The 72,089-nt window shown below is 44.9% G+C and overlaps 2 protein-coding genes across 3 annotated transcripts in view; both read left to right on the top strand.

Annotated features, from left to right (window-relative positions):
• The first annotated feature begins 4,563 nt into the window (after nt 1-4,563).
• On the top strand, nt 4,564-31,792 carry C4H15orf61 (chromosome 4 C15orf61 homolog). Of its 2 annotated transcripts, none has more exons than XM_075346069.1 (3): nt 4,564-4,620; nt 26,017-26,355; nt 26,828-31,792. In XM_075346069.1, the coding sequence occupies exons 2-3, from the start codon at nt 26,019-26,021 to the stop codon at nt 26,953-26,955; spliced, it is 465 nt and encodes a 154-aa protein (XP_075202184.1). In that variant the 5' UTR covers nt 4,564-4,620; nt 26,017-26,018; the 3' UTR covers nt 26,956-31,792. The 2 variants fall into 2 exon arrangements, with proteins under 2 accessions (XP_075202184.1, XP_075202183.1); XM_075346068.1 differs by lacking the exon at nt 4,564-4,620 and adding an exon at nt 9,500-9,737.
• A 21,637-nt stretch (nt 31,793-53,429) lies between these two features.
• The window catches only part of MAP2K5 (mitogen-activated protein kinase kinase 5), a 217,208-nt gene continuing 198,548 nt past the window's right edge, over nt 53,430-72,089 (top strand). The window contains exons 1-3 of the mRNA XM_075346067.1: nt 53,430-53,632; nt 55,736-55,784; nt 63,351-63,418. Coding sequence (XP_075202182.1) covers nt 53,498-53,632; nt 55,736-55,784; nt 63,351-63,418 — 252 coding nt within the window. The 5' untranslated portion in view covers nt 53,430-53,497. The remainder of the gene's footprint in view (nt 53,633-55,735; nt 55,785-63,350; nt 63,419-72,089) is intronic.

The raw sequence follows: 72,089 nt of genomic DNA on the forward strand, positions 1-72,089 counted from the left end.
GATACCCTGGCACTACCGCCCCCATCATCACCGCACACACTGGTACTACCGCCCCCATCATCACCGCACACACCCCGGCGCGACCACCCCCATCATCACCGCAGACACCCCGGCACTACCGCCCCCATCATCACCGCACACACCGGCACTACTGCCCCCATCATCACCGCACACACTCAGGCACTACCACACCATCATCACTGCACACACGCAGGCACTACCACACCCATCATCACCGCACACACGCAGGCACTATCGCACCCATCATCACCGCACACACTGGCACTACCGCCCCCATCATCACCGCACAAACTCAGGCACTACTGTACCCATCATCACCGCACACACACCGGCACTACCTGAGTGACGTCACCGCTGACAGTGCGACTCACTTCAGTTGCTCTGTGGCGCTCACAGAGAGTGGCAGTGTTCTACGGTCGCTCCTGTTAGCTTCCGAAGTAGCAGAGCTGAAAGCGTCGTGGGACCTCGTGTGGATTACGCCGGACCTGGAGGGGTATTTGGGGATTAATAAAGTGGTGAAAGAGGGTGTTTTTTTGTCTTTTATTTCAAATAAAGGATTTTTTGGTGTTTGTGTTTATTTACTTTCACTACAGATTAATCATGGAATGTGTCTCATAGATATGGGGAGATAAGGTATGCACACCAGTGACTATGGAAGGGGAATACATGTAATAGCAGAAACTGCTGTGTGAATACTGACATGAAAAATTCAATAGCTATTTGTAAGAATGAAATGTGAAAAATGGAACCTGCATTACTGCCATGAATATATGAATAAAGAGAAATTTAGCTACTGAATTGATCAATGCAATAGAGCCCCAACACTACGCCAAAGTATTTCTCTACGTTGGGGTCCCTAGCTTGTGTGTCCTCTCATGCAGTTAAAAAACTTACCGTGTATGGGAAGCTGAGACCCAGGCTATATATACGATGTGGATTGGCAATAGGTGTGTGTGGGGAGGGTTCACAAACGAAAAACTACTAACATTAAGGAATAACGTTTGGAACTCCATTCTATGTCTGAACTGGGTGCAAAAACCTAAAAAACATCACTATGGGGAGATAAGGTATGCACACCAGTGACTATGGAAGGGGAATACATGTAATAGCAGAAACTGCTGTGTGAATACTGACATGAAAAATTCAATAGCTATTTGTAAGAATGAAATGTGAAAAATGGAACCTGCATTACTGCCATGAATATATGAATAAAGAGAAATTTAGCTACTGAATTGATCAATGCAATAGAGCCCCAACACTACGCCAAAGTATTTCTCTACGTTGGGGTCCCTAGCTTGTGTGTCCTCTCATGCAGTTAAAAAACTTACCGTGTATGGGTATTCATTCTTACAAATAGCTATTGAATTTTTCATGTCAGTATTCACACAGCAGTTTCTGCTATTACATGTATTCCCCTTCCATAGTCACTGGTGTGCATACCTTATCTCCCCATAGTGATGTTTTTTAGGTTTTTGCACCCAGTTCAGACATAGAATGGAGTTCCAAACATTATTCCTTAATGTTAGTAGTTTTTCGTTTGTGAACCCTCCCCACACACACCTATTGCCAATCCACATCGTATATATAGCCTGGGTCTCAGCTTCCCATACACGGTAAGTTTTTTAACTGCATGAGAGGACACACACAAGCTAGGGACCCCAACGTAGAGAAATACTTTGGCGTAGTGTTGGGGCTCTATTGCATTGATCAATTCAGTAGCTAAATTTCTCTTTATTCATATATTCATGGCAGTAATGCAGGTTCCATTTTTCACATTTCATTCTTACAAATAGCTATTGAATTTTTCATGTCAGTATTCACACAGCAGTTTCTGCTATTACATGTATTCCCCTTCCATAGTCACTGGTGTGCATACCTTATCTCCCCATAGTGATGTTTTTTAGGTTTTTGCACCCAGTTCAGACATAGAATGGAGTTCCAAACGTTATTCCTTAATGTGTCTCATAGATGCCTGCCATGATTAACCTAGGACTTAGTGGCAGATATGGGCTGCCATTATCTCCTTATAACCCCGATTGCCACCGCACCAGGGCAATTCGGGATGAGCCGGGTAGAGTCCCGGGACTTTTGCATCTAATGGATGTGGCAATTCCAGGCGGCTGCTGGCTGCTATTTTTAGGCTCGGGGGCTCCCCATAACGCGGAGCTCCCCATCCTGAGAATACCAGCCTTCAGCCGTGTGGCTTTATCTTGGCTGGTATCAAAATTGGGGGGGACCGCACGGCGTTTTTTTTTTAATTATTTATTTATTTTACTGCAAAATATAGACCCGCCCTCCGGCGGCTGTGATTGGTTGCAGTGAGACAGCTGTCACTCAGCGTGGGGACGTTTTTGCACTTCTCAAAAACGCGTATTTGGCTGCAAAAACACGCACCGGCAGCAAAAACGCAGCGGTAAAAACACATGCATTTTTACCACGTTTTGGTGCGTTTTTGGCTGTTTTGCTGCGTTTTTGATCACTGTGTTTTGCTGCGTTTTTCCAATGCATTGCATGGTGAAAAACGCGTCGGGTCCGCAATATAGAGAATGGAAGGAACCGCCAGGCCTCGCCCACCAAGGCGGGCGTCCCTCCCACCAACTAAGCCGATCACTCTCAGTAATTTCTGGTTCCCGATACTGCAAGTGTGAATTTGCTTCCAAATCAAAAATGCGCTTTTTTGTCTATAACCATTTTTTACTTTTTTATTTGTTGCATTTACTCCACAAGTGGGGCACAACCTGTGGGCGGGATTATGTCACCGATAACCCGTGTGCAGATTACGGCACCGATAACTCGTGTGCGGGATTACGGCGCAGACAACTAGTGTGCAGTTTTACTGTGCCGATAACCTGTGTGCGGGATTATGATGCAGATAACCAGTGTGTGGGATTATGGTGCAGAAAAGCCGTGTGGGATTACGGTGCAGATAACCCGTGTATGGGATTACGGTGCAGATAACCTGTGTATGGGATTACGGTGCAGATAATCCGTGTGCAAGATTACGGTGCAGATAATTCATGTGCGGGATTACGGTGCAGATAACTCGTGTATGGAATTATGGTGCAGATAACTCGCGTGCAGGATTACAGTGCGGATAACTCATGTGCAGGATTACAGTGCAGATAACTCGTGTGCAGGATTACAGTGCATTTAACCCGTGCGTGGGATTACGGTGCAGATAACTCGTGTGCGGGATTACGGTGCAGATAACCCATGTATGGGATTACGGTGCAGATAACTCATGCATGGGATTACGGTGCAGATAACTCATGTGTGGGATTACGGTGCAGAGAACCCGTGTATGGGATTACAGTGCAGATAACCCTTGTGCAGGATTACGGTGCATATAATCGGTGTCTAACCAGTCCTGGGCAGCAATTTTGCTTCAACTGTGAATTTCTGACGATGCTGAAGTTGGTTTCTTATTCGGGGCTGAAGTTGGTTTCTTATTCGGCAATTTAGTATTTTCAGTTTTTACAGGTTTAACAACAAAAATAACACATCACAATAATAAAATACAATGCACTGATGTGCCCTAATATAAATACACTCAAAATCAGCTGCGAAAATTATAAAACTGGCAAAAAATGGGCATCAAAGTGGGCACCGAAGTATGTTAGTGAAAGGGTTAAATGGCTTTGGGCCACTGATCTCACACCACATTTACATACCTAGTGATGCCACACATCAAATTCAGATCACTCCAGCCCGGCCCAAACAGGTTCTGGGCATCAGAACTGGCATCACAGTCAAGTAACTCCAGTCTGTCTTAAATGAGTGGGTTATTGTGAAGATTTTGACTTGTGCAGATTTGTACAAAATTATGAAGGGGATTTTGATGCACCAAAGTGAATAAGAATCCTAAAGGTTTGTATTTATGGAGAGATATCAGCGGCCCAAAGCCATTTAACCCTTCAACAACACCAATTACTTATTCAAATCTGTGAAAACTGGCCATTTGCCCACTTTGATGCCAGTTCTGATGCCCAGAACCCCTTTGGGCCGGGCTGGAGTGATCTGAATTTGATGTGTGGTATCACTAGGTATGTAAATGTGGTGTGAGATCAGTGGCCCAAAGCCATTTAACCCTTTCACTAACATACTTCGGTGCCCACTTTGATGCCCAATTTTTTGCCAGTTTTGTCATTTTCGCAGCTGATTTTGAGTGTATTTATATTAGGGCTCATCAGTGCATTGTATTTTATTATTGAGATGTGTTATTTTTGTTGTTAAATGTGTAAAAAACTAAATTGCCGAATAAGAAACTGACGAATAAGAAACCAACTTCAGCCCCGTGAATTTCTGCTGCTTTATCACACAAATCCAACCAATAATGACACAAACATGGAGCGTAGGAGAACAGTGTGACCCTCTATACAGAAATCTCGTTGTTCTGCTCAGTAATGTGGAACCAGGAGAGCGCACAGAACCGGCAATCACCGGCAGCACCTGCTGTCTGACCTGACCACACTGCGCAGACTCAGAACACACCGGAGCTCCGGCTTCACCAATCAGGACTAGTTATGACTTTTGTCATGTGACCGTTCACATGGCCATGACGTCATCAGAGGGCATTCCGCGTCTGCTGTGATGAGGCAGGTGAGCGGAGGGACACCGGGAGGTCGCATAGTTCTGTGTGCTGCGATACATAGGCCGAGCAGCACGGCCGGTAACACCGGTGTGAGCGGCGCTGTAATGTAGTGACAGATCTGCAGCACAGTGATGAGAGCGGCCGGTGTGCAGCATTTACACTTTCAGAGCAGAGACCCTGTCACAAATTGTAATACATGACCGCCCCCCCAAAAATAAAAAATGATATGAGAGGACATAGAAGAGGGCAGGCAGAACGGCATATGGGCTACTAGCAGGGCAATAGCTCACGTAATGCACAGTGCCTGCTGCTTTGGAGGTGGATGTGGCCCCTTCCCTCTGTGGTTGCGCCAATCAGTCGTGTAACTACAGTTTAATGGCCCCAGCGCAAAATTTGGATTTGGCTCCTTCCACCACATGTTCGACAGATGTATGGGCCCTTGTAGCGTTCTAAATTATATAAAGACATACAAGTTGCCCCCCTTTTATTATGTAGTAATGTCCCCTATCCTTGTATATCTGTTCCCCCATCCTGGGCCTCTTCCTGGTAAATATGTCCCCCATTCTGGGCCTCTTCCTGGTAAATACATCCCCCATCCTGCACCTCTTCCTGGTAAATATGTCCCCCATTCTGGGCCTCTCCCTGGTAAATATGTCCCCCATCCTGGGCCTCTTCCTAGTAAATATGTCCCCCATCCTGGGCCTCTTCCTAGTAAATATGTCCCCCATCCTGGGCCTCTTCCTAGTAAATATGTCCCCCATCCTGCGCCTCTTCCTGGTAAATATGTCCCCCATTCTGGGCCTCTCCCTGGTAAATATGTCCCCCATCCTGGGCCTTTTCCTAGTAAATATGTCCCCCATCCTGGGCCTCTTCCTAGTAAATATGTCCCCCATCCTGCGCCTCTTCCTGGTAAATATGTCCCCCATTCTGGGCCTCTCCCTGGTAAATATGTCCCCCATCCTGGGCCTTTTCCTAGTAAATATGTCCCCCATCCTGGGCCTCTTCCTAGTAAATATGTCCCCCATCCTGGGCCTCTCCCTGGTAAATATGTCTCCCATCCTGCGCCTCTTCCTGGTATATATGTCCCCCATCCTGGGCCTCTTCCTGGTATATATGTCCCCCATCCTGGGCCTCCTTCTGGTAAATATCTCCCCCCCCATCCTGCACCTCTTCCTGGTAAATATGTTCCCCATCCTGGTAAATACATCCCCCATCCTGCACCTCTTCCTGGTAAATATGTCCCCCATTCTGGGCCTCTCCCTGGTAAATATGTTCCCCATCCTGGTAAATACATCCCCCATCCTGCACCTCTTCCTGGTAAATATGTCCCCCATTCTGGGCCTCTCCCTGGTAAATATGTCCCCCATCCTGGGCCTCTTCCTAGTAAATATGTCCCCCATCCTGGGCCTCTTCCTAGTAAATATGTCCCCCATCCTGCGCCTCTTCCTGGTAAATATGTCCCCCATTCTGGGCCTCTCCCTGGTAAATATGTCCCCCATCCTGGGCCTTTTCCTAGTAAATATGTCCCCCATCCTGGGCCTCTTCCTAGTAAATATGTCCCCCATCCTGCGCCTCTTCCTGGTAAATATGTCCCCCATTCTGGGCCTCTCCCTGGTAAATATGTCCCCCATCCTGGGCCTTTTCCTAGTAAATATGTCCCCCATCCTGGGCCTCTTCCTAGTAAATATGTCCCCCATCCTGGGCCTCTCCCTGGTAAATATGTCTCCCATCCTGCGCCTCTTCCTGGTATATATGTCCCCCATCCTGGGCCTCTTCCTGGTATATATGTCCCCCATCCTGGGCCTCCTTCTGGTAAATATCTCCCCCCCCATCCTGCACCTCTTCCTGGTAAATATGTTCCCCATCCTGGTAAATACATCCCCCATCCTGCACCTCTTCCTGGTAAATATGTCCCCCATTCTGGGCCTCTCCCTGGTAAATATGTTCCCCATCCTGGTAAATACATCCCCCATCCTGCACCTCTTCCTGGTAAATATGTCCCCCATTCTGGGCCTCTCCCTGGTAAATATGTCCCCCATCCTGGGCCTCTTCCTAGTAAATATGTCCCCCATCCTGGGCCTCTTCCTGGTAAATACATCCCCCATCCTGCGCCTCTTCCTGGTAAATATGTCCCCCATTCTGGGCCTCTCCCTGGTAAATATGTCCCCCATCCTGGGCCTTTTCCTAGTAAATACGTCCCCCATCCTGGGCCTCTTCCTGGTAAATACATCCCCCATCCTGCGCCTCTTCCTGGTAAATATGTCCGCCATCCTGGGCCTCTTCCTGGTAAATATGTCCCCCATCCTGGTAAATACATCCCCCATCCTGCGCCTCTTCCTGGTAAATATGTCTCCCATCCTGGGCCTCTTCCTGGTATATATGTCCCCCATCCTGGGCCTCCTTCTGGTAAATGTCCCCCCCCTCAATCCTGCCCCTCTTCCTGGTAAATATGTTCCCCCATCCTGCACCTCTTCCTGGTATATATGTCCCCTATCCTGGGCCGCCTTCTGGTAAATATGTCCCCCATCCTGGGCCTCTTCCTAGTAAATATGTCCCCCATCCTGGGCCTCTCCCTGGTAAATATGTCTCCCATCCTGCGCCTCTTCCTGGTATATATGTCCCCCATCCTGGGCCTCTTGCTGGTATATATGTCCCCCATCCTGGGCCTCCTTCTGGTAAATATGTCCCCCCCATCCTGCACCTCTTCCTGGTATATATGTCCCCCATCCTGGGCCTCCTTCTGGTAAATGTCCCCCCCCAATCCTGCCCCTCTTCCTGGTAAATATGTTCCCCCATCCTGCACCTCTTCCTGGTATATATGTCCCTCATCCTGGGCCTCCTTCTGGTAAATATGTCCCCCATCCTGGGCCTCTTCCTAGTAAATATGTCCCCCATCCTGGGCCTCTCCCTGGTAAATATGTCCCCCATTCTGGGCCTCTCCCTGGTAAATATGTCTCCCATCCTGCGCCTCTTCCTGGTAAATATGTTCCCCCATCCTGCACCTCTTCCTGGTATATATGTCCCCTATCCTGGGCCGCCTTCTGGTAAATATGTCCCCCATCCTGGGCCTCTTCCTAGTAAATATGTCCCCCATCCTGGGCCTCTCCCTGGTAAATATGTCTCCCATCCTGCGCCTCTTCCTGGTATATATGTCCCCCATCCTGGGCCTCTTCCTGGTATATATGTCCCCCATCCTGGGCCTCCTTCTGGTAAATATGTCCCCCCCATCCTGCACCTCTTCCTGGTATATATGTCCCCCATCCTGGGCCTCCTTCTGGTAAATGTCCCCCCCCAATCCTGCCCCTCTTCCTGGTAAATATGTTCCCCCATCCTGCACCTCTTCCTGGTATATATGTCCCTCATCCTGGGCCTCCTTCTGGTAAATATGTCCCCCATCCTGGGCCTCTTCCTAGTAAATATGTCCCCCATCCTGGGCCTCTCCCTGGTAAATATGTCCCCCATTCTGGGCCTCTCCCTGGTAAATATGTCTCCCATCCTGCGCCTCTTCCTGGTATATATGTCCCCCATCCTGGGCCTCTTCCTGGTATATATGTCCCCCATCCTGGGCCTCCTTCTGGTAAATATGTCCCCCATCCTGGGCCTCCTTCTGGTAAATATGTCCCCCCATCCTGGGCCTCCTTCTGGTAAATATGTCCCCCCATCCTGCGCCTCTTCCTGGTAAATATGTTCCCCCATCCTGCTCCTCTTCCTGGTAAATATGTTCCCCCATCCTGCTCCTCTTCCTGGTAAATATGTCCCCCATCCTGGGCCTTTTCCTAGTAAATATGTCCCCCATCCTGGGCCTTTTCCTAGTAAATATGTCCCCCATCCTGGGCCTCTTCCTAGTAAATATGTCCCCCATCCTGGGCCTCTTCCTAGTAAATATGTCCCCCATCCTGGGCCTCTTCCTGGTAAATATGTCCCCCATCCTGGGTCTCTTCCTGGTAAATATGTCCCCCATCCTGGGTCTCTTCCTGGTAAATATGTCCCCCATCCTGGGTCTCTTCCTGGTAAATATGTCCCCCATCCTGGGTCTCTTCCTGGTAAATATGTCCCCCATCCTGGGCCTCTTCCTGGTAAATATGTCCCCCATCCTGGACCTCTTCCTGGTAAATATGTCCCCCATCCTGGACCTCTTCCTGGTAAATATGTCCCCCATCCTGGACCTCCTTCTGGTATATATGTCCCCCATCCTGGGCCTCCTCCTGGTAAATATGTCCCCCATAATAGGCCTCCTCCTGGTATAAATGTCCCCCATCCTGGGCCTCTTCCTGGTAAATATGACCCCCATCCTGGACCTCCTCCTGGTATAAATGTCCCCCATCCTGGGCCTCTTCTTGGTAAATATGCCCCCCACCCTGGGCCTCTTCCTGGTAGATATGGTCCTCAGACACACATTTAGCTGAAGTAGGCACTGGGGTCGACTGGCCCACTCCACGCCAGGTCACATTTTGAAGTTGTGTCTGGAAGTGTATTGGGGCGTGATGATGCACTTACAGCTTCTCAGCCTCACACTGTATTTCCTGCCAGCAGCGGCCTCTTCTGGCTGATTTATAGGTGGTTTGCTCTGATACACCATCGCTACCCTATCAATCAGCCATAGGAGGGTACCGCTAGGTAGGAAATACAGTGTGAGGCTGAGAAGCTGTATGTGGATCATCACACCCCAATACACTTCCAGACACATCTTCAGCAGTGCGTGGCGGTCATAAAGGGATGGATTGGCTTATTACTTGGCTGCACAATCATATTACTTGTTCCGGGGAGGGTAAAGGTTTCTGACAGGTTCCCTTTTTGCCTCTAGGCTCCACCAATGCTGTTTTTTGGGGGGGGTTTATAATTACGTCTTATCCACAGATCTTTCATGTTTGTTACAGAACAGGATGAGGAAAGAAGTTGCTTCTAACTAGTAGAAAAGATCGCAGCACTGCATGTCACATCAAAATAAGTGACCAGAAGCGCGTGCAGTGTTTCATCCTGTAAGAAGCTCCATGCTCCAATGGCTCAATGAGGACAAATACAGAACAGCCCACAGCGCTCACTGCTCACATCCGCCTGCCAGAGCTTAAAAATAGCTGATCACTGCGGCATCAGACAATCACCGGTCTGATAATAATGTCCTATGGTAATTGGTCATCAATATCATAAGTCCAGACGACCTAAAAAAACAAACAGTTTAAACCCTTTCACAACCTTGGACATACTGGTACGTCTAAGGTCGTGTCCCTCCCTTTGTTACATCGAGCCTGCATGTTTCTGATCAGCTGATGTGCCCCTGACAGGCAGGGATCCACTTATCGGAGATCCATCTGTGGCTATTAACTAGTTAATTCCCACAGTCAATCTCTGACATCGGGATTTAATGTGCATTGGTGGGGAAATGCCCGATGCATCAAAATGTAAAATAAACTAATCTGATCGGAAAAGAGCGTAATGAGAAAAAAAAAAGAAAACTCCAGAATTATGTATTTTTGGTCTCCACAACATTGCAATACAAGGCAGTAATAGGCGATAAAAGCATAACATCTACACCGAGATGGGATCGGTAAAAACGTCAGCTTAGGGCGCCAAAAATAAGCCGTCACTCATCCCCCAATCCCAATAAATGAGAATGTTACGGGTCTCGGAAAATGGCACCAAAAGCCCAATTCTTTTTTTGACAAATTTCTGTTTGTTTTCTTTCACCATCTAAATAAAAAAATATACATGTTTGATATCTAGAAACTCGGACTGACCTGGGGAATCATATTTCCAGGTTATTTTTACCATATAGTGAACATGATAAATAACACCCCCCCCCCCAAAAAAAAAAAACATTGTGGAATTGTACTTTTCTGAAATTTCACCGCACTTGTATTTTTTTCCTATTTTTCAGTACAATACAGTGGGAAAACAAGTATTTACTCAGCCACCAATTGTGCAAGTTCTCCCACTTATAGAGATGAGAGCCCTGTAATTGACATCATAGGTAGACCACAATTATGAGAGACAAAATGAGAAAACAAATCCAGAAAATCACCTTGTCTGATTCGGCAAGATCTTTTTGCAAATTATGGTGGAAAATAAGTATTTGGTCAATAACAAAAGTTCATCTCAATTTTTTGTCATACAGTGGAACCTCGGTTTACGAGCATTTCGCTACACGAGCAAAGCTTGCTGTAAATTTGCAACTCAGTTTATGAGCAAGCTTTGCTGTACGAGCAAATACTCACCGCACACACTTCCGGTTCCGTACTTTCACCGCGCTCTGACCCGCTCTTGCAGTCCACACAAACACGCACATACACACACAAACACGCACGCACATATTATGCTCACCTTACCTTCCGTTCCATCGCCAGCCTCATGGTTCTTGTAGTTCGCCGCTACAGGATGTGTATTGGGTAACCATCGCGATGATGGAGGAACTTCCGCTGTCATCCACTACTCAAAGGCAGCGCGCTGACCAATCAGAGACAAGCAGCTCCTGCTTTTGATGCCAGCGCTCTGGGAGCGGAGGCTCTGGCATCGGTCATGATGGTTACCTGATACACATCATGTACTGGCGAACTGCAAGAACCAGGAGTCCGGCTATGGAACGGAAAGTAAGGTGAGCATAATAGGTGTGTGTGTATGTGTGTTTGTGCATGTTTGGAATGGCACAATAGGGGACCAGAATGGGACATTGAACAAGTTGTGGAACGAATTGTCTGAGCCTGCCTTATTTCCTATGGGAAATTTTTGCTTTGCTAGACGAGTAACTTTATTTATAAGCACACTCCCAGAACGGATTGTTCTCGTAAACCAAGGTTCCACTGTATATCTTTTCTTGGCAATGACAGAGGTTATACGTTTTCTGTAAGTCTTCACAAGGTTGGCACACACTGTTGGTGGTATATTGGCCCATTCCTCCATGCAGATCTCCTCTAGAGCAATGATGTTTTGTTCCTGTCACTGGGCAACACGGACTTTCAACTCCCTTCAAAAGTTGTCTATGGGGTTGAGATCTGGAGCCTGGCTAAGCCACTCCAGGATCTGCATACAGTACAGACTAAAAGTTTGGACACACCTTGTCATTCAAGAGTTTTCTTTATTTTCATGACTCTGAAAATTGTAGATTCACATTGAAGGCATCAAAACTATGAATTAACACATGTGGAATGAAATACTTAAGAAAAAAGTGTGAAGCAACTGAAAATATGTCTTATATTCTAGGTTCTTCAAAGTAGCCACCTTTTGCTTTCATTACTGCTTTGCACACTCTTGGCATTCTCTTGATGAGCTTCAAGAGGTAGTCACCGGAAATGGTTTTCCAACAGTCTTGAAGGAGTTCCCAGAGATGCTTAGCACTTGTTGGCCCTTTCGCCTTTACTCTGCGGTCCAGCTCACCCCAAACCATCTCGATTGGGTTCAGGTTCAGGCTACTTTGAAGAACCTAAAATATAAGATTGCAGCACTTGCTCCAATCCCCCTACCACCATTTTTAAGTATTGGATTCTGGTCCCCATTGACTTATATGGGGACCGGCATCCGGCCAGATAACTGGGATCAATTCCTGGCCAAAGCCGATCCCGGATATCTGCGCGTTCGCCCTTCACTAATCATGATATACATTGCCAAAAAGTAAAAAAAAAAATACACAGTACACAAGCATGATTTAAGCATTAGATTGTCTTTTGACTATACAGATCCTTTAGGGATATTTCAGGATTGTAAAAAAATGTTAACAACTAAATAGCTTCCCTTTCCAGCATCATTCTTAGTTACTCTTTTTCAGTCTTCGATTACTTGGCTGCTGCGAAAATGTCCTTTCTACCTACCTGATTGTTGGTTGTCTCATTAGTCTTAGGCGGGCTTTGCACGTTGCGACATCGCTAGCTGATGCTGCGATGTCGCATGCGATAGTCCCCGCCCCCGTCGCAGGTACGATATCTTGTGATAGCTAGCGTAGTGAAAATAATCGCTACGCCAGCTTCACATTCACTCACCTGCCCTGCGACCGTCGCTCTGGCCAGCGACCCGCCTCCTTCCTAAGGGGGCGGGTCGTGCGGCGTCATAGCGACGTCACACGGCAGGCGGCCAATAGCGGCGGAGGGGTGGAGATGAGCAGGATGTAAACATCCCGCCCACCTCCTTCCTTCTCATTGCAGCTGGGAGGCAGGTAGGTGATGTTCCTCGCTCCTGCGGCTTCATACACAGCGATCTGTGCTGCCGCAGGAACGAGGAACTACATCGTATCTGTCGCTGCAGCGAAATTATGGAAATGTCGGAGACTACACCGATGATACGATAATGACGCTTTTGCGCTCGTTAATTGTATCATCTAGGATTTACACACTTCGATGTCGTAAGTGACGCTGGATGTGCGTCACTTTCGATTTGACCCCACCGACATCGCACGTGCGATGTTGCAACGTGCAAAGCCGCCCTTAGGGTAAGTTCACACAGTGCGTTTTTCACGGCGTTTTTGCGCATTTTTCGGGTGCGTTTTTGGCCTCAATACTGCATGACTTTGCTTCCCTAGCAAAGTCTATGAGTTCATTTTTGCTGTTCGCACACAACTTTTTTTTTAAGCTGCCTTTTTGAGCTTAAAAAGAAAATGGACATGTCAATTCTTTCCTGCGTTTTTCTGCGTTTTCCCCCCATGCAATGCATTGGAAAAACGCAAAAAAACGCAGAGATCAAAAACGCAGCAAAACGCACCAAATCGCGGTAAAAACACATGCGTTTTTTTGCCGCGGGTGCGTTTTTGTACGTTTTAGCGGCCAAAAACGCAACGTCAAAAAAACTCAGTGTGTGCACATAGCCTTATGCTGTACGTCACTGAGACCTCTGATTGACTGCAGCGGTCATGTGGGTAGGCGGACGTATCATCGCTACATCCAAATAAATACAGGCTACGTGCACACGCTGAGTATTTGGTGGCAGAAATATCTGCACCAAATCTGCATCTCCTTGCAAAAGAAATGCTCAGTTTTGCCTCACATTTTTGCCGCTTTTTCAGTGCATATGTTACAAAATGCTACAAAAACACTGAAATAATTGACATGCTGCAGATTATTTTCTGCACCAAATCTGCAAGGAAAAAAAAGCAACATGTGCACAATTCAGGATTCTCATTGACTTTGCTAGCATCAGGATTTCAATGCAGTTTTAACAAATTGCACTAAAAAAAACTGATAAAAATGCAGTGTGCACACAGCCTTATAGGGCGCCTGAGACTGTAAAGGTGGGGCTGTGTGTAACAGGTGACTATAAGCACTTTTGTTAACATGCACCATTACTTTTTGGCCAAATTTTGAAGACTGTAGAAAACCCCTTTGCCTAAGCTTTAATTCACAGGGTGCCCACCAGCAGTTGCATTCGCTTGTTTCTCAGCTATTATGCCTCATGTTGCCTTTAGGGGTACTTTGCACGCTGCGACATCGCTAGCCGATGATAGCGATGCCGAGCGCGATAGTCCCCGCCCTTGTCGCACATGCGATATCTTGTGATAGCTGCCGTAGCGAACATCCTAAGGGAGCGGGTCGTGCGGCGTCACAGCGACTTCACACGGCAGGCGGCCAATAGAAGCGGAGGGGCGGAGATGAGCGGGACGTAAACATCCCGTCCACCTCCTTCCTTCCTCATTGCAGGCGGGACGCAGGTAAGGAGATGTTCCTCGCTCCTGCGGCTTCATACACAGCGATGTGTGCTGCTGCAGGAACGAGGAACAACATCGTACTTATCGCTACAGCGAAATTATGAAAATGACCGACACTACACAGATCACCGATTTACGACGCTTTTGCGATCATTTATCATTGCTTCTAGGCTTTATACGTTGCGACGTCGTTACTGGCGCCGGATGTGTGTCACTTTCGATTTGACCCAGACGACATCGCAGTAGCAATGTCGCAACGTGCAAAGTACCCCTTATTCTATAGAAAAGACATCCTCGCTTTCTAAGCAATTTGCTGCCGTATAGTATCATCGGGCCAATACATCCCTCTAAAGTGGAGAATGCGCACCGACTCATGAAGGCGACCAATCTGAAGGCCACAATTTCTACTTTTTTCCAAAGCCTGAATGCCAAAATTCTGCTATAGTTGGAAGGGATAAACTAGTTATTTCAATATTATAGATAATACTAGTATTATATTGTTCTCCACCGTTACACATCTGCATCTAGTATTGGTGTGGAGTCTCGGTAGAGTTAGTGTTGGTTGCAACTCTGCTGTTCTAGTCTAGGTTTGTGCTGTTTCCATTAGGCCTTATTCAGACGTCCGTATGGCACATACATATGGCATAGGGTTTTTTCTCACAATTCCACACATACCCATTATAATCTATGGTGCTATTCACATGTCTGTGTTTTAACAAGGACCCTGTGTCCGTGAAAAACACAGAGACATTTCCATTTTTTCGTCAGCACAGATGACAAGGGCCAACACAAGTCTATGGGTCTGTGAAAAACACGTACAGCACACGGCTGGCATCAGTGTATGTGTGCTGTATGTAACTAACACTGCAATGTATAGGATAAGCTTTGTAATTTATTGCTTTCTATAACCATCCGTGAAACCCCTAATGACACTGATGGTAAGAATGGCCACACGGACTGTTCACTGATGACATCCGTCCCATTTTTTTCACAAACATGATTAAGCCCTTCACAACCTTTGATGTATATTTATGTGAAAGGTTGTGCCCCTGCCTTTGATGTGGGTTCGAATGCTGACATGGCCTCTTTCCCTGCACATGACAGCTAATCTTATCAGCTGACATGTGCCTCTAACATCCATTGGTGGATTGTAGAACCGCCTGTGGCTGTTAACCAGTTAAATCCTGCTGTCAGTCTCGGACAGTGGGATTTAACATATGCCGGCTGGGAGTACACAATTCCCCGCTTCCACCAGCACTTCTATGATGTGATTGCTGGGCACCGATGGGTTCTCTTGACAGCCGGGGATCAGCTGATGACCCTTATCTCTGTCATGACAAACATCCTGTGAACACTGGCTGTGAGCCGGCATTCATAGGAAGTCATCATTTCTGCTGTACAGAGTGATGCTGCTGCACTGCTCTGTATAGCACAAGTAATCGGACAATCGCAGCTTCAAGTCCCCTAAGGAGACTAGGAAATTCAATAAAAAGTGTGGATTTTTTTTTTTTTTTTAAAATAAACTATGAAGTAGATGGAAGAAAAGGGTTAAACCATGCTGCCAGAAAATCACTGGAGATAGAGACTAAAACATCTGATTTTATTGTTCTACGCGTTTCGGAGGTCTAACTTTTTCTTCAGGAACAAAATCAATAATTTGTTCCTGAAGAAGGAGTTATAGAGCTCTGAAACGCGTAGAACAATAAAATCAGATGTTTTACTCTCCATCTCCAGTGATCTTCTTCTGGCAGCGCAGTTTAACCCTCTTCTACCATCTAATTCATCGCTATCATCCTGGGATCTGCAGCAGCCATCCTTATTATGTGGTTTTAGTGGTTTGTGTCTTTAACACACCCACACCAGGTTAGTGCACCTTTTTTAAATCCTTTTTGGTACCACCGGATAAGACACCATTTGCGTCCCCCCTTCTTTGTCTTTTCAGTTTTTTTAAGTTTGAAAAAAATACAAAAGTTCTAATCCCCGCCGTTTTGAAAAGAAAGCAATTATAAAAAGTACACATTTGTATCGCTGTGTTCAGAAATATCCAATCTATCAAAATATAAAATAAATTAATCTGGTTGGTAAATAGCATAATGGTAAAAAAAATAATAAAAATGACAGAATTACAATAATAAGCGAACAAAACATCACATCTACTCAAAAATGGTATCCGTACAAACGTCAGTTTAGGGCACAAACAATTAGCCGTCACTGGGCCTCAGGTTCCAAAAAATAAAAATGTTATAGTTCTCGGAAAATGGCGCCAAAAGCAACATTTTTTTTATTTATTTTTTTTAAACAAATCATGTTTTTTCACCACTTAAATGAAAATAAAACTTTACATGTTTGGTATCTACATACACAAGCATGGTAAATAAAAAAAAAAATTTTTTTTTGCAATTTCAACCCACTTGGAATTTTGTTCCCTTTTTCAATGCACTATATGGTAAAATTAATGGTTTCATTCAAATTACAACTCGTCATGCAAAAAAAAAAAGTCTTCATTCGGCTGTATTGACGGAAATATAAAAAAAGTTATGGCTCTTCAAAAAAAAGGAGAAAAAAATGGAAACAAAATGATGGAAAATGGCAAGGTAAGGAATGGGTTAAACACTGATGCGTGAACGAGGCCTAGTATAGAGTATTAAAGGGAACCTGTCACCAGGTTTTTCCCTTATGAGCTGCGGCTACCACCACTGAGCCCTTATATACAGCATTCTAGAAAGCTGTATATAAGAGCCCAGGCCGCTCTGTATAATGTAAAAAACACCTTTATAATACTCACCTAGAGGGCGGTCCGGTCTAATGGGTGTTGCTGGACTTGGTCTGGCGCCTCCTCCATCTTGTGCGATCGTTGTCCTTCTTCTGAAGCCTGGGTGCATGACGCACCCTTCGTAATCCACACAGGCCCACATTGCTGTCCTGCTCAGACACACTGTGATATGCCCTGCTCAGGGCAGATTTACCCACGTCAGGAGGTAGGCAGGATTATTGGCATGGGGAGCAGTGAATGTTCATTTTGGATTAGCCGGCAGCTGACGTCGGCATGGAACTAGGGGCATGTGGCAGTGACGTCATGCTCTGCCTGTCGCTTACACACCGAAGTCCGTTGCCGGCATCAGAAGAGGACTTCACACATTGGGGGCGCGGGGGGAAGGTAAGTAGAATCTTTGGTTTGTGTGTGTGTTCGTTAAAAAAACGGCCTAACTGGAGCCATGTACACCAGGATGGTCCCATAATGAGGGACATACAGTATATATCAGGATGAGCGACATATAAACCAGGATGGACCACATATACATATATTACAGTAGAGACCAAAAGTTTGGACACACCTTCTCACTCAAAGAGTTTTCTTTATTTTTATGACTCTAAAAATTGTGGATTCACATTGAAGACATCAAAACTATGAATGAAAACATGTGGAATGAAATACTTATAAAAGTGTGTGAAACAGCTGAAAATATGTCTTATATTCTAGATTCTTCAAAGTAGCCACCTTTTGCTTTGATTAATGCTTTGCACGCTCTTGGCATTCTCTTGATGAGCTTTAAGAGGTAGTCACCGGAAATGGTTTTCCAACAGTCTTGAAGGAGTTCCCAGAGATACTTAGTACTTGTTGCCCCTTTTGCCTTCACTCTGCGGTTCAACTCACCCCCAAATCATCTCGATTGAGTTCAGGTCTGGTGACTGTGGAGGCCAGGTCATCTGGCGTAGCACCCCATCACTCTCCTTCTTAGTCAAATAGCCCTTACACAGCCTGGAGGTGTGTTTGGGGTCATTGTCCTGTTGACAAATAAATTATGGTCCAACTAAACACAAACCGGATGGAATAGCATGCCGCTGCAAGATGCTGTGGTAGCCATGCTGGTTCTGTATGCCTTCAATTTTGAATAAATCCCCAACAGTGTCAGCAGCAAAGCACCCCACACCGTCACATCTCCTCCTCCATGCTTCACGGGGGGAATGAGGCATGTAGAGTCCATCCGTTCACCTTGTCTACAAAGACACGGTGGTTGGATCCAAAGATCTCAAATTTAGACTCATCAGACCAAAGCACAGATTTCCACTGGTCTAATGTCCATTCCTTGTGTTCTTTAGCCCAAACAAGTCTCTTCTGCTTTTTGACGGTCCTTAGCAGTGGTTTCCTAGCAGCTATTTTACCATGAAGGCTGCTGCACAAAGTCTCCTCTTAATAGTTGTTCTAGAGATGAGAAGGTGTGTCCAAACTTTTGGTCTGTACTGTGTGTGTGTATATATATATATATATATATATATATATATATATATATATATATATATATATATATATATATATATATATATATAAAAAATCTCTCGACGGAGAACATACAGTGGGAAAAATAAGTATTTTGCAAGTTTCCCCTCCTACATAGAATGGAGAGGTCTGTATTTTGTATGGTACACTTCAGCTGTGACAGACGGAATAAAAAAAAAACCCAGAAAATCACAGTGTGGGTCTTGCGGGGGTGTAATCAGGATGTCATCAGAGTTCATTGAGAACTACAATGACCTCCTGGATGTCACTGCACATACACTGGTTGCTGGATACTCACCTGTCCCCGGCGGTGCTGTCCCTGATGCTGTCACCGCCGTGCTCCAACGTCCAGGTCCGAGGTGCAGTGACTAATCAATGATATAATGAGCGGTGGTAAGAAGCAGGAGGCAGCAGAGTCGAAGACAACAGTGCTGGATACAGGTAAATATAGAAAATCTTTTTATTTCAAAGACCCGTGTTTTCTCCGGTATGTTATTGAATGTTCTCAGTGAGAGGAACAAAATTATAATCTTGTGATCTTGCTTTGTAACATCACTTTATTTTAGTTAGCCGTTATAAGGTATCACAAGATTATAATTTTGTTCCTCTCACTGAGAACATTCAATAATTTTTCAACTGGCTAACACGGTACCAAAATCTTTTTCACTTCTCCGGTATATGTCACACTGATGTCACACGTATGCAAACACAGATGTCACATGTGTGAAACATGTGTGACACACGTATGACCATACCGATGCGTGTAGCTTGTACTTGATTAAACACGGATGTCTGAAAGGGGCCTTAAGATGCCCTAATACTCTGCACTCATTACCTGTATTAATTGCAACTGTTTGAACTTATTACCTGTATAAAAGACACCTGTCCACACAATCAATCACACTCCAAGCTCTCCACCATGACCAAGACTAAAGAGCTGTTTAAGGACACCAGAGACAAAATTGTAGACCTTCACAAAGCTGGGATGGACTCCAGGACAATAGGCAAGCAGCTTGGTAAGAAGGCAACAACTGATGGCGCAATTATTAGAAAATGGAAGAAAAACAAGATGACTGTCAATCTTACTCAATCTGGGGTTCCATGCAAGATCTCGCTTCGTGGGGTAAGATGATTCCGAGAAAAGTCAGGAATCAGCTCAGAACTACCCAGGAGGATCTGGTCACTGACCTGAAGAGAGGTGGACCACAGTCTCAAAGATTACCGTTAGTAATACAGTAGGCTGTCATGGATTAAAATCCTGTAGGGCGCGCAAGGTCCCGATGCTCACGCCAGCACATATCCAGGCCCGTTTGAAGTTCGCCAGTGACCATCTGAATGATCCAGAGGAGCCATGGGAGAAGGTGATGTGGTCAGATCAAAGAAAAATAGAACTTTATGGTATCAGTTCCACTCTCCATGTCTGGAGGAAGAACACGTATGAGTACAATCTCAAGAATTCTGTTCCAAACATAAAGCATGGGGTTGGAAACAATACTTTGGCGTTTCTTTTCTGTAAAGGGGATAGAGCGACTGCACTGTATTGAAGGGAGGATGGCTGTGGGTCATGTATCATGAGATATTGGCCAACAACCTCCTTCCCTCAGTTAGAGCATTGAAGATGGGTTGTGGCTGGGTCTTCCCGCAAGAAAATCACCCGAAATACACAGCCAAGGAAACTAAGGAGTTGCTCCATAAAAAGCATTTCAAGGTCCTGGAGTGGCCTAGCCAGTCTCCAGACCTGAATACAATAGAAAATCTTTGGAGAGAGCTGAAACTCAATGTTGCCCAGTGACAGCCTCGGAACCTGAATGATCTGGAAAAGGAGTGTGCCCAAATCCCTGCTGCAGTGTGTGCAAACATGGTCAAGAATTACAGGAAACGTCTGAGCTCTGTAATTACAAATAAAGGTTACTGTACCAAATATTAAGTTATGTTTTTCTATTGTATCAAATATTTATTTATGCAATAAAATGCAATTATTTATTTAAAAATCATGCAATGTAATTTTTGGGGTGATTCTGTCTGTCACAATCCTCTCCATTCTTTGTAGGTGGGAAAATGTGTATAATAGGCATGGTAACATATACTATTTTCCCCACTGTATATGGCAAGATGGGAGACATATATACCAGGAGGGAAAACATATATACCATGGATGGAGGACATAAACACCAGGATGGGGACATATATACCGGGATGTAGGACAATTACATCAAGATGGAGACATATCCCTGGAAGAGGCCCAGGACAGGGAACATAAGTAGAGAATTGTCGAACATTACCCCAATAACAGTGTCATCAGGGGGTCCCCCCAGTAACAGTGTCAGCAGCAGATTCCCCCCCATAACAGTGCGTCATGACCTTTTTTGCTCCTGTAAAACCTAGGTGCGTCTTATAGTCCATAAAATATGGTGTACTGGGATATTTAATTGACCTTGCTCCTTGTTTAGGATATCAATATTGTTTTTTAACTATTTAAGTGCCTAACTTCTCATATATGTATATTGGTCTATATCTCATGCTTTTGGGGAAACTATGGTTTTAATAATTTTTAATTTGAGAGCTTTGTGTCAATAAAATATAATTTTGCATTTATAGGTGTGCACCTGTTTCTGTATAGCTTTCTTTATTTTTGTTATCCAGTGTACAGTGGTAGCACCCTATCCTTTATTCAGATATTTGTCTGTGCATCTTTAAAGTACCACTCCAGCATTTATTTTTTTTTTCAGCGCTGGAGTGGTGGTTTAAATCTAAGCCCCTGCCCCTTGTTATAAACTCACCTTTCTCTGTCTTGCCCACAGGTAAAGCAAACAGATATGGGCTGGGAAGGGCCAATAACCATGGGTCTTCCCAGCCTGATAATACCAGCCTCCAGCTGTCTGCTTTACCTTGACTGGTTATCAAAATAGAAGGGAGCCCACACCATTTGTATTTATTTTTTTTTAAATTATTTAAATAAATAATTCCCTAATAATTGATTCCCTATCGACATTTGTTTACAGGGCAATTGTCCTGGTGTTACCCCCATTTTGCTACCTTTTGCAGATCCCTAGCCCTTACCACATCCATTTTATAGCACCAAAGTTCGGGTTCCAATTGACTTATATGGGGTCCGGGGTCAAGTTCTTGTCCTGAACCGAACTTTTAACTAAAGTCTGGGCAAACCTGACGAAATATAACATTGACAGGTCTGCTCATCCCTAATCCTTGCTATTCCTGTTGAAGAGATGTAATCTGTAAGATTCACTGAGCTGAGCCTTCGCCTCCTGATAATTAATCAGCTCCGTGTTTATTTACTGCAGTAAAATGGCAGGTGTTGGGATTTATTAATCATAGCCAGGCACAAACAAGGCCGCCCTCACCTCCATAATTAACAGAGCAGGAGCCTTCTCTTTGTGTGCTAATAAAGAGAAGTGGAGACAGTTAGCAACTTTCATGTCTTAACAAAGCCAGCTAATGAGCAGCAAAGGCTTCTTTCTATTATTTCCTGCGCTGTCGGAGCTGCTTATAGCCTGCTCTTCTGCAGACGCCGAACCCGACCTCCCCAGGAATAGCATTCAGAGGATTGTTCCTTTATATAAACTGGTACATGAACCTAATCTGGGCAGGTGGTGGTGTCCAGAGGAAAAGCTGAACCGGTCAGCATCGTGGTACCTACCGGTAAATATATGTACATCAGTGATTTTGATTCCTGAAGAAGGAGTTGTATAGACTCTGAAACGTGTTGAATAATAACATCACTAAGATTAATACCCCAGAGTGATTTCTTCATCCATACGGCAGCGCGCTTTAACCCTTTCTTCTGCTCTACGTTTACCAATTTTTGGGAGGATGTAATGCTTTGATTGCCTGATATTGCATTTTAATGCAATGTTTGCAATGTTGTGGTAACCAAAAAAAATGTAATTCTGGCCTTTTGATTTTTTTTTTTGCGACCCCCCCCCCCCCCTTTTCTGATTAGATTAATTGATTTTATATTTTGATAGATTGAGCAATGCCCAATGTGGTGATAGCAAATACAGTATGTGTATTTTTTAGTGTTATATTTTCAATGAGGGGAAAAGGGGGTGATTGGAACTTTTTAGGTTTTTTAAGTTTTTTTTTCATATTTTTATAAACATATTTTTTATTTATTTTACTACTCCCCTTAGTGTCCCATGATCATGTCATGACCGTCAGCGGCGGTGGGGAATTACGTGATCCCCACCGGCATGTGTTAGATTGCTCTGTAAAACTCTTGACAGCGTGGTCTAACTAGTTAACAGGCATGGGTGGACTGCCGATCCACCCACGCCTCTTAGCTGCATATGTCGGCTGATCAGACGTGTGCGAGGAATAATGCAAGCTCGTTGAGCGAGCCTACATTAAATTGGCAGACGTGATCAATGACACGTTATATTATAGCTCCATGGAATTGATGGCGCTATAATAATAACATATAGGTACAGGTGCATCTCAGTAAATTAAAATATCATTAAAAAGTTAATTTATTTCACTAATTCAATACAAAAAGGGAAACGCATATATTATATAGAGTCATTACACACAGAGTGATCTATTTCACGTGTTTATATGTCATTATCTATTATATAAGACCAACTGAAAAATTATTTTAAACTCAGAAATGTTGGCGCCTACTGAAAAGTCTGTACAGTAAATGCCTCAGTACTTGGTCGAGGCTTCTTTTACATCAATGCGGCGTGGCATGGAGGCGATCAGCCTGGGGCACTGCTGAGGTGTTATGGAAGCCCAGGTTGCTTTGATAGCAGCTTTCAGCTCGTCTGCATTGTTGGGTCTGGTGTCTCTCCCCAAACCATCACTGATTGTGGAAACTTCACACTAGACCTCTAGCAGCTTGGATTGTGACCTCTCCACTCTTCCTCCAGACTCTGGGACTTTGATTTCCAAATGAAATGCAAAATTTACTTTCATCTGAACACAACACCTTGGACCACTCAGTAACAGTCCAGTTCTTTTCTCCTTGGCCCAGGTAAGACGCTTCTGGCGTCTGTTGGTCATGAGTGGCTTAACAAAAGGAATGCGACAGTTGTAGCCCATGTCCTGGATACGTCTGTGTGTGGTGGTGGCTCTTGAAGCACTGACTCCAGCAGCAGTCCACTCCTTGTGAATCTCCCCCAAATATTTGAATGGTCTTTTCTTACCAATCATATCAAGACTGTGGTTATCCCAGTTGCTTGAGCACCTTTTTCTACCACACTTTTTCCTTTCACCCAACTTTCCATTAATATGTTTGGATACAGCACTCTGTGAACAGCCATCTTCTTTAGCAATGACTTTTTGTGGCTTACCCTCCTTGTGGAGTGTGTCAGTGACTACTTTTTCGACATCTGTCAACTCCGCAGTCTTCCCCATGATTGTATAGTCTACTGAACCAGACTAAGGGACCATTTTAAATGCTTTGGAAGCCTTTGCAGGTGTTTTGTGTTAATTATTCTAATTTTCTGAGATAATGACTTTTGCGTTTTCATTGGCTGTAAGCCATAATCATCCACATTAACAGAAATAAACACTTGAAATAGATCGCACCGTGTGTTATGACTCTATATAATATGTGTTTCACTTTTTGTATTGAATCACTGAAATAAATTAACTTTTTGAAGATATTCTAATTTATTGAGAAGCACTTGTATGTCATTGGTTGTTAAGGGGTTAAAGTTGATATCAGCCCTATAAGCTCACCTCTTGAGTCTGATTTATACACCTGCCCCCCTCTCCATGATGCATTTTTATGTCCTGTGGAGGAGAGGTCATATGGATTTTATATTATGCTACTACTGTATGATATGCTATATATTAATAAGTGATGGGATCTGAGCCAGACATTACAGCTGATGTGTGGTGCTGCACTTCTTTGCACATTTGGGTGGCCAGGGAAGGCTGTGTCAAAAAAAACAGATCAAATAAGACACAGCTACCGTACATTGGTGACGCATTCTTTTCATTCTCCGGATCTATGGGACCGTAGAGGTCGGACGCCCACTTATTGCTTTGTAGTGTTGGGGTGCTTGAATCAAATCTGACCAAGGACCATATTTGCATAGTTTGTATGTTGTCGCCATGTTTGTGTGGGTTTCCTCCAAGTTCTTCCTATGAATTTGACTATAACGTGTTCATAGTAAAGAATGTAAATTGTGAGCCCCATTGGGGACAATGATTAATGTATATGGTACAAATATTGGCAGAATATGTTGGTGCTATAGATCAAAAGAGGAAATAAATAAGCAAAGGGAACTATCTGACCGTTATCGTGGTAGTTATAAACTAATCCATCACCAGGTTTTTGCTACCTCATCTGAGAGCAGCATAATGTAGGAAAAGAGATCCTGATTCCAGCGATGTCACTTAAAGGGAACCTGTCAGCAGATTTGGTGACTATAAGCTGCGGCCACCACCAGTGGGCTCTTTTATATACTGCATTCTAGAATACTGTATGTAAAACACTTTTTTAATATTCACATAGGGGGCGGTCCGGTCCGATGGGTGTTGCTGTTCTCCAATCCGGTGCCTCCTCTCCGCGGCAATCGCCGTCTTCCTTCTGAGGCCCATGTGCTTGACACGTCCTACGTCATCCACACAAACCGGCATTGTGGTTCTGTGCAGGCGCATTTTCATCTGCCCTACTCAGGGCAGATCAAAGTATTGTAGTGCGCATGCGGTCTTTAATCTTTCCTTGCGCATGCGCACTACAATACTTTGATCTGACCTCAGCAGGGCAGAGAGAAGTGCGCCTGTGCAGGACCGCAATGTCGGCCTGTGTGGATGATGTAGATGTGTCATCCACACTGGGCTATGTAGAAGGAGGACAGAGATCGCAGCAGAGAGGAGGCACCGGATTGGAGAACAGCAACACCCATCGGACCAGACCGACCCCCTAGGTGAGTATAATAAAAGTGTTTTTTACATTATATAGAGCCGTCTGGGCTCTTATATACAGTGTTCTGGAATGCTGTAAATAAGAGTTCTGTGGTGGTGGCCGCAGCTTATAGTCGCCAAATCTGATGACCGGTTCCCTTTCATTTATTGGGTGAAGCAGTTGAAACACAATGAGTTTTTAGATGTAGCATGTAGAAGAGCTCAGAAAGCTATCCCCACTGGCACCACAGCGTTCTGTGTACACTGTACACTGACAGTAAGCTGCTAATCAGTGCTGGGGATGTGGTTGGAATAGGATTCACGTGGGGACTAGCCCAGCAGTGATCATCTCCTGCTGATAAAACACTCATTGCATTAAGACAACAACCCACAGTCTAATAAGTGACATATCCCTGAATTAAGTGTCTCGGCTCCTACCTCATGCTGCCCTCAGATTACATAGCAAATACTTGCTGACACATTCCCTTTAATAATGTAATCATCATCTGCTGTTTTTGGCTTGCTAACAAATGATAAAAGTGAATAAAGTGAAAAGTAATGTTCCCATGTTTTCCATTTTTGGCCAGAGGTCTATGCACTGAATATTCACTTACACTTTGTGTCTTGCAGACATGCTTTTGGGGAAAAAAGCCCACGACACATTGCTACGCATCCTTCTCCTCCCTGCTGTGTCCTTCAGACATCCTCGTCCTAATGCCTCTGAGGTTCTGACCCAGCACCTTCTGCAGCGGGATCTGCCACATTGGACTTCTTTTTGTGTCAAGTACAGCACGGTTAATAATGACCAGTTTGGCTTATCAAACTTCAACTGGGAAGTGAATGGCACAAATTACCATATCCTCCGAACGGGCTGCTTCCCATTCATTAAGTATCACTGTTCCCGTGCTGCCCCCCAGGACCTGCATCTTCACAACCACTTCTTTACCACGTTAAAAGCCATAAATCTAGGTAAGTGATGGAGAGATGCTGTAATTACACCCCACACACTCCATCCTGCCTCCCACCCAAGGCTTATTAAATATTTAGCTTTATAAAGGCCATCAATTGTCTTTTCAAACAGAATATGTGGAGCGTGGCTTCCTGTGGCTGCTTATCCATATGGCTGGGATTAATTACTTTGCTTTATTATCGCAGCTTATTAAAATCTCCCTTGCTGCCGTTGGTTAGAACAGCCCATTATGTTAGCGGGTTATTATGGGTTTCATATTAATCGCATTATTATCTCTCTGGCTGCCTTTCATTAGTAAAGCTGCAGAATGCTTCTAACATAAATAAATAAAATAAAGTTGTCCGTTCATTGTGAGCACAATAATGGGGAAGCGTGAGATGATGGGATGAGGATGCGGAGCGGTGCATGGTAAGGTAATGACCGTGCCTCTATCCTCCACTCTCTTTGATTGGATCTGTGTCTGCTCGGCAGGGATCCCCACTCTGATGTACGGCCTGGGATCCTGGCTGTTTGCCCGCGTTACCGAGACTGTTCCTACCAGCCGTGGACCGGTGACCATCTACTTTCTGATCGAGGAGGACAAAGATGCCATGTTCTGACACCAAGACAATCTTCTGACTTGACTTTTTTCTTCCACCAGTTCATTCATTGTTATTACTGGCGTCCCTATGCGTACCATTTCTCAGATTCTGGTTGTATAGCGTGGATGTTTTATATAATGTATTACTTACAAATGTACCATATATATTTTTGGGTTAGATTTGCACTGGCAGAAGGGATTACATAAAGCCAAGTATACGCCTCGGTGTTCATGATTTTATGCATATACACGGTTCTTGTAAATGTTCCCTTCATCTGCACATGGTGGACATAGCCACGCTATTAGATTTGCAAATTCCGTATTTTTTCAGTTTATAAGACGCACCCCAAATTATAAGACGCACCCCAAATTTAGAGGTGGAAAATAGGAAAAAATAATTTTTAATGTTAAAATGAGGGTCCGTCTTATAATCCTAGTGTGTATTTATCCTAATGCCCACCAGGAGAAGCGGTGGTGGAGCAGCTCAGGAAGGTCACAGGAGGCAGGGTCAGTAATGCTGTGGGCTCAGAGGAGGGGGTGTTGTATCTCAGGAGAAGCAGTGGATGGAGGGTCGGCGATACTGCGTCCTTGGGGGTGTCGCGGCGGCAGGCGCCATTGATCTACCGGCATGCTGTGGGGGTGTCACTGCAGAGGAGGGTCACAGGACTGGGTGTCGCTGCGGTGGCGGGCGCCTAATCTGATTGCAGGCTCCATTGAATCTCCCACAGTTGACGCAATGGACTTCAAGAAAGTGGCCGTGGAGGGGTGCATGCACAGAAAGGCCTCCACGGCCATTTGATTGAAGTCCATCGCATCAATCTGCGCACACGTCGCCTCCGCAGCCATTTTTTTAAGTTCATCCCATCAACCACTGGCGATTCAATTAGAGCGTGCAGTCAGACACCTTCAGAATCGCCAGCCCTGATTCCTATGACTCCGCTCCACCACCGCCCCAGTAAGCCATATCCGCATTGTAAGAAACCCCCCCATTTTACTCCCAGTTTTGGGGGGGAAAAGTGCGTCTTACAATCCGGAAAATAAGGTATAAACTATTGAGTCACGGCTAGTGAGATTACTGAAGTATTAGACACTGTGGGACTCGTGTATAAACAGTAAGGCACACATAACTCTTCTAAGGTGAGATGGAAATAAAATAAATGATTACTATATTTAGTGGCTGTAAAAAGAGTGCACTGATTTTCTTTTTCTAAAACGTGTCTGGTAGGGGAAACTCAAACCGATATCATTGAAGGCTATGGCCATACGGCAACTTTGGCAAAATGCCAATCACAAGTTTTCATTTCATCATAGTTACGAATGTGGTTGTTTTGGCTCTCGTGGCACCACCATGGCAAAAATTCCAACCAGTTGGCTTTTTGGCTGCAGAACACAAGCAGCTATTCCAGCTCTGATATCATTGATTGCAGCACAGAAAATGTCCTAAATTGCATGTGGCTCCTAGCCAAATTACACCCCAATGATATTTGCACACATTTTCACATCCGGGAGAACCCACCGTGTTTTCCAAGAGGACGGAAAAATGTGTCATGTGGCATCTTTTTTCCATTTTTTTACTTTGTTTACTGAGCACTAGCTCTGTCGTTTTTGACCAGGAGTGGGTTTTATTGTAGTGTTTTTTCCATAGGTTTTTGGGTTTCTGGTTGCCTTCTTTACTAAAGTTTTACTGAAGACTCAACATGTTGTGGATTTCAAAAATACACCGCAGGTGAGCCTATGCGGGGTAAAAAAAAATGCACAGTGAGGGTATGTGCCCACGATCAGTATTTGCAGCATTTTGGATGCAGCATGCTTCAGGTGCTTCCAAAGCGCAGCGTTGTACAGTACAAGCACAGTGGATGGATTTCTAGAAATCCCATGCCCACTATGCTTCTTTTTTGTGCAGCAAACACTGACCTGCGGTGCGGCTTCCCAGACAGCAGCATGTGAATTGTTTGCTGCGGATTTGCATGCACCCTCCGTAGAGAGAAGACAAGCAGGAGACTGCATCGCACCGAACCCTGATCATTCAGCTGCGGTCTCCTGCGGAGGAGACTTGTGGCCCCGCCGGTCAGGACTCGCTGCGTTCTGAATGCAGCGAGTCCTGATCATGGGCACATAGCCTTAGCATGAGGTTTCTATTAATCCCATCTTGTTTGCTGTAAGTGTAAGATGCTGCGTTTTTTTTGTAGGAAAAATACGTAGTGTCAAAAACTCATTGTTGGCACTTAAGGCTATGTTCACATTTCCGTTTTTTTGCATCAGTCACCTGCGTTGCTTGACGCTTGTGACTGATGTGTTGTACAACGGGTGACAAGAAATGGAATTGATTATCATGAGAAAGTGGATTCCGTTGGTGAAATGATTTCAGTATAAACACGAGGGAGAGTGTTACGGGGGGCTGTCTGATAATAAAACCCAAAGGAATATCAGACAGTCAGGGTCCACCGTGCAAAGACTCTGCTGCAGACTATGGCAGAGGATAAGGGGTATATAAGTGTGCTACTGTAATTAGTAATAGCACAAGTGCAGAGTGCAATACCTCTTAAACTCACAGAGGAATATAATTAGGAAATAAAGCAATCCCTCCCTTACTTGGAGGGTGTGTGGTATGGTCTCTGTTAATGGTCACAGAGACAAAAGCAGTGAGTGTGAAATGGCACCTACCTAGGTTCGTTCCTCTAGCTGTGACAGGAGACGGACAGCAGCGTAAGCCGCACAAAGCTCCTACCTGCGTTCGCTCCACTAGTGTGCGAGGACACGAACCACTAGATATGGCACCTGCCTGGGTCCGCTCCACTAGTGGTGCAAAAGAGACGGACAGCAGCATAAGCCGCATAAAGCTCCTACCTATGTTCGCTCCCCTAGTGTGCGAGGATACGAACAACTGCCAGACGCAGTATAAGGAACGTTACCCTACCGGCAACGTCCACCTACGAGTAGAATCACAAGGCCCAGCCGGACCATGTGCCTCAGGCACCTGCCTATGTCCGCTCCACTAAGATGTAAAGATACGGACCGCAGCCGAAGCTGTAAGGTATAAGAACGCTACCCTGCCGGTAGCGCTCACCTAGCATAGACAGAGAGATGCCTAGAGGGATGTGCACAGAGCGTCTACTCTCATGCATGAACCAAGAGGACTGAGCGCCGGGCGGCGTGCGTCAGGGTCTTATATAGACTTTGTGCCTCATCCAAGGTGGAGGACACCAGAGCCAATCCGCTGCCAGAACAACAGGAATGACGTCACGCTGGCCTATCACCGAGCAAAGCGTCACAAGCACATGACCAGCGACCAATCGGCATAGAAGGTGTCAGAGACATGTGACCACGTGTCACAAGCACATGACCAGCGGCCAATCAGCTTAGAAGCTGTCAGAGACAGGTGACCTCGTGTCAGCGATGATGTCACCCGCACATGTGCAATGGCTCCAAGATAGGACTTAGTCTCCAGTGCTCGCACATGTGCAGTAGCAAGAAATCCGAACATAGTCTCCAGTGCTCGCACATGTGCAGTAGCAAGAAATCCGAACATAGTCTCCAGTGCCACAGCAACCGTAACAGAGAGAGAGAATGATCAGCTGATCGCGCTCAAAAGCAGGCCAATCAGCTGATCGCTCTCAAAAGCAGGCCGATCAGCTGATCGCTCTCAAAAGCAGGCCGATCAGCTGATCGCTCTCAAAAGCAGGCCGATCAGCTGATCGCTCTCAAAAGCAGGCCGATCAGCTGATCGCTCTCAAAAGCAGGCCGATCAGCTGATCGCTCTCAAAAGCAGGCCGATCAGCTGATCGCTCTCAAAAGCAGGCCGATCAGCTGATCGCTCTCAAAAGCAGGCCGATCAGCTGATCGCTCTCAAAAGCAGGCCGATCAGCTGATCGCTCTCAAAAGCAGGCCGATCAGCTGATCGCTCTCAAAAGCAGGCCGATCAGCTGATCGCTCTCAAAAGCAGGCCGATCAGCTGATCGCTCTCAAAAGCAGGTCGATCAGCTGATCGCTCTCAAAAGCAGGTCGATCAGCTGATAACTCTCACAAGCAGGCCGATCAGCTGATCACTCTCAAAAGCAGGCCGATCAGCTGATCACTCTCACAAGCAGGCCGATCAGCTGATCACTCTCACAAGCAGGCCGATCAGCTGATCACTCTCAAAAGCAGGCCGATCAGCTGATCACTCTCAAAAGCCGGCCGCCTGGCGATCAGCTGATCGTTCCTGCCGCTGGAACTGAATTTACAATCCATCATGGTTTTTTACTGTGCGCATGCTCACAGTAAAAAAACGATCCGCCGCACACAAAAAACGTTAGATTGTGTGTTCCTACCACCTGATGGTCAGTCCATAAACGACTGATCTGTCACGCGGTGGATGCAACGCAGGGCCATCAGTCACAATCTATCGTTAATAGAAGTCTATGGGGAAAAAACGGATTCCTGCAAAATATTTTGCAGGATACCGTAATTCCTCAAGGCGACGGATTGTGACTGATGCAAAAAGACGGAAGTGTGAACATAGCCTAACCTAAATGGGCTGTGTTGTTTAGACATGTTGTATTCCTTACAGCTATAGTGAAGAACCTCCGGTAGATTTTGTTTAAAATGACCGATTTTACCGACAGTGAATGACTGATGTCAAATACAGTTAGGTCCAGAAATATTTGGACAGTGACACTATTTTCGCGAGTTGGGCTCTGCATGCCACCACATTGGATTTGAAATGAAATCTCTACAACAGAATTCAAGTGCAGATTGTAATGTTTAATTTGAAGGTTTGAACAAAAATATCTGATAGAAACTGTAGGAATTGTACACATTTCTTTACAAACACTCCACATTTTAGGAGGTCAAAAGTAATTGGACAAATAAACCAAACCCAAACAAAATATTTTTATTTTCAATATTTTGTTGCGAATCCTTTGGAGGCAATCACTGCCTTAAGTCTGGAACCCATGGACATCACCAAACGCTGGGTTTCCTCCTTCTTAATGCTTTGCCAGGACTTTACAGCCGCAGCCTTCAGGTCTTGCTTGTTTGTGGGTCTTTCCGTCTTAAGTCTGGATTTGAGCAAGTGAAATGCATGCTCAATTGGGTTAAGATCTGGTGATTGACTTGGCCATTGCAGAATGTTCCACTTTTTTGCACTCATGAACTCCTGGGTAGCTTTAGCTGTATGCTTGGGGTCATTGTCCATCTGTACTATGAAGCGCCGTCTGATCAACTTTGCGGCATTTGGCTGAATCTGGGCTGAAAGTATATCCCGGTACACTTCAGAATTCATCCGGCTACTCTTGTCTGCTGTTATGTCATCAATAAACCCAAGTGACCCAGTGCCATTGAAAGCCATGCATGCCCATGCCATCACGTTGCCTCCACCATGTTTTACAGAGGATGTGGTGTGCCTTGGATCATGTGCCGTTCCCTTTCTTCTCCAAACTTTTTTCTTCCCATCATTCTGGTACAGGTTGATCTTTGTCTCATCTGTCCATAGAATACTTTTCCAGAACAGAGCTGGCTTCATGAGGTGTTTTTCAGCAAATTTAACTCTGGCCTGTCTATTTTTGGAATTGATGAATGGTTTGCATCTAGATGTGAACCCTTTGTATTTACTTTCATGGAGTCTTCTCTTTACTGTTGACTTAGAGACAGATACACCTACTTCACTGAGAGTGTTCTGGACTTCAGTTGATGTTGTGAACGGGTTCTTCTTCACCAAAGAAAGTATGCGGCGATCATCCTCCACTGTTGTCATCCGTGGACGCCCAGGCCTTTTTGAGTTCCCAAGCTCACCAGTCAATTCCTTTTTTCTCAGAATGTACCCGACTGTTGATTTTGCTACTCCAAGCATGTCTGCTATCTCTCTGATGGATTTTTTCTTTTTTTTTCAGCCTCAGGATGTTCTGTTTCCCCTCAATTGAGAGTTCCTTAGACCGCATGTTGTCTGGTCACAGCAACAGCTTCCAAATGCAAAACCACACACCTGTAATCAACCCCAGACCTTTTAACTACTTCATTGATTACAGGTTAACGAGGGAGACGCCTTCAGAGTTAATTGCAGCCCTTAGAGTCCCTTGTCCAATTACTTTTGGTCCCTTGAAAAAGAGGAGGCTATGCATTACAGAGCTATGATTCCTAAACCCTTTCTCCGATTTGGATGTGAAAACTCTCATATTGCAGCTGGGAGTGTGCACTTTCAGCCCATATTATATTTATAATTGTATTTCTGAACATGTTTTTGTAAACAGCTAAAATAACAAAACTTGTGTCACTGTCCAAATATTTCTGGACCTAACTGTATAACCTTAAAATGCTATTTCTTCCTCCATCATGATGGGGCTCCCAGCAAAAAGATTCCCCAGATCAGCTTCTAATTGGGGGGAAAGATCCAACAATCTGTAAGCCTCCTTCACCCTTCCGCATTTCCAATACGTGTAGTATCCGTTTTTTCACAGATACCAAACTTACCCACTATAACCTTTGGGATTCTTCACATGTTTTTCTGGCAACACAGCTAACAAGGGCCAATAAAAGTTTATAGGTTTCATGAAAAACACGTACAACTTACGGATGACAACTGTGTATATCCACGTGTTGTACGTGTTTAACATTGCAAACAATAAGAAATGCCAACCATGAAAAACACTGATGACACTGACTGTAAAAACAGGCACACGGACGTCACACTGATGGAAAACACTGATGACACCGCTACCATTTTTTTCACGTACATGTGAAGGAGACCTTACGGGGCTTATCCAAGGGGGATAATTTGATTTGGGTTTTCACCCAGACTTGGCCAGCTAAAGGCCATGAGGTTTTGTTTTACACTTGACTCTAATAAAATGGTTTTTAATTACCTGAGTGAAAGCAGCCTCTTCTGTTGTCCTCTCCCCAAGCCTCGAGCAGGGCTGCTTTGATTTCGGATAACGTGTACTGCTGACTATGCACACCTGATTTCCAATAAATACAAATAACGAGGCCTCGTGTCCGATCAGCGGCGGAGCGAGCTCCTCCGAGAACGCCTCTGACAAACTGTTTCATCGATCTGGCTGCTGTGAGCTGCTAGCTGCATTAAACAGGCGTTTGATTTCTTGCCTAACGCTGTCACTGTGTAACAATTAGGCAAATGTAATATTTTCTTGTATTACATGGAAATCAATGCACCTTTTGCTCCCATGGAGTTGATCATGGTGAGAGATGAGCTGTCAAGGGTCAGAGGTCAATGTGACAATATCATTTCTCAGCATGGATAAAGCTGCTCTTCCATCTGTCACCGAGACCTCAGTCACACTTCTGAACTGAGCTCCGCGTACTTACAGATCATGAAATATTTCAGACTTAAGCATTATTTCTGAGTGCGGGTCAAATACAAAATGGTAAATCTTGTAGAAGATCGCAAAGGGGAATCATTCCGGGAAATAGAACACATGATTTGGTTTATCTCCAGTTGCTCTTCGAAGTTATACAATTACAGATCGAAACTTAATGGCCACCCAGCAGATAAATGGTTAATGCTTCCCGACACTGGCTGTAATTGAAGCTTGGCACCCAGATCAGATCCCTGCCACCTTTCAACACTCCGTGTCTCTGTATTTTGTATCGTCCTGCAGCGGGGGTCAGACAGATAGTGTGTCTTTGAAATAAGTCTCTCGTCGCTGAAAGATCAGACCCTCACAGGGCAGATAGGGTGAAATGATTGCAAGAAATGCCAATGTTTGGTTACATAGCTGGTACAAAGGTTGGGGTCAAATCACCAGATCCTAATAATAGAAGATGGAGGCAGACCTAGGGTTATTGTTACCGTTAGATAAATTGAGAAAACTTTTACCCTTACCAAGCACAAAGATATTTAATTTAATCTCAAGGATATATTCACAAATAGCGGGTTTGTTGCGGATATTCCAGCAATTGTCCTATTCATCTGAACGGGGATTACAGGAATCGATGCACCTTTGTTAGAAACCATCCTATTCAAGGGATTAGAGCTGAAAATGCCCAAAGGTTGTGATGACATGCTGCAGACTTTTTCCACGGTAGAGCATTTACTTCCATATAGTGAAAGCTTGCATGTCTGAAAAAAAACTGAAAAACTATTCGTCTTGACCCCCTGGTTCTACTGAATTACCATAGAACCCTGGCATCTAAGTATGAATCAATAAAACAGCAGGGCATGGAAAGAGGGGGAATCACCAGATCTTCCATCCATAATACAAACAAGGAGTTGTGAGCAGTGGCATAACTTGAAGCTCATGAGCCCCAATTCAAAATCTCCAACAGGGTCCCTAGTTATTGTAGATCTTTTAGTAGTATTGGCCATTTCATTTGGCCAAAATGACCTTTTGGGCTCCTTTGGCTTTAGGGTCGGAGTGCAATTGCAACCCCTGCAACTATTATAGTTACGCCCCTGGTTGAAGGAAGGCAGGCTTCACATCAGCAGTATTCTGCAGCAATGCCGGAACCAGCACAAATGCGTTTCACTGCAATGGATTTCCTATGGACTCACGGCAAGTTCTGTCACATGCGGTTGTGTATGATGCATACAACCGCATGTGACCGAAACTTGCCGCGAGTCCATAGGAAATGCATTGAAGTGAAACGCATTTGTGCCGAATCCGGCATTGCAGCATAATACCGCTGATGTGAAGTCCACCTAATCATAGCTCTCTGGAATCTGGCCTTTATAATGCAATACACATTAAATAGATTGCAAAGTAAGTTTTCAATGGAGAGATCGGAGTAATGCCGGCGTCACACGGTACGATATATTGGGCGATATGTCGGCGGGGGCACGTCGTTAGTGACGCACATCCGGCATCGTTTGACATATCGTACCGTGTGACACCTCCAAACGACTGTTAATGAGCAAAAATACTCACCTTATCGTTGCTCTTTCAAAATGTCGGTCCTCCTTCTGCGCGCCGGTTGTTCATCGTTCCCGTTGCAGCACACATCGTGTGACACCCCAGGAACGATGAACTGCAGCTTACCTGCGCCCGCCGCCAATGTGGAAGGAAGGAGAGGGGCGGGATGTTTACGTCCCGCTCATCTCCGCCCCTCCGCTTCTATTGGGCGGCCGCTGTGTGACGTCGCTGTGACGCCGAACGTCCCTCCCCCTTCAGGAAGCGGATGTTCGCCGCCCACAGCGACGTCGTCCGGGAGGTAAGTGCGTGTAACGGGGGGTTAACGACTTTGTGCGCCACGGGCAACTAATTGCCCGTGATGCACAAACGACGGGGGCAGGTGCAATTGATCAAGCGATCGCACGATATATCGTCCCGTGTGACACCGGCATAAGTCTCAGCCAGACACCTGTGATTGCGAATTATCTTCTGTGAGAACAAAGGATTGGACATAATTAAATCCAATAAGCCCAATTCGTCATCTGCTTCTGCGGCAGAGTTAGAATGCGCTCGGTCAACAGTCGTCCGGTTTATATGGCCAGCTTTAGACTTGTGTGCAGCAGGAAGCACTTTAAGGCTCCGGTTGTCACATTAGCACTTTTTGGTGCTTCCAAAGGTACAATGCCCACTGGAAAAATGTAATATGTAATTGTAAGAATCTTGGTTTTATGACAGTTTGAGCTGTGTTTCTCAACCTTCTCCTATCAGTGCGCAAAAAACTGATGATTGTTGTTTGATTTTTTCAAGTTTCATCTTGGTCCTCAAAAAATCACAAACATATGAACAGCCTCATAGACTGTTATAAGTACAATTACTATCCATTAAAAACACGGATAACTCTTATATGCAAATAAAGTGCTTTGTGAATGAGCATTGTTAAATATGATTATAGTTTACTGGTAGGTTAAAGGGAACCTGTCCCACTTTTTTGGCGTATTTTCAGAACTGATGCCTTTGAAATGTGGTGCTGGAGATGTTTTCAATACCATGGATGGCAAGAAGAACAAACAAATCAATTTTGGAACAAATCAAGCCAGACATGTCACCCAACACCAGGATCGTCAAGCTATAACTTGCCCACTTTGGACACATCACACAAAGACCGTAATCACTGGAAAAGGACATACAGGTCTGAAAAATAAATGGAACAAGGCGAAGAGGAAGACCAGCAACCCAATGTCTTGATATAATCAATTCACGTGCACAAGATCATTCATCCATCAAGTTGCCATAGCTCAAAATCATGCCAAAAGGCATTAAAAAAATCAAATACTATAGAGATGATCTGTATGATATCCATTTTTAGTTTTTAAACATTTATAGACTTAATGGAGTCTTATCTAAAATACGTCAATTTTTTTCGTGTGGAAATTCCATCTGTGAAAAAAAAATGGTCATCTACACTGTGTGCAGAATTATTAGGCAAATGAGTATTTTGATCACATGATACTTTTTATACATGTTGTCCTATTCCAAGCTGTATAGGCTTGAGAGCCAACTACCAATTATGTAAATCAGGTGATGTTCATCTCTGTAATGAGGAGGGGTGCGGTGTAATGACATCAACACCCTATATAAGGCGTGCTTAATTATTAGGCAACTTCCTTTCCTTTGGTAAAATGGGTCAGAAGAGAGATTTGATGGGCTCTGAAAAGTCAAAAATTGTGAGATGTCTTGCAGAGGGATGCAGCAGTCTTGAAATTGCCAAACTTTTGAAGTGTGATCACCGAACAATCAAGCGTTTCATGGCAAATAGCCAACAGGGTCGCAAGAAGCATGTTGGGCAAAAAAGGCGCAAAATAACTGCCCATGAATTGAGGAAAAATCAAGCGTGAAGCTGCCAAGATGCCATTTGCCACCAGTTTGGCCATATTTCAGAGCTACAACGTTACTGGAGTATCAAAAAGCACAAGGTGTGCCATACTCAGGGACATGGCCAAGGTAAGGAAGGCTGAAAAACAACCACCTTTGAACAAGAAACATAAGATAAAACGTCAAGACTGGGCCAAGAAATATCTTAAGACAGATTTTTCAAAGGTTTTATGGACTGATGAAATGAGAGTGATTCTTGATGGGCCAGATGGATAGGCCAGAGGCTGGATCAGTAAAGGGCAGAGAGCTCCACTCCAACTCAGATGCCAGAAAGGTGGAGGTTGGGTACTGGTATGGACTGGTATCACCAAAGATGACCTTGTGGGACCTTTTCGGGCTGAGGATGGAGTGAAGCTCAACTCCCAGACCTACTGCCAGTTTCTGGAAAACAACTTCTTTAGGCAGTGATACATGAAGAAGTCGGTATCGTTCAAGAAAAACATAATTTTCATGCAGGACAATGCTCAATCACATGTATCCAACTACTCCACAGCGTGGCTGGCCAGTAATGGTCTAAAAGATGAAAAAATAATAACATGGCCCCCTTGTTCACCTGATCTGAACCCCATAGAGAACCTGTGGTCCCTCATAAAATGTGAGATCTACAGGGAGGTAAAACAGTACACCTCTCAGAACAGTGTCTGGAGGCTGTGGTGGCTGCTGCAAGCAATGTTGATCGTAAACAGATCAAGCAACTGACAGAATCTATGGATGGTAGGCTGTTGAGTGTCATCATATAGAAAGGTGGCTATATTGGTCACTAATTTTTGGGGTTTTGTTTTTGCATGTCAGAAATGTTTATTTCTAAATTTTGTGCAGTTATATTGGTTTACCTAGTGAAAATAAACAAGTGAGATGGGAATATATTTGGTTTTTAGTAAGTTGCTTAATAATTCTGCACAGTAATAGTTACCTGCACAAACAGATATCCTCCTAAGATAGCCAAATCTAAAAAAAAACCACTCCAACTTCCAAAAATATTAAGCTTTGATATTTATGAGTCTTTTGGCTTGATTGAGAACATAGTTGTTGATCAATAATAAAAAAAATCCTCAAATACAACTTGCCTAATAATTCTGCACACGGTGTAAGCAGTCTTGTTGACTAACGTTAGTCTCAGTGAGATTAGTTATTTTCACGGATAGCATTCAGACTGAAAATATGGTCAAATGGCTGAAGTAAAAGGGTTTGACAAATAGAATATCTTTTTGGGTCACAAGAAGGTTTCATAATGAATGGACGAGAATAAAAATCGGACAAGTGCTCTCCAATCTCATTTGTATCATACTGTGCGTGTAGCCATTCGAAACTTGTAATAGTTAAGGCTGTGCTCACCTCTTTTAATGTTAAATGTGTATAAATCAGTAAACCCAATCATATTTGGAGCTAGTTACACGACTATCACTCCTGAGGGATCCTGTGTAATCAGAGAGTTTTATATTAAGAAGATGGATGGCTAACGAGCAGAGGATGGAAAACTCGTCAAGATCTCTAACACGCGTACTTATTAACTCATGAAAGATTACCTATGACAAATAGATCAATAGTACACCGATTGTAATCAGCATATCTCAGCCTGTCACTCTCACTAATGTGCTTAATGGTAGGAGGCGTTTAGCCACGGCGTGAAATCCTAACATCATGGTGACAAGACTAGAGCACTGCCAGTGACAAAGCACAAACCTGTGCAGCCCAGCAATGCAGTCGTCCAGCAAGCTGCATAATACATTAGAGGGAACCTGTCAGGTCCCTTAGGCATTCTAACCTACAAGCAGGGTGATGTGTGGCCTAGTAACCCCTTCCTACCCATCCCTGTGTTGTAATATTGTGTAATATGAATTTATAAAAAAAGTTTTATAACTTACGTATTCCCCATGTAAATGAGCAGAGGGTCTAGTCCCCTGGGCGTCGCTTTGCCCCGTGCGCGTTTGCATACTTTCTGTGATATCACGCCCCTGTGGGCGTGATACCATGGATTTACATGAGCGACATCACCGTCAGCTCCTGGAGCGCCCGCACGTGCGCACTTCTCATTCGCGCAGCCTTCTTATCCGGGTGTTTATTTGCCGGCTTCAGACACGCACAGTGCATGGTTGGAACCGCAGGAGTCTTCTGATCATGCGCAGTGCGCTTGTGAAACCGACAAGCAAACACCCAGATAAGAAGGCTGCGGGAATGGCAAGCGAGCACGCGCTGGATCTCCAAGAGCTGACAGTGACGTTGCTCATGTAAATCCATGGTATCACGCCCACAGGGGCGTGATACCATGGAAAGCATGCAAACACCAACGGGGCGAAGCAGCGCCCAGGGGACTAGATCCTCTGCTCATTTACATAGGGAACAAGTAAGGTATAAAAAAATGTTATAAATTCATATTACACAATATTACAAACAGGGATGGGTAGGAAGGGGTTTCTAGGCCACACATCACCCTGCTTGTAGGTTAGAACACATGCGGGACCTGACAGGTCCCTTTAAGCTCTTATTCAGTCTACATATGATCAGATATATAGCCACAAGATTGTCTCCATAGATAGATAGATTTCAGCTTGCATCTATATGTCACTGTTTCAAACACAGAGTGAACATTTGGAAGCACCTTTTTGTTTTTATTTTTTTCAACTAGAGGTAAACTTGCTGAAAAAAACCCCACACTCATTTGGCATAGAAACCTGTAGGAAATTTAAAGTATAAGGGCCTGATTCATCAACGCTTTTACGCTAATAAACTTTGAAAAGTTCCAACAATTTTGCGCAACAGAGGGCTAAGGCAGAGCTGAGATGGTACGGTGGCGTGATACCCCTGCTTGTAAGTTTCAAGACAAGTGGTGGCATTCCTTACAACACATCTTCAGCTAGAGTAAGGGGCACTTTGGACACTATGACATCGCAGGTGCGATGTCGGTGGGGTCAAATTGAAAGTGACGCACATCCGGCGTCGCAGGCGATATCGTAGTGTGTAAAGCATTTTTGATACGATTAACGAGCGCAAAAGCGTCGTAAGCGTATCATCGGTGTAGCGTCAGTCATTTCCATGAATTGGGAAGGACCGATGTTACGATGTTGTTCCTCGTTCCTGCAGCAGTACACATCGCTGTGTGTGAAGCCGCAGGAGCGAGGAACATCTCCTACCTGCGTCCTGGCCGCAATGTGGAAGGAAGAAGGTGGGCGGGATGTTTACGTCCCGCTCATCTCCGCCCCTCCGCTTCTATTGGCCACCTGCCGTGTTACCTCGCTATGACGCCGCACGAGCCGCCCCCTTAATAAGGAGGCGATTCGCCGGCCAGAGCGACGTTCACAGGGCAGGTGAGTGCATGTGAAGCTGGTGTAGCGATAATGTTCGCTACGCCAGCTATCACCATGAAATCGCAGCTGCGACGGAGGCGGGGACTATCGCGCTCGGCATTGCAGCATCGGCTTGCGATGTCGTAGTGTGCAAACTGCCCCTAAGATTTGTGATGAGGTGCATGCCTTGTAATGAAAGGGGAGTTTCTGACTTCAGCATGTCCCCTCTTCAAAATCGACGAGAATAAGGCTATGTGCGCACGTTGCGTACAGTCACTGCAGAAATTTCTGCAGCGATCTGAAGAGCACATGTGCGCTTTAAATCGCTGCAGAAATGTCCGTAGTGAAAAAAAAAAAAGCCGATTCCATGCGCTCTGCCGGCAGCTCCTGCCATAGACAGAGCAGGAGCTGCCGGCAAAGCGCACGGAAGAAGTGACATGTCACTTCTTAGAACGCAGCGCTTCGGCAGAAGCCGAAGCGCTGCGCTCTAAAACGCCACGTGCGCACGGCCCCTGCACAATCTCCATAGACTGTGCAGGGGACGCAGGACGCATGCAGTTACGCTGCGCTACAAAGCGCAGCGTAACTGCATGTATTTACGCAACGTGCGCACATAGCCTAATCATTTTTATTTATATAGCGCCAACATATTCTGCAGCATTTTACAATTAAGTGGGCCCATAGACAATGAAAGTAAAACAAAGTAAGACATAGTTCAATAGTTGCAGGAGGAGTAAGCGCCCTGCTCGGAATCTTACAATCTATGAGGAAATTGGGGTAACAATGCTGGTCTTGATGGATCCGGGCCCATGATTTTATCCTTCAATCAGATTAAAGACCTAAAGTGAAAGTGTGTCTCCAGTAAAAACAAATTATCACCTATCCATACTATCGATGATAATTCATTGATTAGTGGTGTCTGGCCTCTGGCACCTGCACTGACTTCCAGATCATGGAATTTTTATCCCTGTTACCAAATGGAACAGCGGGTTAAATGCCTGACCACTGCGTCATTCATTCTTTATGGGACTACAAAAAAAAGCAGAGCACTGCTCGCGGTAGCCCTCTATGGAATAAATAAAGCAGCAGACGAACATGTGAACTGCCTGTCACGGTATGGCTGCAGGTGATGCACCAGGTACGAGAGGACTCCCGGCAAGCGGCACAACACAGAGGGAACATAAGGGTAGCAATACCACAGGAGGCCCTGGCGCTGAGGGGGGTGGGGTCACCTTCTAACACTCACTTGAGACTGATCCCTGCACTCCCTAACATCCCTCGATGGGTCCTTCCCATGGCCTTCATATGCCCAGGCCCACACTGGCCCTGGACTCACCCTAACTAGTGAAGGCCAGCGAGACCCTAGTCTCACCACTGAAATAAGACAACACAAGGGGAAGGTAAGATAAACCGATGGGGAAGGACACAGCAAATAACACTTCACAGCTTCTCCAGTAGGAACGTCTCAGCTGTAACAGAAGCGACACCTCAGCTTCTCCACAGGCTAGCTCCTTCAAAGTGGACAGCAGAGGTATTAGCTATGGCCAGCATAGGGAGGAGTAAGGAGCAGATATTTATAGCAGAAAGGAGTGGCTGCAGTTGAGGTTATAATTACCTGTTAGGTCGCTGCATGATAAAAATGAACCTTAACCTCTTCAGTACCAGATGGAATTAAATACACTCCAACTCAGGGTAAAGGACAAGCTATCATAAAGCGGATCTGTGATGAACAATATGCTGTGACCTTCTCATCCCACATACCCCAATATCACATCAGGACGTGACACACTTGTGACAGTATCCCCGCTTCTACAAGAGGCTTCAAGACCAAGTTTGTCCAGATGAGACATGGTAGGAATGGTAGAAATGCACCAACCTATTGGCATTAACTCTCGATGCTGTTACGGCCATCGCTCCTTCCCTGCACTAAATTGTATTTGCATCTATAAGACGCGCATACAATTGATGTCGGCGCCTCCTGGCACAAGAGCAGAGATGTTGTAATCAGCCCCCTTCTCTGCCGGGAACTTTGGAGCACGCAGAGTATGTTGGGCGTCCCGATGCAGTCACGTCATTGTGCCTTCCAGCTCCCACTTTTGCACCAGACCGAAGAGGAGATAGAGCTGCACTGGACAGAGAGCCTGGTTTAGATGAGTATAAGCTATTTTATTTTTATTCTATAACCTTCATTCTACTAAATGGAATATATTATACATAAGACCTGTGCAGATATTCCAAGACTAGCTGGTTATGGGAACATTAAAGGGGCTATGGAGAACACTACAAGAGGGGCTGTAGGGACATCTCAAGAGGGGCTGGCTATCTGAACATAAGGGGCTAGCTATGGGGATATTACAACAAGAAGGGCTGGCTAAAAGGACATAAGGGTCTATCTATGGGAACATAAGTCACTGGCTATGGAGACATAAGGAGCTGACTATGGGAAAAGTACAAGATGGCCTGGCTGGGGACAAGAAAGGCTGGCTATGTGAACATTACTAGAGGGGGTTGGCTATGTGGACATAAGGGGCTGGCTATGGGGATATAAGGATCTGACTGTGGGGACATTACAAGAGGGGCTGGATATAGAGGCATAATGGGTTGGCTATGGTGACATTACAAGAGGGGTTCGCTATAGGGGCATAAGCAGCTGCCTAAGGGTGACCATACTGTATTGAGTGCTGCTGGGGACCTTATATTTAGAGCTTAGGGGACCATACTTTATAGAGGGCTGTGCAGGACATGATACAGTATATTAGGGGCCTGTGGTGCATAGTATACTGTGTGTAGTGCTATGGGGAACATTACACTGTATTGGTGACTGGGGGGGCCATAATATATAATGGGGGGCTGTCGTGAACATTATACTGCATGGTGGCTGGGATGGACATCATAGTGTATATTGGGAGCTTTTGTGGATATTATACTGTATTTTGGGGGGCTTTAGTTGATATACTGTATGGGGTGCTGTGTTGCCCATTACTCTGTATATAAGTGTATGTAGGGCCTATATACTGTATCGGTGACTGGGGGCCATAATACTTTATGGGGTGCTTTGGGGACCATCATACTATATAAAGGGGGGTTGTGGTGTACAGCATACTGCATATGGGGCTGTGATGGACATCATAGTTTATATTGTGGACTGTTGTGAATATTATACTGTATGAGATGCTGCGGTGGAGGGCAGTGTGAGATACTGTGTAGGAGGATAATGTGAGGAGGGGGTGAAGTATGGAGAGGACAATGTGGTGGGGAGGATAAGGACCTAATGTGAAGAGGGGCACAGTATGAATATGGAGAGGGCACAGCTTGAAATGGGGGCAAAATATGGAGAGAGGTTAGCATGGCCGGGGACAGTGTGGCGCTATAGAGAGTGTAAGGGGAAACAATTGAGAAGGGACAGCCATGTTATAGGCCGAGGCTCATATGGTCAGTCGGGGTGGCAGTTATAGCTGATAAAGGCAGACAGTGAGGCGATTATACCTGATTAAAGTGGACAGTGTGGTGGGTGCAGCTCGTAAGGGCTGACAGTGTGGAGGCCATATACCATACGAGGCTTCTTTAGGTCATAATATGGATAGATATTTTTATGTAGAGGGCATTTTTATATCACTCTGATTTTTAAGTGCACTGTGTCAGGAAGTGCTGGAGAAGAATGGAGAAGATGGAATTACGCAAAAAAGAGCTGTGGATGTGAAAAGTCACCATGGGATCTGGAAAAGATGGCGTCGAAAATAAATAATCTACTCAGAGAAAATGTTACCTCTAAAGTGCCTGGATATAAATGTTTACTCGTTTATACTGACTATGTGTCATTAAAAAAAAAAGTTAAAAGGAAGCAAAATAGAGATTAACCCCATTCACAACCAAGGACATACTGGTACATCCTTAGCCGTTTCTGTCCATTACCACGGGCTTGCTGTCATCTCTGCACAAGTCTTCTGATTTGACCAACAGACATTTGAAGCTAACAGGCGTGGGTGTATCGGAGATCCACCCACGCCTTTTAACCCCTTATATTGCTCTGTGAAACTCTGACAGTGCAATCTAATGCACTCCGGCGGAGATCTCGCTGTTCCTTGCCGCCATCGTCCGCCAATAGTTTGGCATGGCAGCATGGGTTCAGATGATGACCCCTGTCACTGCCATCACGTGTTTCCAGTGAATGCTGGAAGAGCCCCAGCACTCACAGGAGAGCAGCATTTCCCCTGATCAGAGCGATGCTTCAGCATCACTCTGATCAGGAGTAGCGATTGGACAGTGGAGTGATAAAGTCCCCTATGGGGACTAGTAAAATAAATACAAAAATGTAAAAAAAAAAAGTTTAAAAAAAAATCTGAAAAAACCCCTAAAAGTTCAAATCCCCCCTTTTTTAAAATTGAAAAAAAAAATAATTGTAAAATAAAAAATTCACATACGGTTAGGTCCATATATATATATATTTGGACACTGACACAAATGTAGTTGTTTTTACCTGTTTAGGCTGCTTTCACACATCCGGTTTTTGTGGCTAAATCCAGCTCTAAAACCTATGCAACGGATGCGGCGAAAAAAACCGCATCCTTTGCATAAGTTTTTACATGCGGACCGTCTGTTTTTTGCCGGTTGCAGCACGCTACTGAGCATGCGCAGTGTAAAAAACGCATGCGGCGGCCGGATGCAGTTTTTGCCGCATCGCGCCACATCCGGGGTCCATAGGCATGCATTGGTAAAAGCGCCGCATTGGCCGGATGCGGCGCGATGCGTTTTTTTTTTGCCGGACAAAAAAAGTGCCAGCCAACATTCCATCCGGCTAAATATGCCGCATCCGGCAAAAACCGGACCGAACGCAAGGCCATGCGGCACAATCCGGCACTAATGAAAGTCTGAGCGGAAAAAACGCAACCTGCGGCAAAAAAAAATGGTTGCGTTTTTTCTGCAAAGAGCCGGATTTTGCCGCACAGCAAAAACCGGATGTGTGAAAGCAGCCTTACTGAAACATTCAAGTTATGGTTATATAATGGACACGGACTTTTAGTCCAGAGTCCAGACTTTTAGCTTTCATTTGAGGGTAGCCACATTAAAATTTGATGAAGAGTTTTGGAGTTTCAGCTCCTTTACATGTGCCACCCTGGTAACAAAAGGGCGCAAAAGTAATTGGACAATTGACTAAGGCTATTTCATGGGCAGGTGTGGGCAATTCCTTTGTTATTTCATTCTCAATTAAGCACATACAAGGCCTGGAGTTCATCTGAGGTGTGGTGTTTGCATGTTGAAGTTTTATGCTGAGCAGTAAACATGTGGTTAAAGGAGCTCTCCATACAGGTGAAACAAGCCATCCTTCATCTGCAAACACTGGAAAAAAAAACATCTGAGAAATTGCTACAAAATTAGGAGTGGCTAAATATACAGTTTGGTACATCCTGAGAAAGAAAGAACTGGTGGCCCTCAACAATGAAAAAAGACCTGGACGCCCCCTGAAGACAACAGTGGTGGATGATCGCAGAATTACCATGGTGAAGAGAAGCCCCTTCACAACTTCCAACCAAGTGAACAACACTCTCCAGGATGTAGGCGTAGCAATATCCAAATCTACCATAAAGAGAAGACTGCATGAAAGAAAATACAAGAGGGTTCACTGCACGGTGCAAGACACTCTTAAGCCTCAAGAATTAGAAGGCTAGATTGGACTTTGCTAAAAAAAAAAAATCTTAAAAAACCAGCACAGTTCTGGAAGAACATTCTTTGGACAGATGAAACCAAGATCAACCTTTACTAGAATGATGGGAAAAAAAAGTATGGGGAATGTATGGTACAGTTCATGATTCAAAGCATACCACATCATTTGTAAAACATGGCAGAGGCAGTGTGATGGCCGGGCATGCGTGACTACCATTGGCACTGGGTCCATAGTGTTTATTGATAATGTGACATAGGACAGAAGCAGCCGGATGAATTTTGGGGTTTTCAAAGACATACTGTGTGCTCAAATCCAGCCAAACTAATGGTCAGTGTTTCATAAAACAGATGTCACAATTCATCTTTGGCTCTGCTCCTTGCAGAGCCATTGGCTTTTGACAATTACTCGGTTGTTTATATTCTCCGGGTCCTTGCCGATATGTGGGGCTTGTTTAGTGCCTCTTTCCAGTAATCACCTTGCTTTATCTTTGGGCTGTTTACACCTGAACTTCACCAGTGATAGTTCCTGCTTTGCAGTGTGCGCTTCTGGTTCCCATGAGTTCATTCTGATCCTCGTCCCGCTACCCCAACTCCTCTCCCTGTCTACTACTCCATATGTCTTGTCTGTGCTCCCAGACTTCCTGACCCTCTGCTTGTCTTGACCCCTCAGTCCCACTTCCCCCCTTTTGTACTGACGTTCCCCTTCAGCTTCTGACCCTGGCTTGCTCTCTGACTACAGTTCTACTCCCCATCTGTATCTGACGTTACCTCCCGGCTACCGATCTTAGGCTTCCACGTGACTTCAGCTTCTCTTCCTCCTTTGCACTGACATGACCTCCTGGCTCTGACTCTCAGTGTGTACAACCATTCTGCTACCTCCTTGTATAGATACTAATGACATCTAGTTTGCAGACACCGCATTAAACTTAGAAGCTCTACATCTCTCCTGTGTACCTGTTGGTATTATTACAACAGATGGATAATGACCCAAGCAACCCAGCAGTATATTAAAGCAAAGGAGGGGAATATTCTTGAATGGCCGAGTCAGTCACCTGATCTGAACCCAATAGAGCCGCATTTCACTTGTTAAAGACTAAACTTCAGACAGAAAGGCCCACAAACAGCAACTGAAAACCGCTGCATCTCATCATTGTTAAGGACCTTCATGGAGTTCATGGGATAGGTTCATGAGATACAAATGTATATGGGCCTGTACTAAGCTTGGTGAATGATATATTCATGTACTGATGGTAATTCCATACCTCCTAACCGTCCTGGATTCTGCGAGACTGAACTCATGAACTCATTAGTCTATAGGCAGCAACTCTACCAGTGAGCTACTGCCTCTATTACAAAACATAGGGAGATTTGGCAATCTTGACCTCTGTATTGCAGTAGAGAAACAGAAGCAGATTATTCTGCTACAAGGATGGATGGATGGATGGATGGATGGATGGATGGATGGATGGATGGATGGATGGATGAATGGATACATGGATAGATAGATAGACAGACAGACAGACAGATACATGGTTACATGGATAGATACATAGATAGATGGATACATGAATAGATAGATGGATACATAGATAGATGGATGGATACATGGATAGATAGATAGATAGATAGATAAATAGATAGATAGATAGATAGATAGATAGATAGATAGATAGATAGATAGATGTATAAATAGATACATTGATGGATGGATAGATAGATACATGGATGGATAGATAGATAGATAGATAGATGGATACATGGATAGATGGATACATGGATAGATGGATGGATAGATAGACAGATAGATAGATAGATGGAGGGATAGATAGAGGGATAGATAATAGATACATACATGATACGATACATGATAGATAGATGATACATGATAGATAGATAGATAGATAGATAGATAGATAGATAGATACTGCATCTCTTTGTATGTGAAAGAGTCAGATTCATTTGTTCCCATAAAACTACTATAAAAAAATGAGGGGAAAAAAATACAAACATATATAAAAAAAAATTATTTATTTTCACCACCTTGGATTCAAACCAGCCACTTTCAAACATGCGTCCCACAGCCCTCCTAGCTTTTCTAGCTGCTGAACCACAAGCAATTATGAAGTAAGGGAGGGAGGGAGGATAGATGAACTTACAATGCAGCCTCTGATTACACAGCAGATTACACAGGACATAGAGCTCCATTGTACAGAGCAGCGTGTCTAAGTCCTGTATTCTAGAGGGAGAGGAAAATAGATTTTTTTTTTCTTCTAATAAAATGACTAAAAATAATAAAACAAAATAGAATAATGTCATTTTATTACACTTTATTTATAAAATAATAAACATCACAAATCAGCAAATAACATGGACATATTTGGTCTCCCTGTAATCGTAACGACCTGAACAAAACAGTGATCAGATTATTTATGGAGATTGATAAATGGCGGAAAAAAAATGGTGCAATTTATTATTTTTCTTTATTAAAACCTATAAAAAATGTAATAAAAATGTATTGCTGAGGTCGTGTTCTCACATAGCGTAAATGCGTTTTTTCTGCAGGTGTCCGCACCACGAGCGCAATACCAACCTTCTCTGATTATTGCGTGTTTGCAGTATTTTTATGCATTGTCCCCTTTATTTGATACATGTTTGGTGCAGATGTGAATCCTGAAGCTTATAAAGAAAACAAACACCAAAACCGCACAGTTCAGCGGCGTCTTTAGACGCAAAAGGGGCAGAAATTTCATGATGTCACATCCACTTTTCTTGGACAATTATTATTATTACTATTATTATTAATAAATAATGGAGGAAAGGATAAAAAATGCAGCAAAAATGGATTATGTAGTTTGGTGTAGACAGTGGCAGAAACAAAAAACCAGAATTTATGCAACGTGTGAACACGGCCTTATAGGCACAAATAAGCAACATGTCATATAGTGACACATATAAATATAAGAAAATTCTGCTTGCTATGACTATGAATGAACAGTTCAGGGCATCTGCTGAATGATCCTTACTTTCAAATAGGTGTGGCTAGGGTCGTGGTCAAAATTTGCCATGGTGCACTGTGCGCGCCGCAGCCTTTGTCCGTCTTTCCTTTCTTCAAAAGTTGGGAGGTGTGTAATTTTGGTGATGTATTCCTGTACTGACGACGGTACTGGTGTTGTATTTATATATTGATAGTGCTTCATGTACTAATGGAGATTCTGGTGATGCTTATTTGTATTGATAGGGGTTCTGGTGATGCATTTATCTCCTGATGGTGGTTCTGGTGATATATTCATGTACTAATATTTGTTCCAGTGACCTATTATATTTTCTGATGATGGTTCTGGTGCTGTTTTTATGCACTGTCGATGGCTCTGGTGATTTATTCATGTAGTGATGATGACTTTGGGTTTGTACTCCTGTACTGTTAACAACATTAACTGCCTATTCGCTTTTCGACACAGTAAAAAAAAAAGAATGTCCCAGATCGCCCCTTTAACCACGTGGAGTTTTTGTAGACCTGAAGCCTTAAAAAATGCAACCCTCAAATGACCATAAAAATGAATAGCAAGATTATTTTGTGAGCATTTTTTCCTGGTGTTTTTTAATAGGGGACCTTCTGAAAATACACTCCAGAGAAAGGCAACGTGAACAGACCCTTAGAATATGTTCACACTGAGTTTTTTTTTCTTTTCTTTTCTTTTTTAGATGAAATAATTCAATGTGGACTGAAATCCTCTTCTGAAATCTATACTTTGTAATGTTTTCTAATTTCATGTATTTTTTTTTATCACTTTTTTTTACCACATTTGCAGACTTTTGACTTGATGTGAGGAATCAGTATCAAGTAAGGCTGCTTTCACACTTGCGTTCAGCGCAATCCACCGCTATGGAGAATAGCGCAGTTCGTTAACGCACTGCGCTATTCTCCATAGACTTGTATTGACGACGCACCGTAACACAAGATTCTGTGTTGCATCCACTGGACGACGCTGCGTCGTTATTTTGACGCAGCGTCGGGCGGAGGGAACGCTGCATGTAGCGTTTTTTGAGTCGTTAAAATAACGCACCTTGACGGATTCCGTTAGAATCTGCCAAGGTATCTCATGATTGTCTAGGGGGGCGGATTCCTCAATGCACTAAGCGGCGGAATCCGCTGACGGATTCCATCACGTTCTACTGCGCATGCTCAGCATGTCCAGCAGAACGATCTAAATCATTTAAAATCACTCCTGGTCTCTCTTCCCCCTCTCACTCCCTCTCTCATACTCACCGATCACCGGCGCGGGGCTGCACAGCTGTCACACTCCTCTGGCGGCTTCTCCTACTTTTGAAAATACTGACCGCTCATTATTCCATCGTATTCACTGCTTTCTCCGCCCACCGGCGCCTATGATTGGTTGCAGTCAGACACGCCCCCCACGCTGAGTGACAGCTGTCTCACTGCAACCAATCACAGCCGCCGGTGGGCGAGTCTATATCGTGCAGTACAATAAATAAATAAATAATTAAAAAAACGACGTGCGGTCGCCCCAAATTTTGATACCAGCCAGGGTAAAGCCACACGGCTGAAGGCTAGTATTCTCAGGATGGGGAGCCCCACGTTATGGGGAGCCCCCCAGCCTAAAAATATCAGTCAGAAGCCACCCGGAATTGCCGCATCCATTAGATGCGACAGTCCTGGGACTCCCAGGTTTAATGCCGTTGAACACAAGTGTGAAATGAGGCTACTTTCACACTTGAACGGCATCCGTTGCATTGCGTTGTGTGACGCATGTGACGGATGCCTTGCAAATAGTGTTATAATAAAGGTAACGGATTCCTGGGAAATAACGCGTTACGTTACGTTTTATAGCCGCGAGAGAGAGAGAGCCCATCATTACCGCACACGCAGGCACTACCGCACTCATCATCATCACACACATCCCGGCACTACTACCCCCATCATCACCGCACACGCAGGCACTACCACACTCATAATCATCACCCACATCCCGGCACTAGCGCCCCTATCATCACCGCACACGCAGGCACTACCGCACTCATCATCATCACACACATCCCGGCACTACCACTCCCATCATCACCGCACACGCAGGCACTATTGCACTCATCATCATCACACACACAGGCACTACCGCACCCATCATCACCGCACACGCAGGCACTTCCTGCACCCATCGTTACCGCACACGCAGGCACTACCGCACCTATCATCACCGCACACACACAGGCATTACCTCAGTGACGTCCCCGCTGACAGCTCTACTCCCTTCAGTTGCTGCATGGAGCTCACAGTGAGCGGCGGTGTTCTACTGCCGCTCCTGTCAGCTTCCTGTAGCAGAGCTGGATGCGTCGCGGGACCTCGTGTGGATTACGCCAGACCTGGAGGGGTATTTGGGGATTTTAATAAAGTGGTGAAAGAGGGTGTTTTTTTGTCTTTTATTCCAAATAAAGTATTTTTTCGGGTGTATGTGTTTATTTACTTTCACTTACAGGTTAATCATGGAATGTGTCTCATAGATGCCTGCCATGATTAACCTAGGACTTAGTGGCAGCTATGGGCTGCCATTAACTCCTTATTACCTCAATTGCCACCGCACCAGGGCAATTCAGGATGAGCCGGGTAGAGTCCCGGGACTGTCGCATCTAATGGATGCGGCAATTTCGGGCGGCTGCTGACTGATATTTTTAGGCTGGGGGCTCCCCATAATGTGGGGCTCTCCATCCTGAGAATACCAGCCTTCAGCCGTGTGGCTTTAACTTGGCTGGTATCAAAATTGGGGGGGACCGCACGTCGTTTTTTTTTAATTATTTATTTATTGTACTGCACAATATAGACCCGCCCATCGGCGGCCGTGATTGGTTGCAGTGAGACAGCTGTCACTCAGCGTGAGGGCGTGTCTGACTGCAACCAATCATAGGCATTAGTAGGCGGGGAAAGCAGTGAATATGAGATGGAATAATGAGCGGCCAGCATTTTCAAAAGCAGGAGAAGCCGCCAGAGCAGTGTGACAGCTGTGCCGCGCCGGTGATCGGTGAGTATGAGAGAGGGGGTGAGAGGGGGGAGAGAGACCAGGAGTGATTTTAAATGATTTAGATTATTCTGCTGGACATGCGCAGTAGAACATGATGGAATCCGTCAGCGGATTCCGCCGCTTAGTGCATTGCGGTGGTATCTGCCCCCATAGACGATTATTAGACACCTTGGCGGATTCTAACGGAATCCGTCAAAGTGTGTTATTTTAATGACCCAAAAAACGCTACATGCAACGTTCCCTCCGCTCGACGCTGCATCAAAATAACCACTCAGCGTCGTCCAGCGGATGCAACGCAGAATCTTGCGTCAATACAAGTCTATGGAGAATAGCATAGTGCGTTAACGGACTGCGCTATTCTCCATAGCGGCGGATTGCGCTGAACGCAATTGTGAAAGCAGCCTAAGTGGCACCAAAGTATGGCACCATACAGCAGCGTGCTGAGCCCCCTCACTGGGGAGATTTGTCTTTTGGGGCTGTGAAAAAAGCTGGATGACAACACAACCCCTATAAAGCTCCACTGTGCAACAAACATAAAAAGAGCTCACTGGATTAGTTCTTAAGAACTCCATTGCAGTGTTGTGTGTTGGGATCTGTATTCAGTGGAGACGAATGTAAAATTAATAGCGGAATATGATAAAGCAGCTGAGTACCAGCTGCCAGTGACAAATATGGCGCATGTACGGTCTAATGACGATTTTCCCTCTCTAAATATGGCGACGTGTCCGTTGCCCTTTTCTTCCCCGATCTTCCGGCGCACGACTATTTGGTTCCGCCAGTCTCACTGTATTCCCTGAGCCCCCGTACGATGTAACCCGGCCCGGGCCGGGATGCTGCTACTTGGCTACGAGCACCCTCAGGACATGGACAGCCAGGCCTTGGTCATCCGGATCCGCATTCCTGACGGTGGCGCCGTGGACTGGACCGTGCAGCCGGCCACACAGCTGCTGTTTCGGGACATCCTGGTAAGAAAGGCCCCAGGACCTCTCCGGGTGTCCCTGCTGACGTCACAGTGACGTCACCCACTGCTGGAGCTGCAGGGTCCGGGCATTTCTCCATCCTCTACATACAGATGCAGGGTGGCTGTTACTGCCAGAGTGCCATCTGTGCCACCCAGTGCCCTCCACACCAGTGGTATCCACATATTGGTGCCAACCAGTGCCCTCCACATAGTGCCAACCAGTGTTCCCAACATCAGTGCCCCCCACACCAGTGCTATCCACATATTGGTGCCAACCAGTGCCCTCCACATCAGTGCCCCCCTCCCACACCAGTGCCAACAAGTGCCCTCCACATATCAGTGCCCCCCACATATGAAGAGCACTGGTTGCCAAGTACCAGTGCCCTCCACATATCAGTACTCTGCACATATCAGTGCCAACCAGTGCCTTCCTCATCAGTGCCAACCAGTGCTCTCCATATCACTACCAACAAGTGCTTAATTTATCCGTGCCTACCAAATCCGTGCCGTCCACATCAGTTGCAACCAATTCCCTTCACATCAGTGCCAACTCCAGAAATATACAGGTCATTCTCCAAGTTCGGTTCATTAACCCTTTCAGGATCGTCTGTTCTTCACTTATTTTTTTTTTTTCTCTTTCATCCTCTCGTCCCAAGATCCATAATCCTTTCCCACCCCCCCCCCCAGTATAGCTGTATGGAGACTGGACGTATATATATACAACCCATATAAATTGCTATATACTATGATGAATTTAACATTCCCTTTATGAGGCCCACAGGCCAGGTTTTATAGGAGGACCGAGACGGCGGTGATGGAGGGCGATGGTGACTTTAGCAGGCCCTGGGCGGCATGGCAGTTAATCACCCCGCAATCATGAGACCCGCGGTCAGTTCCTTCATTGCAGTCCTAACGCAGACGTATGACCGGCCTGAAGATGTCGCCGTATAGATGAGGCGGATGATTGGCCACTATGGCTCCGGTCACACTTCTATTTAGGAGTCCAGTTGGTTTGCTCCACTTTAACAGACAAGCAGAATTCATGCCCAGGATGTGTTCATTGCACGCTCCATATGATGCAGAGGACCCCAGTGATTATTATGTGGGGTCCATCCTGATTGCGGTAAGAGACTGTTTTAGAACCAAAAAAGGCGCACCATGGAGAACTTTATCTTCTATTTTAAACCCTGACAAACAAGGGAACCCAGACGCACCCGCTCCTATTAATCAGCGGGGTCCTCTGCCTCCATTTTCATCAGTTAGCAAGCGGGTCCAGTTTGGGCAGGAATTTGGTTTGTCTACTCCTAAAAAGAAACTTCCAAATGGACTTGTGAGCATAGCTTAAAGGGATTGTCTGGGACTTTAACACTGATAGCCACAGGGTGTGATTGTTGGGATGCAACACCCGGCCCCCCACTATTCAGCTGTCCCCAGCGGCATCCAGAGCTGCACACCTCAGCCTGCCGAATAGTGGGGGGCTGCGTCCTACACATCCGCCCTTATTGATTCTTATAGGTGACAGATAAGCTGTAATCAGCAGCATCCCCTACACAGATAACGAAGCTATGGAGCGCCGCAACTGACCGCCAGCACCAGGAATAGCTGATCGGCGGGGGGGGGGGGAGGGAGGCGGGTGTCACCCACCGATCAGACATTGATGACCTATGCTAAGTACATCAATGTAAAGTCCTTGACAAGCCTTTTAAGTTGCTGTTCAGCATTTTGGGAAGGCTGGGCGACTCCTCCTCTGTGGGAGCTGTATTCGTGACTACCCAAGAAGTGGCCATTTATACCTTGAGACTGTTCAATTTTAACAGAATAACAATTTAAGAAATAATATTTATTCATTTATATAGCGCTATTCCACAGCACTTTACATACATTGGCAACACTGTCCCCATTGGGGATCACAATATATAGTCCCTATCTGTATGTCTTTGGAGTTAATGCATAAACCTAAGCAAACCTTTCCCAGAATTGCTATGTCTTGGAGGAGACGTGTATTTCTTCTCCCCGTCTGGAGTAGTGACCGGGTCTCTGTAGAGGAAATAAAGTGTAAGCTCTTTCGTCCATCTTACTGACTCATTATTTCTTTCCCTTTTTCCAGGATGTGATTGGCCAGGTTCTCCCGGATGCGACAACGACAGCATTTGAATGTGAGAAAATTATTATCTTCATTATAGGAATTCTTATAAAAGCTCTGGTGTTGACATGAGTCTGTCAGCCCAAACTAGCAGTATAAAGTAAGTACACCCCCTTGTGAGGGATACAACCCATATAAAATCACATTAATGTTCTAATCGCTGCACCATTCTGCAGAAACTGATGTATAATCTTATATGTGTCTTAGGGTACTTGGTGCACCCTGGGAATGACCATGAGGCTCGGGCACCGCTCTGCCCGCTCATTCTGAATGTCCCCACCTCCTTCACTGGTGATTGACAGCACTACATTGCCTGAGCGCTCTCTGCAGACACTGAGCGCTCCAGGAAAGCCAATCCTGTTAATCATTGTAGAACCACTGTAGAATTTTAATTGGGGGCTCTTAAATGTCTTTCACTAATCAAAAAACCATAAAAACATGTATTGATTTAATATAAATTATAAACACTTCTAGACATAAACACATTGATACACAAACGTGTCTGAAGGTTCCAGTTACCTATGGGTAGAGAAAGGGAAGGGAACAGGGGCTCTTTTACCTATATATTTCCCTTCCTGACGCGGAGGTTGGCACCCCAGTATAGTGCAATATGGCACCCCCACTCAACGTCGGCTAGCCCTATATATCCCTTATGCATATTGCGGTTATCCTTCCATCTTGTTTATCCTAACATTGGACAATCTGATCCACTAGATCTACCCCTGTACCATTCTTGGTTATCTTTTTTGGCGGTGACACCTTTATCCTTTCTAGTATATCCCTTCACATAATAATGCTGGCAAGGGCGCTGGCTTAGTCGAGTATAGAGATGTATAGGGATAGCCGACATTGAGTGGGGGCAACATATCCCATTATACTAGAGTGCCAGCCTCCGCGGTCACGACGGGAAATATATAGGTAAAAGAGCGCCTGTCCCCTTCCATTTCTCTGCCCATAGGAACTGGAACCGTGTATACAAATTTGTGTATCAATGTGTTTGTCTATACCTGTTTTTAATTTTTATTAAGTAAAAGTATGTTTCTAGGGGTTTTTGTTTAGTGAGAGTCCTGTCAATCACCAGTGAGGAAGGCGGGGACATTCAAATTCAGTGGCCAGAGAGGTGCAGTGGGCCCCCCTGGCCACACCCAGGGTGCACCAAGTACCTAATAAACATATAGGATTGAACTTCAGTTGCTGCAGAATAGAGGCAGCGAGTAGAACACAAAAGGTGCGTTTATACTGTGAGTTTGGGCTGGCAGACTCCCTTAATACAGGCCATTTTTACCAATTCGATCCATTATGGTTCAATAGCACTTTAAAGGGCACCTCATACCCTGTATGGGGGTGACCGTAATAATCTGACCCAACCCCCAAAGGGAAAGGGCATTTTATCTCACTGGATGTCTTGTACATTTGTATTGTGAGTGAAATACACTGCTTCTATGCCATTGGAACTCCAAATTATTCAAATTTGTTATACGAGCGCTCGGGAAATCATTACAGCGCACGCGCTTTGTGGTGTACTGAAAGTTTCTGCTTTATTACATCATGTGACCAGTTTATATAGTACCTCAAACAAAGAAATAACTCCTTTGAACTATGCACCAATAAGAGCCGCAGGGGTGTGTGTAGAAATGTGTAACTTCCCCGCCCATCAGTGTTAGTTGAGCCCTTTGACATCATTCAATTATAAGACAAGATGGTTTCTATAGGAATAGAATGGATTGTATTCTCACAGTATATACAGTAAATGTATATTCATTTAAAGCTGCGCTATGCAAGCTGTGTCAATCACATAAAAACGAACGAGAGTTACAGAAAGTTTTGCCATAATTCCCATTAATTTCTATGGAAGTTATGCAATCCAGCACAGCTACATTTGGCTGTTTTTGCATCCCTTCCTCTGGTGGCCAGGAACTACAGGCAGTGATCCCAATCTCGTCCATAAAAAAGAAAGATGAGAATAACCCTTAAGATTTGTAGATCTTTTTTTTCTTACATATTTAGGTGAGAAAATCCTGTCTACTGCTTAGTTCTCTGTAGTTATTGTCACATGGGAGCATACGACTGCACAGTGATTGGCTGCAGCGGTTATGTGGATGTATGTGACTACACAGCTGCAGGGAAGTAAACTGTGACGGCAGAGGACTATCAGATGTTGGCTCTGGAGTAATAAGGGAATGAAATGGGGAGATAACAAAAAGACTGCAACACTTGAAACTGTAAAGGGGGCTTTACACGGGGGCTCTTGAAAGTAACCGCCCCCGTCGTTTGTGCGTCACGGGCAAATCACTGCCGTCACACGGACTTACCTTCCCAGCGATGTCGCTGTAGCCGGCGAACAGCCTCTTTTCTAAGGTGGAGGTTCGTGCGGCGTCACAGCGACATCACACGGCAGGCGTCCAATAGAAGCGGAGGGGTGGAGAGCAGCCGCATGAAAGTCACGCCCACCTCGTTGCCGGAGGACGCAGGGACGGTGTTGTTCGTCCTTTGTGGGGTGTCACACGTAGCAATGTGTGCTGCCTCAGGAACGACGAACAACCTGCGTCCAGAACAAGGAACGACATTTGGAAAATGGACGACGTGTCAACGATCAATGATTAGGTGAGTATTTCTGATCGTTAGCGGTCACTCATACGTGTCACACGCAAGGACGTCGCTAACGAGGACGGTTGTGCGTCACGAATTCCATGACCCCCCAACAACCTCTCGTTAGAGATGTTGTTGCGTGTAATGGGGCCTTTAGTTTTTTATTAGTCTTATTCCCCTCACAGCATGGGGCAACATTTCAGCTCCTACAAGGTCTGAACTGGTTATTTTTATACTTTATTTCAATTTCACTTTATCATCCTTTTCAAAATCCTGGAGTATCCATTTAAGTTACCCCCAATAAAACTAAATTGATGTTTTTGTAAAAAAAAAAAAAAGAAATAAAAAAAAAAGTGCATATAGCTCCCTCTAGTGGCAGCTGCAGATAACAGAATTTTAGCCTTTTACTCAGTAGTCGAGAAACAAGAGGGTCGGCTCACCTCGGACTCCATGGCTTTTAGAAGATTTCTATTTGCAGTATGTACACAACTAGAACTGAGCATATCCCAACCCAAAAATACCTGTTCAAAAAGGCGACACATAGGAAATTGTATAAACCAGGCTCAACTTTTCACCTACCCAAGTACATTGTGTTACACTGGGTGAAATCTGCGCTGGTAGGATATTCTAGAAATCTTAAAGGGAATCTGTCACCAGGTTTTTCCTCCCCCATCTGAGAGCAGCATAATATAGAGACAGAGCCCCTGATTCCAGCGATGTGTCACTTACTGAGCTGTTTGCTGTCATTTTGATAAAATCAATGTTCTCTGTGCTGCAGATCTAGCAGTTATACAGAGCTCATGAATATGCTGGACTACCTGGTAGCACACCAAGTAGTCCTCTAATGATAATCTACTGCTGATTAAACCGTGATTTTATCAAAACTACACCAAGCAGCCCAGTAAGTGACACATCGCTGGAATCAGGATCTCTATCTCTACATTATGCTGTTCTCAGATTAGGTGGTAAAAACCTGGTGACAGATTCCCTTTATATCTCTGCAGGTTTCCCATAAACCACTACAGATTTTTTTCCACCGAGCATCAATTTTTGATTTTGAATAAAGCAAATAATCAGGAATCATCTTGGAGAAAACCATTTTATTAATGAAAGTGAGAATCTGCTCGCTATGAGGAACGTCTCCATTGATCGTCTGCACTGTTTTTTGTCCATGACGCTCCCACGTCTGTAAAGTCTCTGTAGGACGGTGGTGTGTTCGTCAGGCAGGACAGTTTCCTCGGTATACGGTACAGAGCCTGCGCCCGGTCTGTACACCATCTACAGGATGTTAACCTCTCCGCGGCATCGCGTTCCTCTATCAATTAGTCCTTGTCCATTGTGAATATTTCCTGCAGCGCTGGGAGAGTTTTCATTTAAGTTTTTACTGCATCACTTTGTTTTATATGTCCTGGCTTTTATTAGGTGACCTCCTGGGCAGCTCCTACAAACTTCTGGTGGAGACTAAAACCGTAAAAACAAATAGGTTGTGAAGCTCTTTGTATAGGAAAGCTGTGAAGCACGAGCCGGAGCCGCAGTGAGGTCGCTTCACTGCTGGAGTAGGTCACTCTGGATTATGAGGTCTCTTCTATTTGTATGATTTTCGGGGGTAAGTGCTGTGCTCTTCTCTCCATTTTGGGGCAATTTGTGGTCTTAGTGTAGGCTGCTGTTACCTTCATTTTATATTACTTAAAGGAGGTAGCATGCGCCTTCCAAATTTGGTGCTGAAGAATGATGTTACCAAAACCATGGAGGGCAAGAAGACAAATCAATTTTGGAACAAATCAAGCCAGACATGTCACTCGAAGCAAGGATCACCAAGATATGACTTGCCTACTATGGACACATCATCAAAGAGATCAGTCACCGGAGAAGAACATCATGGTTTTACGAGTAGAAGGAACAATGTAAAGCAGAAGACCAGCAACCCAATGGCTTGATATTATCAAGATAATTTTGGAGAAGACCCTGGTGGACCTATCTAGGCTGCATAGGATCCATCTTCATCCATCAAGTCGCCATGGCTTGAGATCAAGCTGAAGGTCGTTAAATAATAATAATGATAAAAACATGTTCTGGAACTGTGAGCTCCTGCTCCAAAATTTGGGCTTTCTTTTAGGCGAGGGCTAACTATGCTTGTGAGTTTCCCAATCGCGTTAGAATTCTTCATTTTTTGTGACTTTGGTTAAATGTTTCCCATTGAAGAGAATGTAACAGAATGAACATTGCGATCACTAGTAGCAGAAGCAAAAGGCCCCTTATACGCCTTTTACATTTCTATGGACGTTTTCTTCATACAACCTAAAGCTCCAGTCGTAAAGCGTCTTCCCATATTATAAAGCCTTGAGCTATGCCATTGTATGATCACAGAGGGGTATGACGTCTGGGATCCCCATCAATCCTGAGAATGGAGGCACTACAGGGCCCAGCCCTGATGGCAAATGTCACTGACCATATTTACTTGAATGGTGACATGCTGCAGTTCTCTGCACACTGGGTGTGTATACCATCACTTTAAGAGCTCTTTTCCACTTGCGTACCGCGATGTGATAGCATTGGAAGTGATATGCTAATGACCGTCTGCTGCGAGCGTCAGCCGAGGGTCATGCGACTGTGATGCGATCGGATCGCCGCCTCGGAGAAGAGGGAGGGAGCACTTTCTCCCCATCTCCTCCGCTGTCTGTCTCTCACACGCTCCCATAGGCTTGTATGGGGGTGCATGGGCTGAGACTCCCTGTCAAATGCAGCATGCTGCGATTGCATCAATAGCACGATTCGTGTCGAAAATAAAAGGCAAAAGGATACTGCCTTATTGATTAACACTGGTGAGAGTGCAATCTGATGTTTTATCAGATCACACTCGCACATAGAAATCGCAAGTGGAAAAGAGTTATTGTTCAGCACTCAATTTAACGAATGGATCTTTGGGTGCAAGAACTTTATTGAAAGTGCAGGAAAACGACTCGTTTCAAAGATGGATGGTCTCCTTCGTCAGGTAAGTAACTTGGGTGAGTTGGTGTTTCCTACCTGATGAAGGAGACGGTTAGCCTCTGAATTGTGTTGTCCTGCACCTTCAAAAAAGTCAAGGGATCAGCAGTGGATTGAGTGATGACCATCTACTCCCATTTTCCCCTCTTCACTACTATGAATGTTTACTGAACCCAAGGACAGTGATTAGACTCGGAGAGGTCTGGCAGCCGCCCATTTCCCTACAGGCTACTCTGGATGTTTTGCTCCCAGCAAAACTCAATAAAGGTTTTTGATCCTTTCTCAAGGACTTATTGACCCACACAGCTCTTCCTCAATGGAAATCTTCAAGCGGAAGCTGAATAAACATATAGCTGGGACAATTTAAGAAAACCTGCACACCTGCACCCGATGGTCCTTCCACCTCTACCATTCTTTGATTCTATGACAGTGGTGCCCTTTGAAGCAAGTTCTCTTCTTCTTCTTTTTTTTTTTTTTTTTCGTCTTCCATGTATTGATTACTTTAAAATGAGAATACCCCATAAAGGGAAACTGTCAGGTGATTTTGTTGTACAACACAATTATCTTTAAATAGGGCTTAATGAGACCTTTCTGTAGCTCCACCTTATCCTGTTATCTTCCTGTTAGCTCCATAGAATTCAGTGCCGCTAGTCAAGTGTATGTAAATACAATTTGCATATTCACTGCCCCCCCACCTCCCAGTATATTCACTATCACTGCTGAGAGGTGCAGGGAGTATGGGTGGGGGCTGCAGTGCAAATACAATTGAGACTAAGGGTACCGTCTCACTAAACGTCGTACCAGCGATTCTGACCACGATACGGCCTGGTCAGGATCGCTGGTACGTCGCTACAGGGTCGCTAGTGAGCTGTCAAACAGTCAGATCTTCCCAACGACGCAGCAACGATACGGCGGTCGCTGGGACCCTGTCACATAGCACAATTCAAATCTTGATTAGTAACATAGGCGTGCATCTACATTGCCTTTTCCGCGCCCCCTCTGCTCCGATTGGTGGTCGTAACTGCGTTGTGACTGGGTGGCCTTGCCTTTAGAGAAGGCAACATAATAGCGCTTCCATCCTTCAGTCCCGATGCAGAATGGACTGTATTAAGATCTGCTGCTACACGCGGTCCGGGAAAAGTACTGAAATGTACTGCGATCTACAAGCCAGAACAGAGGATGGAAGCGGCCAATCCGAACGCAGTAGCGATCACCAATCGGAACAGAGAGGGCGCGGAAAACAGCGAAGATGCACGCCTACGTGAGGCGCGAATGAGGTTGTTGGGTAAGGTGTCAAACACAGTGATACTTGCTGCCCTGCGGGAGCCCAACAACCAAAACATGAACCAGAACAGTGTGTAACGAGCAGCGATTTCACAGCAGGGGCCAGGTCGCTGCTTAGTGTCACACACAGCGAGATCGCGGATGAGGTCACTGGTACGTCACAAAACCTGAGACTCAGCAGCGATCTCACTATGTGAGAAGTACCCTTTACTATCACTGTTACCAGCACTGAGAGATGGGAGGGGGGATCAGGGCATATACAGTTTATATGGACATATGCTTGACTGTCTATTATGTCACACTGAATTCTACGGAGCTTACAAAAAGATAACAGGAATAGGGATGGCTATAAAAGTTACCAATTCTGAAAGATCTCCCTAAGCCCTATTTAAAGATAACATTAGTATTGTACTCCAAAATCACCTGACAGATTCCCTTTAAAACTTGCCACATAAAAAAAAAATGACAAATTGTCCAAATCCAGCAGTTGAGGCAGTAATCCTATGTATATGGGGACCTCCTGACTCTGCGTTGCCTTTTGTCCTTCAAATGCAGATCCAGAGGATGTTGTAGCTGTGGGGGCCACATTCAATCACAAGTTCTCCTTGGACATATGGATATATTAACAAAGATCCATATTTGTGATATTATAATAATAATAATAAAACATTTCTAACTTTTTTTCTTAAATTCATTTTTTTCTGTTTTTTTAATTTTGTAGATGAAGATGAAGATGGTGACCGCATTACTGTCAGGAGTGATGAGGAGATGAAGGCTATGTTGTCCTATGTGAGTGTTTCTAAATCACTTTTTTCAGTGACCGCCTATTGGTGCTCCATAATGTCAATGTCCATTTCTCATCCCCTTATCTGTTTTTCCTGCACAGCATTGCTCAAGCCACTCGCTCTATAGGCAAAACCTAGAGCGAATGCTGCACTGCACCATCACTGTGGCCCCTTTACTCTTGATAATGGTGGGGGTCTCTGAGTGATCATAAAATCATAAAATAACATATCCTAGTAAGATGCCATCTTTTTAAAATGCTAATACCTCTTCAACGGGTTTTCCAAGGAAACATATTTTTTGCAATGTCTATTTCCCTGCGAATTGGCAAATCCCGATAGTGTGCAATATGCATATTGTCAGGATTTTGCTTTGTGGCTGCACAACAGGTCATCATGTGACCGCTCACAGGCAAATGTTCAATCTTGCGGTCATCTGTCAACTAGCTTCTAATAATAATAAGACATTGAGAGAAGCAGGAAATGTCGGCACCTGACCACAAGAATGCAATTGCATGAGTGGTCACATGACAACCTGTAGCACATAACACAGACAACAGGGTGGAATGCTGACAGTGTGCATGTTCCACCCAGTCAGCATTGGGCAATCTGCAGCAAGGTAATGCAGAAATATATCTTTGGTTGGAAAACACTTAAAGATCGTCATACATGAGAATTAAAGTTGTTCGTATGTCAATTTTGGCTGAATTGTTTAGTAATTTTATGTGGATAAGTAGCTCTTGACTTTTTTCCAATATACGTGGATTTCAACAGTCCGAATCCCATGTTAACTGAGCTTTGAAGTGTGGTAGATACTGTTATTGTTAAAGGGACTCTGTCGGCAAAGAATGACTGTTCAAAACAAGTACAGGCGATCAACGCACCTCGGCGTACCCCAACATTAGAGTGCACCCTCCCACCTGCTTGTGTTCAATCTATCTTGGGCTCTATGAAGACAGATCTGTCAAAGAAAAGGGAGAAGGGGTGAAGATAGAGGGAAAACAAGCACATGGGAGGGGGCACTTATAAGTTTGGCCCCGCTGACCGTACACCGAGTGCCTGTACTTGGTTTGAACAGTCTTTCTGTGCTGACAGTCCCTTTAAGATCTGTCCCCCTGCAGTGAGTTGAGGCCTCCAGTCCATGGGGCAGGATACAATGTGTTCCTCCGCTGTCTGGTGCCTTGTTCGGCGCTGTAATCCTCAGTCTCGCCTGTACCTGTGTCTGTGTACTCATCCCTAGCCGTCTGTCTTCCAGCTACTTGTCAGGTCCTGGAGATACAAATGATCTCTTATGACTTGGAGGGTGAGGGTCTCGCTTGATGTTTTTTAATGTGAACAGCACATTAGGAATAATCTCTCTTAATGACTTGTGCATTAGGTATCGTGCCGGATAAATGAACTATCAATTTCTAAGCTTTTTTTTTTTTTTTATGCAGTACTTAAAGTTACGCCTCATTGGTAATTAACCCCCTCCAGGCTGTCAGCTGCCTCGTCGTCTTCTCATTCCGGTGGGATTGCACTAACTTAAGTCTACTTGTGAAGTGTATCCACACGTGCTATAGACTGAGTGAGACGTTCGCAGTAAGATGCTGCGTCTGCAGTATAAAGTTACTCTGGTTCGTTGTGGCCGGCATTGGTCATACACCTTAGATAAGCCTCAGCAGATGGCTCTATTATCTGACCACTGTTTCCACCCAACTTCCCACCCCAATTCACTTTCATGCAAAATATACAGTCAAGTACTAATGACCACTGGATGAAAACTTTTTTTTAAACTCGTTTTATTGAAGGTTAAGTATGACATAATAACAGCAATCCGTTCAGCCATTTGTTCACAGATAATAATGATGAATATTAAATGATCCAAAAGTATACAATCACAGGTAACATCAAAAAGAGCAGGCAAAATTTTCTATAACGACATGAGATATTAACACTCGGTGTAGAGGACCGAGTCACACCACCAGCACGTAAAATATTACTACTCGCCGGACTTTCATGTCCGCATATGCGCCGTAGCGGTAAAAAATAGAATTTTTTAAGACAGAAGGGCTTGTAGATTTGTAGTCAGGGAACCGGGAGAGCCCCCAGTCAAGGGCGACTTCAACCACCTACCCCAAATTTTGTCAAATTTGTTTATAGAGCCCCTATTCTTGAACACAAATCGCTCTAATGGAATTATGGCATTCACAAGTGCGATCCAGGAAGCTTTGGAGGGGGGGAAATGAGGGCTCATCCAATTTAGTATGATGCCCTTTCGGGCCAAGAACAGGACCTTTTTCAATAGCAAGTTCTCAAATTGGGACCAAGAGTTCGCGTTCACCACTCCGAATAAACAGATAATCGGACTTAAAGGGACCGTCTTCGCTAATATTGAAGAGAGTGTAGCTGTAACCTCTCTCCAGTAGGAGTAAACAACATGACATTCCCAGATCATATGCCAGAAATCCGCCCCATCTCTCCCACACCTCGGACATCCATCCGCAACCGTGCTGTTCATCTTGTTTAGTCTCACTGGTGTGATATAGCTTTGGTGGATAAGGAATAATTCAATTAGTCTGTTGTTAATTGCAGGAGACACTAAAGTATGAGATTCAACAATATCATCCCAAGCTACATCATCCAACTCCGGGATCCTGGCCCTCCATTTCCCCAGAACCGAAAGAGGATTATTTATGGCCTTGGCCCGGATAAGAGATGAGTATAATTTAGAGATTAGACCCCCAGGGCCCTGTGATCTAATAATTCCAATTATCGGGAATGACGAGAATCTAGCCCCACGACCAGAGAACTGAGCCCAAAAAGCATGTCTGACCTGGAGGTACTGGAACCCATGAGAGTTCGGCAATTCATATTCAACCTGTAGTTGCGCAAAAGAGCGGAGCTCATTATTCCGGACTATTGAGCCCAGAACTGGATGAAAACTTTAAACATGGCCGACTTCTTTCCAGTTTGGGATGCTCTGTTATCTAAAACTAACGTTCCTTGTTCAGTTTCACCAAATAATAGATTGTTTAATATGGCCACCTAGAATATGGTAACCTTCATGGTCTACTGTGCTGTGGAAGCAACAGGGAAAGCAAAGGATCATCCCGCTCACCTAGTACTGCTGCACAGAGGCATCGGGCGCACTAATAGCCACCCTCAGTCCTTTATATTGCTAGGGTTTTATTAAAATTCTCTAAAAGTGAGAAAGTCGGGGGAGATGGCTGACGTATTGTTTCAGGGGGCAATTCTACCTTAAATGATGGCAAACTATGCAATGATTAATAGAGTTAGAAAAATATGGCTGATTTCTTTTTAAAACCGGCATCCCACCTGCCTACAGGTTGTTTGTAGTATTGCAGCTCAGCCCTATTCACTTCAATGGAGTTGAGCTGCAACACCAGATAGTTATAGTTCAAAGAGTTATTTTCCAGTGTGATAGATGGGGAAACCATTTGCTTCTTTCCCATTTGGTCCCAAAAGACCACTAAACCCTATAATGGTCTATTTCGTAAGTTTAAAGAGTATCTACCATATACCGTATTTTCCGTCGTATAAGACGACTTTTTAATCCCTGAAAATTTTCTCAAAACTCGGGGGTCGTCTTATACAGCGGTGCACGGTGCTGTCATGGCTTTACTGCAGTTGTTTACACACAATAAAAGATATTCTCATCTCTCCTCCGTACCCGCATTGCCTCCAGCTGCTTCTTGCAGTCCGCAGGTGTGACGACATGGACACGCAGTGCCTAGCATGGGTTAAATTTCTTAAAATTCAGCCAGAAATGAAGATAGTTTGATTATAGACGGGGTGATAAGCCCTCATTGTTTTTACAAGACTCTTGTTGACTCATGTAATTGCCTTGGCTAATGAAGGCCAGACACCCAGATAAATCAATTATGCGAACCTCCCATTGTATTACGATGTGTATTGCTAGGTGTGATGTGGCTGGGCTGTCTCTCCCTTGTCACTGTCAGAGACTATTACTAATAGAGATATTTTATATGCGGCTTGAGATCTAGCCAATAAGAGCCCAGTCTTATCCACCAATTTTGAAGACCCCAATGGCCTAAAAGGGAAGACTCGGGCTATAAAAAGGGACTTCTTGGAGTCACAAGGGTTGTTGATGGATGTTGTATGATCCAGTCTAAGCTCTTAGGAGCTGGCTAGGGGATCAGAACCAGGATGCCTTGTGGATTTGGTCTAGGGACTTTGGCTCCGACTAGAGGATCACTTGGCTACATGTCTTCAATCTAGGGACTCCGATTCCAATTAGAGACCATAACTACAGTCTAGGGATTTCGACTCCGGCTGCCAGGATTACATCATCATACCAGAGACTACTTAACGAAGAAACCCAGGTTGGGACAATTTGGCCACCTGGCTACAGACTTTGCAGACCTCAGCCAGCTTCCTAAATCTGGTGTTATTCCATTCTCGGTGGGTGCCCGCCGAAAGCGGGGTGCTGCTGGATTGGCGCAAGTAGCCCTGGAAGCTCTGAGGCATGGACATTCTAAGCCCTGGTGAGCCAGCGGCAGGGTGAGACTCTGTTGCCTGTTACATTTGTGTGTTTTGCTGGTTATGTGCTATGTGCCGTTAATTGTTTCGGGATCCAATAAAGTCTTAATACTGTGATTCCCTCGTCCTGTGTTGTCTGAGTAGTGTTCCGCCCACGGTTAAGGAGGTCGGGCGTTCAGTTGGGATGAACCCAGGGCCATGTTGTCTTTCTAAAGGCGGCCAGGCCAGCGGACGAGAGCACCCACTGACCCCCGTGTCTCCACAATTGGTGGCAGCAGTGGGATACTACTCAGCCTGGTTTATCCAGGGGAGCTGCAGAGGACTGGTGTTCGCGGACACCGTCCAGGGCTCAACAACCAGGGAGGCACATAAGCATACCTAGCAGGCCATAGGGGAGGCATTCAGGTTTCGGGCACTGCCATGTCCAACCCCACCAGCTCAGCCATGGGACAAGGACTGGAGAGGAGTTCCGACCGCAGCAGTAAATGGATGCTACAGGATCTGTGCCAGATGCAAAAGGTTGAATACAGGAACGCTGACACTCGGTCGGACTTGATCCGGAAATTAGTCCGTTGGGATGCCCAGAATGATGCAGAGGACGATGAGGATCCCGCCGATATTGACCCAGAGGATTTAAACTATGTGCCACATCATGGATCTAGTGACAATCGGGAATCAACTTGGTCCCAAGTAGCCCGAGCCACAGAGTTGTTGGCCGTATTGGGGCCTAAATCCTCAAGAGAAGAGATGGCTTGTGTTCTGGAATTTGTTTATGGGGTTCCAGCTGCCGTACTGCTAACACCAGCCGCTTGAGAAGGATGGTCCCGCTACCCAGCAGAAGCTGCACCAAAACAAAGGTCTACAAACAGGGCCTGTGACTTGCCCAATCTATGGCACTGTTATACATGTGGGCGCCTTGCACATATCGATAAATCATCAGTTGGGATGAGCCCTGGGCCATGCTGTCTTTCTAAAGGCGGCCGGGCCAGCGGACGAGACCACCCACTGACCCCCGTGTCTCCACAACAGGCTCACAGTCCCCTCCGTTATAGAATCCGGTGCACGGTGTCCACTGCAGGATGTCGTCATGGCTTTACTGCAGTTGAATACTTTACGGCATCAGAAAGCATTCAACTGCAGTAAAGCGCTGACAGCAGCGGCAGCCCCGTGCATCGGACACGATCATGGAGGGGTCTATGTGCCTATGGTCCACAAGAAGCACTCTTTTATGATCGTGTCCAATACACAGGACCGCTGCTACTGTCTGTGCTTTACAGCAGTTGAATGCTTTGTGGCGCCGTAAAGCATTCAACTGCAGTAAAGCCATTATGACATCCTGCAGTGGCCGCTCCGTGCACTGGAAACTATCATGGAGGGGTCTGTGTGCCTGCAGTCTGCAAGAACCACGGTATTTTTTTTTTTTTTAATTTCTTTTCCCTTTTGTTACTGTCCTACAGATCGGGGGGGGGTCCAGATACTGAGACCACGACTGATTTTCAGAAATGTCACTTAGAAAGGACCAATCACCAGGATTTTCCTATATAAACTAAAGCCAGTGCTATACTGGCACTATCATGCTGATTCTATACATACATACATTTAGTTGTGAGATCGGATGTACAGTTAGGTCCAGAAATATTTGGACAGTGACACAATTTTTGCGAGTTGGGCTCTGCATGCCACCACATTGGATTTGAAATGAAACCTCTACAACAGAATTCAAGTGCAGATTGTAACGTTTAATTTGAAGGTTTGAACAAAAATATCTGATACAATTCCTACAATTTCTACACATTTCTTTACAAACGCTCCACATTTTAGGAGGTCAAAAGTAATTGGACAAATAAACCAAACCCAAACAAAATATTTTTATTTTCAATATTTTGTTGCGAATCCTTTGGAGGCAATCACTGCCTTAAGTCTGGAACCCATGGACATCACCAAACGCTGGGTTTCCTCCTTCTTAATGCTTTGCCAGGCCTTTACAGCCGCAGCCTTCAGGTCTTGCTTGTTTGTGGGTCTTTCCGTCTTCAGTCTGGATTTGAGCAAGTGAAATGCATGCTCAATTGGGTTAAGATCTGGTGATTGACTTGGCCATTGCAGAATGTTCCACTTTTTTGCACTCATGAACTACTGGGTAGCTTTGGCTGTATGCTTGGGGTCATTGTCCATCTGTACTATGAAGCGCCGTCCGATCAACTTTGCGGCATTTGGCTGAATCTGGGCTGAAAGTATATCCCGGTACACTTCAGAATTCATCCGGCTACTCTTGTCTGCTGTTATGTCATCAATAAACACAAGTGACCCAGCGCCATTGAAAGCCATGCATGCCCATGCCATCACGTTGCCTCCACCATGTTTTACAGAGGATGTGGTGTGCCTTGGATCATGTGCCGTTCCCTTTCTTCTCCAAACTTTTTTCTTCCCATCATTCTGGTACAGGTTGATCTTGGTCTCATCTGTCCATAGAATACTTTTCCAGAACTGAGCTGGCTTCATGAGGTGGTTTTCAGCAAATTTAACTCTGGCCTGTCTATTTTTGGAATTGATGAATGGTTTGCATCTAGATGTGAACCCTTTGTATTTACTTTCATGGAGTCTTCTCTTTACTGTTGACTTAGAGACAGATACACCTACTTCACTGAGAGTGTTCTGGACTTCAGTTGATGTTGTGAATGGGTTCTTCTTCACCAAAGAAAGTATGCGGCGATCATCCACCACTGTTGTCATCCGTGGACGCCCAGGCCTTTTTGAGTTCCCAAGCTCACCAGTCAATTCCTTTTTTCTCAGAATGTACGCGACTGTTGATTTTCCTACTCCAAGCATGTCTGCTATCTCTCTGATGGATTTTTTCTTTTTTTTCAGCCTCAGGATGTTCTGCTTCACCTCAATTGAGAGTTCCTTAGACCGCATGTTGTCTGGTCACAGCAACAGCTTCCAAATGCAAAACCACACACCTGTAATCAACCCCAGACCTTTTAACTACTTCATTGATTACAGGTTAACGAGGGAGACGCCTTCAGAGTTAATTGCAGCCCTTAGAGTCCCTTGTCCAATTACTTTTGGTCCCTTTAAAAAGAGGAGGCTATGCATTACAGAGCTATGATTCCTAAACCCTTTCTCCGATTTGGATGTGAAAACTCTCATATTGCAGCTGGGAGTGTGCACTTTCAGCCCATATTATATATATATAATTGTATTTCTGAACATGTTTTTGTAAACAGCTAAAATAACAAAACTGCTGTCACTGTCCAAATATTTCTGGACCTAACTGTATACTTTCTGAAATACAGGCAAGTAAAGTTTGTGAAATGCATGGTTACTTAATGTTAGGTGCAACGGAATATCTAATAGGTGGGTCAGGTTTGCTAGCTATTCCCACCCTTGCCTGCCTGCCTGTCCTACCTCCCCCTGTCTAAAGGTATGTATAGAATCAGCATGATAGCGCCCGAATAGCACTGGCTTTAGTTTATATATGAAAGTACTGCTGGTTGGTCCTTTTTAAAAATGCTGATTTCCTTTATTAGTAAATGTAATGTATGAGCGCTCATACCTTCCATTGTTATATCGCTGTGTGCCGCTCTTGTAGGATCTCAGTGCTTGTACATGCTGAGCAGTGCGATTCACAGTACTTTTTAAGTGATCAGTGGGAATCTGAGGACCTACCCTTACCAATCTGTAGGATAAGTAGCCATGGAAAATATACAGCGGGTGAAATAAGCATTGAACACATCATACCATTTTCTAATTACTCTAAATATATTTCTAAAGGTGCTTTTGCCATGAATTTCTCACCAGATGTCAGTAACAACCCATCCAATTCACACAGGGAAAGAAATCAAACCACAGATGTTCATAAATTTAGTGAAGTGTAAAAACGAGAAATGACACAGGGAAAAAGTATTCAACACTTCCTGAAATTTCTTCAATTTTTCGTACAAAAGCCTTTGTTAGTGATGACCGCTTCAAGATGCCTTTTGTATAGAGAAACTAGTCGCCTGCATTGCTCAGGTGTGATTTGGCCCATTCTTCCACACAAACACTCTTCAAATCCTGAAGGTTCTGTGAGCTCCTTCTATGAGCTCTGAGCTTTAGTTCCTTTCATAAATTTTCTCTTGGATTCAGGTCAGGTGATTGGCTGCGCCATTATAGTTCTTTCTCAGAAATCAATTGAG

Source organism: Anomaloglossus baeobatrachus, chromosome 4, assembly GCF_048569485.1.
Source record: "Anomaloglossus baeobatrachus isolate aAnoBae1 chromosome 4, aAnoBae1.hap1, whole genome shotgun sequence".
Taxonomy (NCBI): Eukaryota; Metazoa; Chordata; class Amphibia; order Anura; family Aromobatidae; genus Anomaloglossus; species Anomaloglossus baeobatrachus.

Bases quoted from the DNA above. Each gene is read 5' to 3' on its own strand.
- C4H15orf61 (XM_075346068.1), top strand. The intron at 26,356-26,827 runs GTAAGTGATGGA...TCTGCTCGGCAG, and splicing joins GTTAAAAGCCATAAATCTAG to GGATCCCCACTCTGATGTAC.